The sequence below is a fragment of the Ranitomeya variabilis genome, chromosome 3, assembly GCF_051348905.1.
Source record: "Ranitomeya variabilis isolate aRanVar5 chromosome 3, aRanVar5.hap1, whole genome shotgun sequence".
NCBI classification, from domain to species: domain Eukaryota; kingdom Metazoa; phylum Chordata; class Amphibia; order Anura; family Dendrobatidae; genus Ranitomeya; species Ranitomeya variabilis.
The window spans coordinates 771,034,704-771,106,792 of record NC_135234.1 but is presented as its reverse complement, the minus strand read 5'-3'; the positions used below and the strand labels follow the sequence as shown (position 1 = coordinate 771,106,792).

The 72,089-nt window shown below is 50.4% G+C and overlaps 2 protein-coding genes across 3 annotated transcripts; one reads left to right on the top strand and one right to left on the bottom strand.

The window, feature by feature from the left end:
- The first annotated feature begins 29,470 nt into the window (after positions 1 to 29,470).
- Positions 29,471 to 30,412, top strand: LOC143817829 (olfactory receptor 52E8-like). The gene has a single exon (XM_077299294.1). The coding sequence runs from the start codon at positions 29,471 to 29,473 to the stop codon at positions 30,410 to 30,412; it is 942 nt and encodes a 313-aa protein (XP_077155409.1).
- Positions 30,413 to 34,993: 4,581 nt separating this feature from the next.
- PGM2L1 (phosphoglucomutase 2 like 1) lies at positions 34,994 to 71,693 on the bottom strand. 2 transcript variants are annotated; one of them, XR_013224147.1, is made up of 15 exons: positions 71,396 to 71,626; positions 62,919 to 63,086; positions 60,401 to 60,507; positions 60,007 to 60,091; positions 59,689 to 59,772; positions 49,363 to 49,556; positions 49,098 to 49,287; positions 48,806 to 48,903; positions 48,530 to 48,707; positions 46,263 to 46,356; positions 41,058 to 41,187; positions 40,331 to 40,520; positions 40,112 to 40,245; positions 37,859 to 39,416; positions 34,994 to 37,805 (listed from the first exon to the last, which is right to left on the bottom strand). XR_013224147.1 is itself a non-coding variant. In XM_077298832.1 (14 exons), exons 1-14 carry the CDS (start codon positions 71,498 to 71,500, stop codon positions 39,314 to 39,316), a joined length of 1,860 nt encoding a protein of 619 aa, XP_077154947.1. In that variant the 5' UTR covers positions 71,501 to 71,693; the 3' UTR covers positions 34,994 to 39,313. The 2 variants fall into 2 exon arrangements, 1 of the variants encoding a protein (XP_077154947.1); XM_077298832.1 differs by having other exon boundaries at positions 34,994 to 39,416; positions 71,396 to 71,693.
- Positions 71,694 to 72,089: the final 396 nt, after the last annotated feature.

The following is a 72,089-nucleotide window of genomic DNA, read 5'->3' as shown; positions in this document are numbered from 1 at the left end:
ATCCTCAGCAGCAGCATCTTTGACATCAACTTCTTCTTCACCTTATTCATTTTCTTCTTCACCTTCTACCTATTAATTTTTTTTGTTACATTCTTCATATTCTTTTTATTAAACAATTATTCTTCTTCATATTCTACTTCTTCATCATATTTTTATGTCTGACAGGCATTCCTGTAGTTGTTATCTATAAAAGTTTGAAGATTACACCTTACGTTCTGCCTGTCACAAAAGAGTTACAACAGGATTTGTCGGCGTTCAGTTTGGCCTGCAGCATCAGGCTTTTTCCAGGGGCACCACGAGGAGGAACGGACTCACCCCCATACACTGCTTAGTCTTCTTCTGCTTATAATTTAGATAATATCTTTGATGTTTAGTCTTCTGCTTAATATTCTTCTGCTCTTTGTTCTGCAGCCTCTTGTTCTTCTGCTTCTCGGTCTTCCAGGTCGTCGTCTTTAGGGTCTTGAACTTGGAAATGTAGCAGAAGGTACAAGAAGGCTGAGAAAATGCCGAGAACCAGCTGATGGAACTGGAACTCAGATGGCTACCCGAAGGTCCAAGAGCCAATGGAACTACCGAGGACCAGCTGACGTTACTGGAACCCAGTTACTAAGTAACCCGTACCCGTGCCAGAAAGCACTACCAAGGACCACCTGACGTTGGTGGAACTCGAATACCCAGAAGGAGGCACCTAAGCCAAAGGCTCTGTCCGGAACCAGCTGACGGTACTGGAACCAGGATGGGGAGCAGAAGGTACAAGAGCAAAAGACACAGCCGAGAACCATCTGACAGTACTGGAACCCGGATGGATAGCCGAAGGTACAAGACCCAATGGAACTACCGAGGACCAGCTGACGTTACTGGAACCTGGTTACTAAGCAGGAGGTACCCGTGCCAGAAAGCACTACCAAGGACCACCTGACGTTGGTGGAACTTGGATACCCAGAAGGAGGCACCTAAGCCAAAGGCTCTGCCCGGAACCAGCTGACGGTACTGGAACCAGGATGGGGAGCAGAAGGTACAAGAACAAAAGACACTGCCGAGAACCAGCTGATGGTACTGGAACCCGGATGGGTAGCCGAAGGTACAAGAGCCAATGGAACTACCGAGGACAGCTGACGTTACTAGAACCCGGTTACTAAGCAGGAGGTACCCGTGCCAGAAAGCACTACCAAGGACCACCTGACGTTGGTGGAACTCGGATACCCAGAAGGAGGCACCTAAGCCAAAGGCTCTGCCCAGAACCAGCTGATGGTACTGGAACCAGGGGGACCTATTCAAGATTGTCTTCCTAAAGCCCCAACTAGCGGTGTTGGAGCCAAGGGTCAGCAGGGGGAGCAGAGTGTAGGCCGAAGCCTGCACTGGAGGCAGCTTAGTGTCTGTTGTGTCTGCGTGGCGTTTGCAGGACACATTGCCGGCTACACAGCAGGGGAACAGCTGACGTTACTGAACCCCACTGACACATTGGCGAGTGTTTTTCTCTGTGCAGCCAGCACTTCCGAGCACCAACTGGCGGTGTTAGAGCCCAGGGAATCAAGGAGGAGCAGAGGAGCAGAGTGTAGGCCGAAGCCTGCACTGGAGGGAGGCAGCTTATTGTCTGTTGTGTCTGCGTGGCGTTTCCAGGACACGTTGCCGGCTACACAGCAGGGGAACAGCTGACGTAACTGAACCCCACTGACACATTGGCGAGTGTTTTTCTCTGTGCAGCCAGCACTTCCGAGCACCAACTGGCGGTGTTAGAGCCCAGAGAATCTAGGAGGAGCAGAGTGTAGGCCGAAGCCTGCACTGGAGAGAGGCAGCTTAGTGTCTGTTGTGTCTGCATGGCATTTGCAGGACACGTTGCAGGCTACACAGCAGGGGAACAGCTGGCATTACTGAACCCCAATAACAGAGGAGCAACTGTTAACTGTGCAGACAGCACTTCCAAGCACCAACTGGCGGTGTTAGAGCCCAGGGATAGCAGGAGGAGCTGAGTGTAGGCTGAGGCCTAATTGGAGCAAGTTGAAAGGTGACCTTTAACCCCCCCCCAGGCATTTGCTGAAAGAGCCAACTTGTGCAGCACTAATGATGCAAAAGGAAAAGGTGGCTCTTTTAATTATGATCCTTGCAAACTCAGAACTAAACATGTGTGCCCTGATACTGTGAAACCGTCCCGGAGGTGGGACTTTCCTTCTTAATGGGACGCAGCACAGCCGTTATTCGTACCCCCTTGTCGCCTCCTCAGCGTTGTTTGAATCTGTCCCGGAGCCTGCGCTGTTATGTTCAACCTTGGCCATGTGCAGTTAGCGCTGCCCGTCTTCTGACATCATTTGGTGTCAGGCTGGCTGCGCCTGTGCGTCCGCGATGCCCGAGATCCCGCCTCGCAGTGTCGTCTAATGTAATCACACTGCGGGCCTGGGATCAATGGACATGCGCAGTGCATATCTTCGCCTCTCCCTCATCTCCTTTTGGATTCTTCAGACTGTGCGTCATCACGGCCGTGGCATGCTAGTAGCGATCAGCTGACGGCGCACAGTCTGAAGAAGGCGGAGGGAGATGAGTGAGAGCCTGAGGTGAAGATATGCACTGCGCATGCCCATGGATCCCAGGCCCGCAGTATGATTAAATCAGAAGAGACTGCGAGGCGGGATCTCGGGCAGCGCGGCCGCACAGGACCAGTCCACCTGACATCAAATGATGTCAGAAGACGGGCAGCGCAAACTGCGCAAGGCCAAGGTTGAACAAAACAGTGCAGGCTACGGGACTGATTCAAACAACGCTAAGGAGGCGGCGCACGGCACCAAGGGGGTAGGGATGACGGCTGTGCTGCGTCCCATTACGAAGGAAAGTCCCACCTCCGGGACGGTTTTACGGTATCAGGGGACACATTTTCTAAGTGTTAAGTTCAGCGTGTGCAAGGAGCAAAACTAACAGAGCTACCTTTTCCTTGTGCAGCATTACAGCTGCACAAGGTGGCTCTTTCAGTAACAAATGCCTGGGGAGGGACAGGTTCCCTTACATTTCAGTTGTTGTGTCAGCGTGGCGGTCGCAGGACACATTGCCGCAACACAGCAGGGGAGCAGCTGGCGTTACTGAACCCCAATAACAGAGGAGCAACTGTTAACTGTGCAGACAGCACTTCCGAGCACAAACTGGCGGTGTTAGAGCCCTGGGATAGCAGGAGGAGCAGGCTAGAGTTATTGCCGCAACACAGCAGGGGAGCAGCTGGCGTTACTGAACCCCAATAACACGGCAGCAAGTGTTGACTGTGCAGACAGCACTTCCGAGCACCAACTGGCAGTGTTAGAGCCCAGGGATAGCAGGAGCAGCAGGCTAGAGTTATTGCCGCAACACAGCAGGGGAGCAGCTGGCATTACTGAACCCCAATAACAGAGGAGCAACTGTTAACTGTGCAGACAGCACTTCCGAGCACCAACTGGCGGTGTTAGAGCCCAGGGATAGCAGGAGGAGCAGAGTATAGGCTGAGTCCTAATTGGAGCAAGTTGAAAGGTAACCTTTAACCCCCCCCCCCAGGAGTTTGTAGCTGAAAGAGCCAACTTGTGCAGCACTAATGCTGCAAAAGGAAAAGGTGTCTCTTTTAATTATGCTCCTTGCAAACGCAGAACTAAACACTTATAAAATGTGTCCCTTGATACTTTGAAACCGTCCCGGAGGTGGGACTTTCCTTCGTAATGGGATGCAGCACAGCCGTTATTCCAACCCCCTTAGCGCCGTGCACCGCCTCCTCAGCGTTGTTTGAATCTGTCCCGGAGCCTGCACTGTTATGTTCAACCTTGGCCATGCGCAGTTAGCGCTGCCCGTCTTCTGACATCATTTGGTGTCAGGCTGGCTGCGCCTGTGCGTCCGCAATGCCCGAGATCCCACTTCGCAGTGTCGTCTAATGTAATCACACTGCGGGCCTGGGATCCATGGGCATGCGCAGTACATATCTTCGCCTCTCACTCATCTCCTTTTGAATTCTTCAGACTGTGCGGCGTCACGGCCGTGGCATGCTAGTAGGGATCAGCTGACGGCACACGGTCTGAAGAAGGCGGAGGGAGAAGAGTGAGAGCCTGACGTGAAGATATGCACTGTGCATGCCCATGGATCCGAGGCCCGCAGTTTGATAAAATCAGAAGAGACTGCGAGGCGGGATCTCGGGCAGCGCGGCCGCACAGGCCCAGTCCGCCTGACATCAAATGATGTCAGAAGACGGGCAGCGCAAACTGCGCAAGGCCAAGGTTGAACAAAACAGCGCAGGCTACGGGACTGATTCAAACAACGCTAAGGAGGCGGTGCACGGCACCAAGGGGGTAGGGATGACGGCTGCGCTGCGTCCCATTACGAAGGAAAGTCCCACCTCCGGGACGGTTTTAAAGTATCAGGGGACACATTTTATACATGTTAAGTTCAGCGTTTGCAAGGAGCAAAACTAAAAGAGCTAACTTTTCCTTGTGCAGCATTACAGCTGCACAAGGTGGCTCTTTCAGTAACAAATGCCTGGGGGGGGGACAGGTTCCCTTACATTTCAGTTGTTATGTCAGCATGGCGGTCGCAGGACACATTGCCGGATACACAGCTGGGGATCAGCTGACGTTGACTGTGCAGACGGCACTTCTGAGCATCAGCTGGCGGTGTTGGAGCCCAGGGATTATAGTTAAGGTGGTAGAAACATGAACGCAACAGGAGACCTGGATACTGTAGCCAAGCAATTATTTAATCTGGAAGAGGAGTGGCAAATTCCTGCGAGATCCAGGCCTTGTTCATTTTCAGAAAAGTAAGCCGGTCAACGTTATCGGAGGATAGTCGCATGCGACGGTCTGTTAGTACACCACCTGCGGCACTAAAGACGTGTTCCGATAATACACTAGCAGCAGAGCAAGCCAGCACCTCCAATGCATACTGGCTTAGCTCTGACCATGTATCCAGCTTAGAGACCCAAAATTTGAAGGGGGAAGAGCCATCTGGGAGTACAGTAAGAGGGCAAGACATGTAGTCTGTCACCATCTGACGGAAACGTTGCCTCCTGCTGACTGGAGCCGTCTGTGATTGTGTAGATATGTGTGGAGGGCACACAAAACTGTGCCACAGTTGGGCCATACTGGTCACTGATTCTGCTCCCTCTTTGTGCAGAGCTTCCTCCACTGCCTCGACGCACTGAGCTGCTTTGTAAAGCACTAGCAGCACTGCTCTCACTTGGACTGGAGAAGATGATAGAATTCACCAGTGTGTCTTGGTACTCCCGCATTTTACGCCCCCGGTTCAACGGTGTTATGAGGCTTTGTAAGTTGTCCCGGTAGCGAGGATCTAGGAGGGTGTACACCCAATAATCTGCAGTGTTGAGAATGTAGGTGATGCGGCGGTCGTTTCTCAGGCACTGCAGCATGTAATCAGCCATGTGCTGCAGACTGCCAACTGGCCAAGAAATGCTGTCCCCTGCTTGAGTCGTCATCTCTGCCTGCTCTGCATCACCCCACCCTCGCTCTACACACTGACTACTGGAGAATTGTGTAACTCCCTCCTCTGGACCAATGTCTTCCTCCTCCATTGACTCCTCCTCATCCTCCTCACAAAGTGTCCCCTGCCTACGCCTTTGTGAGGAACCATGTAGCGCTGACTGTCCAGAAGCTGATGGAAATGGTGACTCCTCATCCTCCACCTCTTCCACAACATCATCCCTTAGCGCTTGCAGTGATTTTTCAAGCAGGCAGATAAGAGGGACAGTCATGCTGACTAGTGCATCATCTGCACTCGCCATCCGCGTGGAATCATCGAAGGAACGCAAAACCTGGCAGAAGTCCTTCATAGTGGCCCACTCAGTGGTTGTGAAGTATGAACGGCGCGGAGTGCGACTTCTTTGCACCTGATGCAGCTGGTACTCCATTACTGCTGGCTGCTCCTCACACAACCGCTCCAACATATGTAACGTGGAATTCCACCTGGTAGGTAGGTCACATATGATGCGATGTTCCAGAAGGCGGAATCGGCGCTGCAGAGCTGCAATGCGCGATCTTGCCATGCTGGAACGCCGCAAGTGAGCACACTCTAGGCGGACCTTGTGCAGCAGTGCATCAAGATCCGGATAGTCCCTCAAAAACTCTGCACGACCAAGTTGAGCACATGTGCCAGACATGGGATGTGAGTGAGGTTGCCTAGGGCCAGAGCTGCCACCAGATTTCGGCCATTGTCACACACTACCATGCCTGGCTGGAGATTCGCTGGCACAAACCACACGTCGCTCTCCTGCTTGATGGCATTCCAGAGCTCTAGCGCTGTGTGGCTTCGATTCCCCAAAGAAATTAATTTCAAGACAGCCTGTTGACGTTTCGCTACAGCTGTGCTCATGTTGGTCGTAACAGGTAATCGTTCACGGGTCCATGTGGAGGTGGACTGTTACGGCTCCTGCAGCGATTATTCTGAGGAACTTGTGTATGAGGAGGAGTCAATGCGTACAGACTGGATTCCTGCAATCCTTGGAGTTGGCAGAACACATCCTGAGCCACTCGCACGATCTGTACCCGGCTCAACAACATTAACCCAATGGGCAGTGAGGGAAAGGTATCGCCCCTGTCCATGGCGACTGGTCCACGCATCGGTGGTGAGGTGGACCTTGCTACTGACGGCATTCAGTAGCGCGTGTTTTAAGTGTCCCTCCACATGCTTGTGCAGGGCAGGGACGGCTTGCCTGCTGAAATAAAAGCAGCTGGGCAAATTGTACTGTGGGACTGCCAATGCCATCAAGTTACGGAAGCTGTCTGTCTCCACCAGCCTGAATGACAGCATTTCAAGGGACAGTAGTTTTGCAATGCCAGCATTCAGAGCCTGTGCTCGGGGGTGGTTTGCCGAGAATGGCCACCTTTTCTACCATGCCTGTGCTACCGATGGCTGTAGACTGGGCTGGGAGTGTGAGGATGACTGGGAACGTGGTGCTGCGGGTGGAATTACAGTGGGTCTCTGGACAACAGTGCCAGAGGTTCTTCCATGGCGATCCTGGGAGGAAGCCGAACCAGCTGTGTGTGAGCTGGAGGAAGAGGCAACAACACGAGCTGAAGAGATGGTAGGTGCCGCTGTAGGTTGGCCTAGGTCTTCAGTGTGTTTTTGTAACTCCACCGCGTGCCTGGTCCGCACATGTTTCCACATATTTGTGGTATTGAGGTTGCTGACATTTCTCCCTCTTTTGACTTTCTGAAGACACACCTTGCATTTGACAAAGCAAATGTTATCTGCAACTGTGTCAAAAAAGGACCAGGCACTGCAAGTCTTGGGAGCGCCCGTTTTGGCTTTTGGAAGAGGCATGCTCCTAACGGGTGCCGAAGTGGAGGCTACAGGAACCGCAGTCTTCCCCCTCCCTCTCCCTCTTTGGCCCATTCGGGGAATCTCTTCCTCAGAGCTGCTCCCACCACCTTCCTGTACCTCACGCCACGATGGGTCAAGGACCTCATCATCTACACTACCCTCTGCCACCAAATGCTCCTCCTGGGTAGTCTCGGCAGCACAGTACGCACCAGAAAGAGGCACCTGAGTCTCAGCATCAGATGCGTACTGCGGTGTGGTGACCGGAGGCACTGGCCCACCTGCCTCTTCAGAGTCAGAGAGACAAAGCTGTTGGGCATCACTGCACACTGCCTCTTCTTCCATTTCTCCAATGCTGCTTGGCTGGCCCCCTGTTTCCAAGCCAAGAGATTCAGAGAATAGAAGTAGAGATGGCTACTGTCCTGGGCTCTCTGACTGCCTGGGCAATTTGGCAGGTGGTGAAGAGACAGATGGGTGCTCTCCAGTGCTCTGTGCCTGAGAGGATGTGGCACTAATTGAAGTCGATGCGTTAGCTGCCATCCAGCTGACAACGGCTTCAATTTGTTCTTCACGCAGCAGCGGTGTACGGCGATCTCCTACAAAGCTGCGCATGAAGGACTGTTCCCTGCTGAAACTGGGTGATGATGAGTCACCGGTGCCCGCAGCAGGCACAGAATCCCCACGTCCTCTCCCTGCTCCGCGCCCACGCCCTTGTGCCTTACTCCCTGCCCTCTTCATCTTGGTTGACTGATAAAGATAAGCAGAAAAGTACTAAGGGCTTAGTGTGCTTATTCCTGAACAGCTCCTAACAGGTATAAGAAACACTAATTTTCTAAAGTGTGGACTAGACTTTAATATGAGCTAATGTGGCCTACACAACTGTAAAGTGGTGTGTTTGGGGAACTTTATTATTATTATTATTTTATTTTTTTTTTGCAGAAATGACTACAGAGCGATGTGCACTCACACAGAGACCGTGCAGACTGCCGTAAAAGGCGCTGCAAGGCCAAAAAAAGCTCCTCAATCTAATCCTATGTAGTGTTTTCCCACAATTTAGCTGGATACAGGTGGAAAGACACTAATAAGAAATATTTGAAATAATGTGCAGCAGGCTGCACTAATTGCAAAAAAGGACAATGGATTTAACAGTATGAGGCAGTGAAACACTCTGAGGTGACTACAACCGGCTGTGGCAGCAGACAGAATACAGAGCGATGTGCACTCACACAGAGACCGTGCAGACAGCCGTAAACGGCGCTGCAAGACCAAAAAAAGCTCCTCTATGTAATCCTATGTAGTGTTTTTCCACAATTTAGCTGGATATGGGTGGAAAGCCACTAATAGGAAATATTTGAAAAAAAGTGCAGCAGGCTGCACTAATAGCAAAAAAGGACAATGGATAAAACGGTATGAGGCAGTGACGCACTCTGAGCTGAATACAACCGGCTGTGGCTGCACACAGACTACAGAGCGATGTGCACTCACACACACACAGAGACCTTGCAGACAGCTGTGAACAGCGCTGCAAGGCAAAAGCAAGGTTCTCTGTTATGAACTGGTGGCCTAGGAGCAGCATGAGACGTACTCTGGAGAAGGTGGTACCTGTACTGACCGCAGGCCCTGAACTTAACACCGCAACTAGAAGTAGCCGTGGAATGTATCTATCACTCCCTAGACATCTCGACACAGCCGGAGGACTAATTACCCCTAGAGATAGAAAAGGGAAAACTATCTTGCCTCAGAGAAAATTCCCAAAGGATAGACAGCCCCCCACAAATATTGACTGTGAGAAGAGAGGGAAATAACATACGCAGACTGAAATCAGAATTTAGCAAAGGAGGCCACTTCTAGCTAAATAGAAAGGATAGGACAGAGTACTATGCGGTCAGTATTAAAACACTAGAAAATATCCACCACAGAAAATACAAAATCTCCACATCTAACTAAAGGCATGGAGTGTATATCTGCATCTCCAGAGATACCAGCTTGGCTAAACAAATCTTTATACAGACCAAGCTGGACAAAACAACACATGGAAAATAACTAGAACGATCAGGCCCACAGCATGTGGACTGCAGAAAACAAGCCAGCACTTATCTTTGTTGCGATGAACAGCAAGCAAGAGAGACCAGGCAGGGAAGTGAATCCTCCAGGAAACAATGGACAACTGGCACTAACTAAAGGGTAAAGCAAGACTAAATAGCCCAGTCAGAATTGCAATAAGTGAACACACCTGATGAATGCTGCGATCCCAAGACAGCAGCACTACCACTTATAACCACCGGAGGGAGCCCAAGAGCAGAATTCACAACAGTTCACACACAGCGGTTGCTAAATTAGCCTTGGTAAAGCACAAAGAAGCAAATCTCTATCTCTAAACTGGCCCTCAGTCAGAACACAGCGTCCTGTCCCTAACTGAGTTCACAGCAGAGTGAGCCCTAAATGGCGGCAGCGACTTTTATAGTGCATCATGACATCATTTCAGCAGCCAATCACAGCCATGCCAGTAGTTATGCAGTGCCCCAGAGTCCTGGTCGTTGCAGTAATGTCGCTCTCCCACCAGGGGGAGTGATGGTACGTCTGATTGTACTAAAAGAGTTCACCTGACCAGGTATCACAGTCACACACTACACTTCACACTCCAGCCACCAGGGGGAGCAAAGGGTTCTATCTATTAGGCCACTCCTCACACTCTGGTAAAACTAGGGGTTGGATAGGAAGTGAGTCAGAAAGCTGCCTGGGTGAGACCCAGAGAAGACCTGTCAGGCAGACAGGGGGAGATGGAGGAACATCTGAGCTGCAGACAGAGGTCCCTGTCAGGGGTGGGATCCTGACAGAGACAGAGCAAGAGAAAGAACGTTATGGAGCTGCGCCTGCACCTCATTGCGGCAGCATCCTAAGAAAGGACACAAAGCGAAGTATATTGTGGAGAGTGAGAAACGAGATCACAGCACAAGGAGATAACACAGGGAGGAGGGTCAGCCCCGAGATCGGAGGCCTCCTTCTGAGGCGCGTAGCCGGTGGCCGGAACACCGAGGGAGTAATTGGCTCTACGCATTACTCTGAACTACAGCAGGACAGTTAATTCCAAGCTGGCTGCCCAACCTTTAAACCTAATGAAGACAACGGAGGCAAATTGTGGGAGAGGGACTGTTGTGGTCTGGTGATTAAGGAGCGACATGCGACTAGCTCTGAGCAGGTGGTAACTATACCGACCGCAGTTCCTGATCTTAACACAGACACTAGCAGTAGCCGTGGGATGTTCCTGTCACTCCCTGGACACCTCATCACAGCCAGAGATCTAGCTACCCCTAAAGGTAGAAGCAGGAAAGCTATCTTGCCTCAGAGAAAATCCCCAAAGGATAGGACAGCCCCCCACAAATAATGACTGTGAGAGGAGAAGGAAATGACATACGTAGTATGAAACAAGATTTAGCAAAGGAGGCCACTACTAGCTAGAAAGAATTAGTACAGGACAGAACACTGTGCGTTCAGTAATAAAAACTAGAAAAAGTCCACCGCAGAGAAATGCAAAAATCTCCACACCTGACTAAAGGTGTGGAGGGCAAACTCTGCTGCCCAGAGCTTCCAGCTTAGCTGACTAGATACATACTGATAAGCTGGACAAATGAGCAAAACATAGAAAGTGCTAAACAACAAAGTCCACAACAAGTGAACTGCAAAAAGACAAGCAAGGACTTAGCTTTGCTGAAATGGTCAGAGTGACAGGGAAATCCTCAGAGAGCCATGACTCCAAGCTCAACAATTGCCAACTGGCATTGAATTAGGGAAAAGGCCAGACTAATATAGCAGAGCCAGAAAGACGATCAGTGAAAACAGCTGCTGATGCTAAATCCAAGAAGCAGCCATACCACTCAAAACCACAGGAGGGAGCCCAAGAGCAGAACTCACAAAAATGCTACTTATAACCACCGGAGGGAGCCCAAGAGCGGAATTCACAACAGTACCCCCTCCCTTGAGGAGGGGTCACCGAACCCTCACCAGAGCCCCCAGGCCGATCAGGACGAGCCAAATGAAAAGCACGAACCAAATCGGCGGCATGGACATCGGAGGCAACCACCCAAGAATTATCCTCCTGGCCATAACCCTTCCACTTGACAAGATACTGAAGCCTCCGCCTCGAAAAACGAGAATCCAAAATTTTCTCAACCACATATTCCAACTCCCCCTCAACCAACACCGGGGCAGGAGGATCAACAGATAGAACAACGGGTACCATATATCTCCGCAACAAAGATCTATGGAAAACATTGTGGATGGCAAAAGAGGCTGGAAGGGCCAAACGAAAAGACACTGGATTGATAATCTCAGAAATCTTATAAGGACCAATAAACCGAGGCTTGAACTTAGGAGAAGAAACCTTCATAGGAACATGACGAGAGGATAACCAGACCAAATCCCCCACACGAAGCCGAGGACCAACACACCGACGGCGGTTAGCAAAACGCTGAGCCTTTTCCTGAGACAACGTCAAATTGTCTACCACATGAGTCCAAATCTGCTGCAACCTGTCCATCACAGAATCCACACCAGGACAATCAGAAGACTCAACCTGCCCTGAAGAAAAACGAGGATGGAAACCAAAATTACAAAAGAAAGGCGAAACCAAAGTAGCCGAACTGGCCCGATTATTAAGGGCAAACTCGGCCAACGGCAAGAAAGCCACCCAATCATCCTGATCAGCAGACACAAAGCATCTCAAATAGGTTTCCAAGGTTTGGTTAGTTCGCTCAGTTTGGCCATTTATCTGAGGATGGAACGCCGAAGAAAAAGGCAAATTAATGCCCATCTTAGCACAAAAGGCCTGCCAAAACCTGGAAACAAACTGGGAACCTCTGTCAGACACAATATTCTCTGGAATGCCATGCAAACGAACCACATGCTGAAAAAATAATGGAACCAAATCAGAGGAGGAAGGCAATTTAGGCAAAGGTACCAAATGGACCATTTTAGACAACCGGTCACAAACCACCCAGATAACAGACATCCTCTGGGACACAGGTAGATCCGAAATAAAATCCATGGAAATATGCGTCCAAGTCCTCTCCGGGACAGGCAAAGGCAAAAGCAACCCACTAGCGCGGGAACAGCAAGGCTTAGCCCGGGCACAAGTCCCACAGGACTGCACAAAAGAACGCACATCCCGCGACAAGGAAGGCCACCAAAAGGACCAAGCAACCAAATCTCTGGTACCAAAAATCCCAGGATAACCGGCCAACACAGAACAATGGACCTCAGAAATTACCTTACTTGTCCATCTATCAGGAACAAACAGCTTCCCCACAGAACAGCGGTCAGGTTTATCAGCCTGAAATTCCTGAAGCGCCCGCCGCAAATCAGGGGAGATGGCAGACAGAATCACCTCTTCCCTAAGAATGCCAACCGGCTCAAGGACTCCAGGAGAATCAGGCAAAAAACTCATAGAAAGGGCATCCGCTTTAACATTCTTAGATCCTGGAACATATGAGACCACAAAATCAAAACGGGAGAAAAACAGGGACTACCGAGCCTGTCTAGGGTTCAGCCGCTTGGCCGACTCGAGGTAAATCAGTTTCTTATGATCGGTCAAGACCACAATGCGGTGCTTGGCTCCCTCAAGCCAATGTCGCCACTCCTCAAATGCCCACTTCATAGCCAACAACTCCCGATTGCCGACATCATAATTGCGTTCCGCAGGCGAAAACTTTCGGGAAAAGAAGGCACATGGCTTCATCAAGGAACCATCAGAATTCCTCTGTGACAAAATGGCCCCTGCCCCAATCTCAGAAGCGTCAACCTCAACCTGAAAAGGAAGAGAAACATCCGGCTGACGCAAGACAGGGGCAGAAGTAAATCGGCGTTTAAGCTCCTGAAAGGCCTCAACAGCCTCAGAGGACCAATTAGTCACATCAGCGCCTTTCTTCGTCAAATCGGTCAGGGGTTTAACCACACTAGAGAAGTTGGCAATGAAACGGCGATAAAAATTAGCAAAGCCCAAACATTTCTGAAGGCTCTTCACAGATGTGGGTTGAATGCAGTCATGAATGGCTTGGACCTTAACAGGATCCATTTCTATAGACGAAGGAGAAAAAATAAACCCCAAAAAAGAGACCTTCTGAACTCCAAATAGGCACTTAGACCCCTTCACAAATAGAGCATTATCACGAAGGATCTGGAATACCATCCTGACCTGCTTCACATGAGACTCCCAATCATTGGAAAAAATCAAAATATCATCCAAATACACAATCAAGAATTTGTCAAGATAATTGCGGAAAATATCATGCATAAAGGACTGAAATACAGAAGGAGCATTAGAAAGCCCGAAAGGCATCACCAGGTATTCAAAATGGCCTTCGGGCGTATTAAATGCAGTTTTCCATTCGTCACCCTGTTTAATACGAACAAGATTATATGCCCCTCGAAGGTCAATCTTGGTAAACCAACTAGCCCCCTTAATCCGAGCAAACAAATCAGAGAGCAAAGGTAAAGGGTATTGGAATTTGACCGTGATCTTATTAAGAAGGCGATAATCAATACAGGGTCTCAAGGAGTCATCTTTCTTGGCAACAAAAAAGAATCCCGCTCCCAATGGTGACGAAGACGGCCGAATATGCCCCTTCTTTAAAGACTCCTTTACATAGCTCCGCATGGCGGTATGTTCAGGCACAGACAGGTTGAAAAGTCGGCCCTTAGGGAACTTACAGCCAGGAATCAAATCAATAGCACAATCACAGTCCCTATGTGGAGGAAGGGAACTGGACTTGGGCTCATCAAATACATCCTGGAAATCTGACAAAAATTCAGGAACATCAGAAGAGGGGGAAGAGGAAATTGACATCAAAGGAACGTCACTATGTACCCCTTGACAACCCCAACTAGTCACAGACATTGATTTCCAATCCAGCACTGGATTGTGTACTTGTAACCATGGAAAACCCAGTACAACAACATCATGTAAATTATGCAACACCAGAAAACGACAATCTTCCTGATATGCTGGAGCCATGCACATAGTCAGCTGAGTCCAATACTGAGGTTTATTCTTGGCCAACGGTGTAGCATCTAATACCCCTTAAGGGTATGGGACTCTGCAAAGGCTGCAAAGAAAAACCACAGCGCCTGGCGAATTCTAAGTCCATTAAGTTCAGAGCAGCGCCCGAATCCACAAATGCCATGACAGAAAAAGATGACAATGAGCAAATCAGGGTCACAGACAGGAGAAACTTAGGCTGTACAGTACTAATGGTAACAGACCTAGCGACCCTCTTAATACGCTTAGGGCAATCAGAAATAGCATGAGCAGAATCCCCACAGTAAAAACACAGCCCATTCTGACGTCTGTATCCCCTCTGTTCCGCTCTAGTCAAAATCCTATCACATTGCATAGGCTCTCAGAGGACGCTGCCATATGGTGCACCACTTTGCGTTCGCGCAGGCGCCGATCAATCTGAATGGCCAGAGACATAGACTTGCTCAAACCAACAGGCGTGGGGAACCCCACCATAACATCTTTAAGGGCTTCAGAAAGACCCTTTCTGAAAATTGCTGCCAGAGCGTCCTCATTCCATTTAGTGAGCACAGACCATTTTCTAAATTTCTGGCAGTATAATTCTGCCGCTTCCTGACCCTGACATAGGGCCAACAGTGTTTTCTCAGCATGCTCTACAGAGTTAGGTTCGTCATACAATAATCCAAGCGATCGAAAAAATGCATCTACATTAAGCAATGCCGGATCCCCTGACTCAAGGGAGAATGTCCAGTCCTGAGGGTCACCACACAGCAGAGAAATAACTATTTTTACTTGCTGAATGGGGTCACCAGAGGAACGGGGTTTCAGAGCAAAAAACAATTTGCAGTTATTTTTAAAGTTCAAAAACTTAGATCTATCCCCGTAAAACAAATCTGGAGTAGGAATTCTAGGCTCTAAGGCCGGAGTCTGAACAACATAATCTTGAATACTCTGTACTCTTGCAGCAAGCTGATCCACACGAGAAAACAAACCCTGAACATCCATGCCCGCATCCAAATCCTGAATCACCCAGAGATTAAGAGGAAGGAAAAAGACAAAACAGACTAAAGAAAAAAAAAATGGCTCAGAACTCTTTTTCTTTTCCTTCTTTTGAGATGCATTCAGCTCATTTTTGGCCAGTTGTACTGTTGTGGTCTGGTGATTAAGGAGCGACATGCCACTAGCTCTGAGCAGGTGGTAACTATACCGACTGCAGTTCCTGATCTTAACACAGACACTAGCAGTAGCCGTGGGATGTTCCTGTCATTCCCTGGACACCTCGTCACAGCCGGAGATCTAGCTACCCCTAAAGGTAGAAGCAGGAAAGCTATCTTGCCTCAGAGAAAATCCCCAAAGGATAGGACAGCCCCCCACAAATAATGACTGTGAGAGGAGAAGGAAATGACATACGTAGTATGAAACAAGATTTAGCAAAGGAGGCCACTACTAGCTAGAAAGAATTAGTACAGGACAGAACACTGTGCGGTCAGTAATAAAAACTAGAAAAAGTCCACCGCAGAGAAATGCAAAAATCTCCACACCTGACTAAAGGTGTGGAGGGCAAACTCTGCTGCCCAGAGCTTCCAGCTTAGCTGACTAGATACATACTGATAAGCTGGACAAATGAGCAAAACATAGAAAGTGCTAAACAACAAAGTCCACAACAAGTGAACTGCAAAAAGACAAGCAAGGACTTAGCTTTGCTGAAATGGTTAAAGTGACAGGGAAATCCTCAGAGAGCCATGACTCCAAGCTCAACAATTGCCAACTGGCATTGAATTAGGGAAAAGGCCAGACTAATATAGCAGAGCCAGAAAGACAATCAGTGAAAAAAGCTGCTGATGCTAAATCCAAGAAGCAGCCATACCACTCAAAACCACAGGAGGGAGCCCAAGAGCAGAACTCACAAAAATGCTACTTATAACCACCGGAGGGAGCCCAAGAGCGGAATTCACAACAAGGGGCATCACTAGGGTCCATATAAAATAGCTCCAGGCCTACCCCGTCATACGGGTCGTCCTATCCATACCATCTGGGGGACGGAGAGAGAGAAATAGAAACATTCACGACAGTTGTGAGGACTATCCCGTGGTGCTCAGCAGGGAGGTACTACAACACACAGGCGCTAGTAGGAAGGCTACTGATTTCCACCTGCAAAAGGAACTCTGGATGTGCCTTCGGACTGGCCGGATTCAGCTAGCCCTGTTAGCAGTGCTCTGGACTGTGGACACTGAAGTCTTCAGTAAAAGGTAAAGAGACTGCAACCTTGTGTCCTCGTTATTCATTGCGCCTCACTACGTCCACCATTATCACCTATACAACTTGGGAAGCCCTGGGGACATACTTCACCTGTGGGAAGGTATATCATCTAGCTGCCAACCCATCACCCCAGCGGACCCCTAGCAGCGTCGGTCATCCTGACCAAATACCACAGGTGGCGTCACGAACACTTGACAAACTTCCATCACCTTTAATTGGGCGCCCCTTAGCAGGGCCACGGACTGTGTCGGGCCACCGTGACATCCCCAGAACCCAGACAGAGGGACCCGGTGCCGAGTACCCCATTGCCCTGTGCCTGGGGGCGATCCAGTTACATGCCTACCATGCAGAACAGGATGTTCCCACACTTCTAATCATTCCTCATTGGCTGAATTCGTGCAGTTTGAATTCTGGGAACTTCCGATTCCGGTATCCGATATACCGAAAATATCGGAACTCGGTATCGGAATTCCGATACCGCAAATATCGGTCGATACCCGATACTTGCAGTATCGGAATGCTCAACACTAGTAATTTATGAGATTTTAAGAAATCTCCTACACACACACTGTCCAAAACATCTTCACTGTAAATTGCCAAAATTGCAGCAAAAATGTCACCTTTTGCATTGATATACAAAAAAAATATTTTTAATACTGTGTTAGAGAAAATGAACCACAAAATTTGTTGTGCAGTTGTAGCGCCCCCACTGCCGCAGGGCCGAGGGGTACCCGGTACCGGGCCTCTGAGTCTCTGCTCTGGGGTTGTCACGGTGGCTAGACCCGGTCCGTGACCCTGCTGAGGGGCGCACAATGATAGATGTGATGGTAATGTTGCGGTGCAGTGTAGGTCGTAGTAAATAACGAGGACACCAGGTTGCAGTCTCTTTACCTCTTTACTGAAGGTTTTAGAGTCCTCAGTCCAGAGTGCTGTCAACAGGGCTGTCAGAGACCGGCCGGTCCAAAGGCACATCAGGAGTTCCCTTTACAGGTGGGAATCAGTGTCTACCTTCTAGCGCTGGGTGTTGTAGTTCTTCCCTGCTGAGCTCCCGGGATAGTCCTCACAACTGATTCTGCCTGTCTCTGATGTTCGTTCTCTCCGTCCCCCAGGTGATATGGTAGGACGCACCCGTATGACGGGGTAGGCCTGGAGTTCTTCCGGGACCCTAGAGTTGCCCCTCTCCCACAGCTGCCTCCGTTGTCTGCTTAGGTGATTTGTGTGAGACAGCCAACCTATAATTGGCTGTCCGGCCGTGGTTTGCAGTAGTACTTAGAGTCTCTTACTTGCTCGGCGTTCCGGCCACCGACTGTTTGCGCCTCAGAAGGATGTTGCCTCGGTCTAACAGCACGACTCCTTCTGGTCCTAATTCCTCTTTACTGTATTCCCGTTGTTCACTGGTTAGTTCTGCTCTTAGGAGTCTGCCAGGATCCCATCCCTGACAGGTCCTCTCACTAGCTCTTCCCAGTTACTTCTCTCACTGTCTTCCTGTCCAACCCCCAGTTTTACCAGAGTGTGAGGAGTGGCCTACTAGATAGAACCACCCCCCCTGGTGGCCGGAGTGTGAAGTGTAGTGTGAGTGTTACCTGGTCAGAGAAACTCCTTTAGTGCAATCAGACGTAACATCACTCCCCTTAGTGGCAGAGCGACATTACTGCAACGACCAGGACTCTGGGGCGCTGCACTCCCCCCCGGTTAAATCCAGTACTCCCGGACTGGGAAAACAAGAACAACATTACATGTTAACAGAAAACACACAAAATGTTTGAAATATCTTAAACAATTAAACATAGCAGTGCTTCCCTTTATGGGAGGTGAGGACTCTTGAACGTTGCGAAAGTTAGGTCATGCACAGTTTATGACTCTCAGTTCAGTGGTTGAAACAGCGGGGACCCCGGGTAAACAAAGGGGTCCCCTTTTAGAAGTTTTTGGAGCAATTCACCGTCCATTACTCTATTGTCTATTTTAAAACCTGTAACAAAAGATATATACACAAACATTTTCAACTAAATAACAGCCCTTATTAGTATCTCTAAGTTTTGTAGCGGAGGGGAATTTGATTCTGAGTGCTGCGTGTGGACCTTCGCAGCACAGGGGTTGCTACTGGCCTAACAGGGCCCGCTATGCTTGCTACCGCTGGTGTAGTGCACTGCCTTCTACCTACACTTTCAGTGAGTCTGGGTAGCACTGGCAGGCTGAAGCTCTCAGGGCTGCTGCTGCTGGCAACAGTAGGTACGGCAGGCTCACCGATAGCAGAGGGAGGATTTGCCGGTTCAACGGTTGGCATGGCATCCTCAGGTAGGGCTTGTTGAGATTGCGGGGCCGGATGATCTGGTACCACCATTGTTTCTGGTGGGTCCGGCTGTTGAAACGTTAGAACAGGTACCACGATGGCCTGATTTATCTGAGTCCAGGACTGGGGAAAGTCACCAAGGACGGTATGGATCATCTTCTCCTTTTCCACCGGCGGGGTGATTCCTGGGGCCGTGTCCCTCTCTCTCAACTTATCGGGGCAGACCTTAAGGTGATCCCTGGATACCGCTGTCGAGGTCTCCCCTCTGTCCTTGCTGATGAGACAGACCTTCGGGTTGTCGAAATCGGATGGCAGGTTGGTATACGGTTCTGATTCCCATTGGTCATTGAGCTTGTGTAGTCTCCTCTTTCGTTTAAGTACTTGCTCACCAGGTAACAGGGGAATCGCAGGAGCGTGCTGGTTGTAGTCCCTTTCTTGTTTTTGCCTAGCCTGGGCGAGACTTCTTTCCACGCACTCCTGTACTTTGCGGTACCTTTGCTGCCTTTCTGCATCCCAATCTGCATCCGGCGAGGTATCTTCGGGGACTAGGACCCCCATGTCCAGATCAACGGGTAGCTGGCTAGGCCTTCCCCTCATTAGGTACGCTGGAGTACAGTTGGTGGAATTTACTGGGATGTGATTGTAGATATCCACCAAGTCAGGCAACTTTGTCGGCCACAGGTTCCGTTCCTCTACGGGCAAGGTCTTCAATAAGTCGATCACCACCTGGTTCATCTTTTCGCACATCCCATTGGTTTGAGGATGGTACGGCGTGGTTCGGATCTTCTTACACCCGTACAGTTGGCAGAACTCTTGGAACACTTCTGCTTCGAATGCTGGTCCCTGATCAGTCCCTTCTCCGGGTAGCCATGGGGCCTACAAAAGTACTGCTGGAAGGCCTTGGCGGCAGTCCTGGCTGTTAGATCCTTGACAGGTACAACCACCAGAAATCTGGAGTAGTGATCTACGATGGTAAGAGCGTAGATATAGCCGGACCGGCTAGGTGTCAACTTCACATGATCCAGCGCGACCAGTTCGAGCGGCCGTTTGGTGATGATAGGCTGCAGGGGAGCCCGTTGGCTGCCACGGTCCTTCCTGCGCAGGCTACATGGACCGCACTCCCGACACCACTTCTCAATGGCTCTCTTCATACCAATCCAATAGAACCTCCCTCGGAGTAGCCTCTCTAGCTTCCTCCATCCGAAGTGTCCGGCTCCATCGTGGTAGGCTCCCAGAACCATGGGCGCATCTCGCCTTGGCACCACTATCTGCCACACCAATTCATGAGTACGTGGGTCGATGCTCCTCCTGCACAGCTTGCTATCATGGATAAACAGTTTGCTTCTCCCCTTCCACAGCTGTTGGGTTTCTTGTGGATCATCTGGGCCGGGATGCAACCCTGCCTGCGTCAAGAGCTCTTTCACCCGACGGACCGTGGGGTCACCATCCTGAGTTTCCGCCCATCCGTGATGGGGCAGGGGATTCAGCGTGGCATCCGGTTGGTTCCTGTGCCTGTTCTTCACATGATGAGAGTTCTGAGTGGCTTTGGGGCGATGGAACGCAGGCAGCTCCACCTCTTCAAGTGCCTCTGGGTCTTCTCCCGTTTCTGGCAAATTGGGCATTCGGGACAAGGCATCGGCATTGGCATTCTTATGTCCTGCCCGGTACTTGATGGTGAAATCGTAGTTGGACAGCCGGGCCATCCACCGCTGTTCCAAGGCCCCGAGTTTGGCAGTATCCAGATGCGTTAGCGGATTGTTATCCGTGAAGACGGTAAATTTCGCGGAGGCCAGGTAGTGTTTGAACCTCTCTGTCACTGCCCAGACGATGGCAAGGAATTCCAGCTTAAAGGAACTGTAGTTATCAGGGTTTCTTTCCGTGGGACGGAGTTTCCTGCTGGCGTAAGCGATCACCCTTTCTTTGCCTTTCTGGACCTGGGACAGTACGGCTCCTAATCCCACATTGCTGGCATCTGTGTACAGCACAAACGGTTTGTCGTATTCGGGGTAAGCCAGTACCTCTTCTCCCGTCAGTGCCGACTTCAAACAATTGAAGGATCCCTCCAGCTCCTCGTTCCAATCAAAGGGGGTGTTCCTCCCCTTGGTCCTCTTTGGTTGGCCCACCAACAGGTTTTGCAAGGGTGCGGCCTTCTTGGTAAAGTCCTTAATGAACCTCCGGTAATAGCCTACCAGCCCGAGGAACTGCCGGACTTCGTGAAGGTCACTGGGCTTTGGCCAGTCCTTGATCACCGTGACCTTGTTGGGGTCTGGGGCCACTCCTTCAGCGCTCACCACATGGCCCAGGTACTGCACTTTAGGTTTCAGCAGATGACACTTGGACGGTTTCACCTTTAAGCCAAAGTTGGACAGGGCTTCAAACACCTCGGCCAGGTGCTTCAGATGGTCTTCGTAGGTCTTAGAGAAGACAATGACATCATCCAAATACAGCAGCACGGTTTCGAAGTTCATGTGTCCCAGGCAGCACTCCATCATCCTCTGGAACGTCCCGGGAGCATTGCTCAATCCGAAGGGCATGTAATTGAATTCGCAGAGACCCATTGGTGTCGTGAAAGCTGTCTTCTCTTTGTCCACCTCCGCTACAGGAACCTGCCAGTACCCACTGGTGAGATCTAAGGTAGAGAAGTAGTTAGCAGATTTTAAGGCAGCCAGAGACTCCTCTATCCTGGGCAGTGGTTATGCGTCCTTATGTGTAATGCGATTCAACTGCCTGTAATCAACACACATTCTCATTGTACCATCTTTCTTTTTAACAAGGACTAACAGAGCTGCCCAGGGGCTACAGCTGTCTCTCACCACCCCAGCCTCCTTCATTTCCCGCAACATGTCCTTGGCACACTGGTAATGAGCTGGGGGTACAGGGCGATATCTCTCTTTTATGGGTCGGTGATCTCCCGTGGGGATATGGTGTTGGATCCCTTTCACCTGCCCAAAATCTAAGGGGTGTTTGCTGAATACCTGCTCGTACTCGTGTACCACCCTGTAGGCCCCCTGTTTTTGATGGGATGGGGTAGAGTCAGTGCCCACATGCAATTCCCGACACCAGTCTTTCAAGTGCTCTGCAGAACCGTTGTCCTCCGCCACGTTTGACAGGACCAAGGGTTCAGGTGTCTGTATCACACTATTATTAACAGTGAACAATTTGGCAAGCGTGGCATACTTGGTGGGGTGAACCTCTTCCTCCCCACAATTGAGGACACGTACGGGCACTCTCCCCTCGCGAACGTCGACCACCCCCCGGGCTGTCAGAATAGTAGGCCTATTGTCTGAATATACGGGTTCTACCAAGGCCTGGTAGTCCTTTCCCCTGAGGCCTATGGCTGCCCGACACCATATTAACATCTCACTCCTGGGGGGTATCGCGATGGGGTTTGAATCACTCACAGTGACACGACCAATCTCACCACCAGTCAGCTCTACCTGCTGTCTCTGCATCAGAGCTCTGATTTCCTTCTGCAGGGCACGTTGCTCACTGTGGCCAGCGGTTTCTGCCACCTGCTGCAATAAAACAATAACTTCTGCAAGACAATTTTCTATATCATTAGTACCAAGAGTCATCATGGGATTACATTCTCGACGGTCAATATCAACAATCACAATCCCTTGGGCTTTCAATTCCACCCGCCCCACCTTGATGGTGACCTCCTTATACCCCACTTGTGGCAACGGCTGACCATTACTGGCTATTATGGTGAAATCATCGTCAGGGCCACGAGTAATATCGGTGTCCTCCCAATACCGTCTATAAAGCACGTAAGGTATAGTCGTCACCTGAGAACCGGTGTCCAGCAAAGCGTTCAAGGGGATTCCATCAACCACTACAGGGAGAACTGGTCGTCCTCCAATGTACTTGGTTCTCCAATGCTGCGGGCCTGACCGTCCTACTCCTGGGGGTTGGCCCTTTGCCCCAGGGGTTGCTCGTTTAAAGGACAGTACCTTGCAAGGTGGCCCACCTGGTGACAGCGGCGGCAGATGGGTCGTCCGTCCTGGTGGAAGCGATCGTCGTTCCGGCCTCTGGTCGGCGGAGTCCTCCTCTGTCGCATACAAGGGACATCCTCTGGTCTGGAGGCCAACTGGATCTTCTCCTTGGGGGCCTCCTGTAGGGACTGCACCATCCGGGCCAGGGCAGCGACGCTCTTTGTTAGCTCCTGCATCTGGAGGCGAAGTCCTGCAGGGGAGTCGTCCTCTAGGCTCTGGGCATCGGTCTCGGCGGCGACTGGGGCATCCGACGCCACCTCCTGGTGGTATGTGAGCGCGGGGCGCCGGGGAAGTGCTGCACGGCTGGGCTGTCGCTCCTGAAATGCCTGGATAGCTTTATCTTTGAATTGCGCAAAAGTCAAGTCTGGATTTTGCATGGCCAAGAAGTGCAATTGGCCCCGCTGGTGACTGCACAGGAGCCCCTCAATGAACCACTCCTTCAGGAGTTTATCCTCATCCTGCATGCTGCCATGGTCACTCTGCTTAATGGCCCACATCGGCTCCTGGAGATTAAGGGCATAGTCCCGTAAGCTATCCTGCGGTCTCTGTTTGCATCCATAGAAAGTCAGTTTAATTTCTGTAGCAGTGCGAGTATCGAAGGTGGCTTTAAGGTTTGCGAAAATCTGCTGTGCAGTTCCCTTATCCTCGGCGGGCCAGGACTCCAATTCTCTCAGAGCCGCCCCAAAGAGTTGGCCGGTTATCATATGAACCTTCTGAGGCTCTGTCAGGGGATAGAACTCGAGCAGGCTGCAGAGCCCTTCCTTAAAGTCAGTGAATGTATGCGACTCCCCGGAGTATCGCGGGAGCCAGGCCGCTCCGGGCAGGTACGGCATAGAGAAGGGCATTATGGCCTTTGTGGTAGCGGCAGTGTCCGACTGACTGCTGGGGGCAGCAGGTTCTGCGGCAGCCGGTGGTGGTATTAGGGCCGCGGCTTCGCCCGCTGCGGGGCCCGGAGGTGCCCCTGCATCCCCGGTTGCGGCCTCCTCCTCCGCTCCTCCCGACTCGGACATGGCTGGCCCTTCCTCCACTAACCTGCTGGAGATCGGGGTTCCTCTTCCAGGATCGGCACGTTACCGCGCTTTCTCGTTCCCGCGCTTTCTCGTTCCGCGCTTCTTTTGGCCGGTTCCGCCCACGAAGCTGTGGCTCCTCCCTCCGCACACTGCGATGGCGAATCGTGGCGGGAACTCTTGGCGGCAATTGTCGACTCACAGTCTTTGCAATAAGTTACAGTCCAAGCACAATAAATCACAGTTCCAAGGCACACGTGACCTGATTCTTCAGGCTTAAGTAGATCCTGTTTGTGACGCCAAGTTGTAGCGCCCCCACTGCTGCAGGGCCGAGGGGTACCCGGTACCGGGCCTCTGAGTCTCTGCTCTGGGGTTGTCACGGTGGCTAGACCCGGTCCGTGACCCTGCTGAGGGGCGCACAATGATAGATGTGATGGTAATGTTGCGGTGCAGTGTAGGTCGTAGTAAATAACGAGGACACCAGGTTGCAGTCTCTTTACCTCTTTACTGAAGGTTTTAGAGTCCTCAGTCCAGAGTGCTGTCAACAGGGCTGTCAGAGACCGGCCGGTCCAAAGGCACATCAGGAGTTCCCTTTACAGGTGGGAATCAGTGTCTACCTTCTAGCGCTGGGTGTTGTAGTTCTTCCCTGCTGAGCTCCCGGGATAGTCCTCACAACTGATTCTGCCTGTCTCTGATGTTCGTTCTCTCCGTCCCCCAGGTGATATGGTAGGACGCACCCGTATGACGGGGTAGGCCTGGAGTTCTTCCGGGACCCTAGAGTCGCCCCTCTCCCACAGCTGTCTCCGTTGTCTGCTTAGGTGATTTGTGTGAGACAGCCAACCTATAATTAGCTGTCCGGCCGTGGTTTGCAGAAGTACTTAGAGTCTCTTACTTGCTCGGCGTTCCGGCCACCGACTGTTTGCGCCTCAGAAGGATGTTGCCTCGGTCTAACAGCACGACTCCTTCTGGTCCTAATTCCTCTTTACTGTATTCCCGTTGTGCACTGGTTAGTTCTGCTCTTAGGAGTCTGCCAGGATCCCATCCCTGACAGGTCCTCTCACTAGCTCTTCCCAGTTACTTCTCTCACTGTCTTCCTGTCCAACCCCCAGTTTTACCAGAGTGTGAGGAGTGGCCTACTAGATAGAACCACCCCCCCTGGTGGCCGGAGTGTGAAGTGTAGTGTGAGTGTTACCTGGTCAGAGAAACTCCTTTAGTGCAATCAGATGTAACATCACTCCCCTTAGTGGCAGAGCAACATTACTGCAACGACCAGGACTCTGGGACGCTGCACAATTTCTCCTGAATGCGCTGATACCCCATATGTGGGGGTAAACCACTATTTGGTCGCACCGCAGAGCTTGGAAGAGAAGGAGCGCCGTTTTACTTTTTCAATGCAGAATTGGCTGGAATTGAGATCGGACGCCATGTCGCGTTTGGAGAGCCACTGATGTGCCTAAACAGTGGAAACCCCCCACAAGTGACACCATTTTGGAAACTCAACCCATTAAGGAACTTATCTAGATGTGTGGTGAGCACTTTGACCCCCCAGTGATTCACAGAAATTTATTTTAGAGCCGTGAAAATAAAAAATCATACTGTACCAATTGTATTAAAGCTTACTACTTTAATAAGCTTTAACCTTGCATGCTTTAAAAAAATCCATAGCTTTAGGCCGGTTTCACACGTCAGTGGCTCCGGTACGTGAGGTGACAGTTTCCTCACGTACCGGAGACACTGACACACGTAGACCCATAAAAATCAATGCATCTGTGCAGATGTCATTGATTTTTTGCGGACCGTGTCTCCGTGTGCCAAACACGGAGACATGTCAGTGTTCGTGGGAGCGCACGTATTACACGGACCCAATAGAGTCAATGGGTCCGTGTAAAACACGGACCTCACACGGACGTTCTCCGTCTGGGGTCCGTGTGCGTGCAGGAGACAGCGCTACAGTAAGCGCTGTCCCCCCCACATGGTGCTGAAGCCGCGATTCATATGTTCCCTGCAGCAGCGTTTGCTGCAGAGAAAATATGAATAATAGTGTTTAAAATAAAGATCTATGTGTCCGCCGCCCCCCCACCCCCTGTGCACCCCCCCGCTGTTCAGAAAATACTCACCCGCTCCCACGTTGGCTGTCGCTCCTTCCTCTCTGCCCCGCGCCTTCTACTGTATGCGGTCACGTGGGGCCGATCATTTACAATCATGAATAGTCGGCTCCGCCCCTATGGGAGGTGGAGCCGCCTATTCATGACTGTAAATGATCGGCCCCACGTGACCGCATACAGGAGAAGATGGGGCAGAGAGGAAGGAGCGACAGCCAACGTGGGAGCTGGTGAGTATTTTCTGAACAGCGGGGGGGGTGCACAGGGGGTGGGGGGGCGCACAGGGGGTGGGAGGGCGGGGGAAACATAGATCTTTATTTTAAACACTATTATTCATATTTTCTCTGCAGCAAACGCTGCTGCAGGGAACATATGAAACGCGGCTTCAGCACGATGCAGGGTACCACACGCGTGGGTACCACACGCTCCGTGTGGTACCCACTCGCCATACGGGCGGCACACGTGTGCCGCACGTATGGCCTACGTGAGTTCCCAGGCACACGGACACGGATAACTCCGGTACCGATTTATTCCGGTACCGGAATTATCTGGACGTGTGGGACAGCCCTTAGAGTGTGTGACCCTGCTGATTGGCAGACAGTAGTAGTAATACTTCCGGGACTCATCGCCCGTGTATTCGGTGAGTGGTGGCAGTGTGTATGAGCGGGGTGCATGGTCTGTGTCGAGGGTGATTTATGCTCCAATTGCCGCATAGGACAGAGGCGGAATGCTGGACTGAGAGAGAGGAGATATATTAACCCTTGCAGGTGCAACCCCCAGTCACATGCTGAGAAGCGGGTACGTGACAGGGGCATATGTATTAACTATTGTGTATTTACTTGATTAAATTTCACATAAAATGTGAAATCTACCATTTGGGTCCACTGACTCTTTAATTAAATGAACGGATACTGAATGGCTGAGAGCAGTACAGACACCCACTGGCAAGGAAGCTTTATATGTATGAGGAAAGGATTAATGGCTACATTTAGGAGGTATTATTTTAGCAAATTTGGTCTCGGAACGTAACTATATCTGCCTTTGACTGAACAGCTTCCCTCCAAGCAGAGTAACGTTTCAAAGGACTATTAAGAAAACCCAAATTTTATATCACCTGACCATGTGATTCTAATAGTTTGCTGCATGATTTAGTGACAGAAGATAAGGGCTCAAAAGGGGAGTCTCTGGATCAGGACATTAGAGGAAAAAAATAATAATTTCTGTATATGAAAAAAACAAGCAAAATGGGTATATATGATAAAAAACAATCATCATCAGAGACTCCTGATCGCAGAGGGGTTCATGATAGCCGCGAGACATCATCTGTCTGTAATACCAATTGCTCATTTCCTAATACTGATGAACTTGATCCTTTGGGAGTTTCTCATCCATGAATCTCGAGGGAAACGCACGGAGAGATAAATATAAGGAGGCAAATGATGAAGCTAGGACAGCAGAAAGTTACACAGAGGCCGCCATAACAGGACGGGTTCACATAGATATTATGTGGCTCCTGGCCCATGCCTGTCCTACAGCATTGGTAAGCTATGGAGGAGGGTAGTCACCGGTATCTGCATTTTGACCACTTATTGGGAATGTGGATGTAAAGGTTGAAGAGTGACAAAGATGAAAATATTGATGGTTCATAATGTTGAACTTTATGGTATTTTCTTCTTGATGCTTTAAATTGGGGTCAGTCAAAAACAATGTACTCATGAGCAGCCGGTCACAATGCTCATCTAGATCTAGAGAGTGAGAGTCTAGTCTAGAGAGAGTCTGGAGAGTGAGAGTCTAGTCTAGAGAGTGAGAGTCTAGTCTAGAGTCTGGAGAGTGAGTCTAGAGAGCGAGTCTAGAAATTCCAGAGTGAGAGTCCAGAGAGAGAATCCAGAGAGTGTGAGTCTAGAGCAAGTCTAGAGAGTCCAGAGAGTGAGTCTAGAGAGTCCAGAGAGTGAGAGTCTAGAGAGTGAAAGTCTAGTGTCAAGAGTGAGTCTAGAGAGTGAGCCGGTTCGGTGTGAATTGAATTTACTTGGAATTTTATAAATAAATCAATTTATCTTAAGTCCAATTTTTTTTAGTGTTTCACATCAGATGAATTCTGCAAAGTGTGGAAGTCGTATTTTGCAGATGTAGAGAGCCAAGAAATTAGTTAATTAAAAAAACTTCACCAATCACCAGTCCCACCACCGAATCTGGTCCTCTATGCAGCTCTCTCTGGCCTCATTATTCCGTCTTCACACCGTGTCTCTGTGCCAGGGCTTCCAATAGCGAGTAGGCCTCTGACGTAACAATGTGCATTATCCAAAACTAGAACACGACTAGGAAAGGAGAAGTGCAGTGGAGGACCATAAGAGGGGCTGAATTGGTGGGATGTGTGAGTGGAAAGGTCTTATTTTTAACCCTGAGATCTGGAGGGCGGTCAATGCATAAAAGGAACATTCAATTCACATTAAATTCGAATTGAATTTCCTGGACAATTTCGAGTGATGTCGAATTCAAAACTTGTCAGATTCGCTCATCGGGATGTTAGGCAAATAATCCATTTTAAATAGTCAAGTAAGAAGCCATGAGATGAGTCAGTCTGCTCACTCCTGTTCTAACTGATGCAGGGATGTCAATATTGTGCTTGCTCTGGCATTGCCATGGTGGCATCTTGAGAAGTCCTGATTTTCCCGTCAAAGATCCTTTATTATGCATTCTCATGAATGGGCGCTATGGAACACTTAGTGCAGAGAAGTGTTACCTATCGATATATGGGATAGAGCTTTTTCATTTTAGGAGTGAATATGCTACAGCAACCAGTAGGCATCCCACGATTGCTGAGGCTGACAAGAAAAAGTGGAAGGGTCCTCTAAGCGTGTAGATCCTGAAGCTGCTATTGATCAGTGTACAATGGGTTAAACGGCCAGGATTAAAATTATCTTGATGTTGAAGCAGGGAGCTTGGCTGTCATTGGGGACCTGCGGTAATTGCTTGGGAACTGCTACTGCACCGTGATGTACTTGTATGTTATTTTGAGCCAAGTAGTTAAAAGGAGAAAAACTTCTAAAAGACCATTGGGGGATTAGAATTTATGGCGGTATGGAGGAAATTGCCCCGGACTACGTTGCAACTATAGATGTACATCAAAAGGTCTCCAGTGACCCCTTTAAGAGATTGTTTTAGTCTCCATACCTGCTGAGTAATCAAGTTCTTCCAGGGACGATGTCAGAGCTGTTCTGTGGTGTCTGACCCAATCAGAGATTTCTACACTGCAGCTCCTCCTCCCCTCTCACAGCATGCAGTTTAAAGTGTGCAGAGATACTTCAGCTGCATCTCCCTCCTACTGTTACTGTAAGTTTCTGAAAACTTAAAGAGTCTGTAGGTGGATGAGAAAGAAGTCACTATCCCCTCATAAGATATATCGCACAGTGTCACAAATTCAGATCTACTATTATCAAACTTGGATAAAATGAGAAAAATGTATGTAAAGGGTTTTCATGGTGTAATTTTGCTCCAAATCTCATCCTCATCAGATTGAGTCAAGTTAATTTGCAAAGATGGAAAACAGATCTTCAATCAAAACCAGCTTTGAACTCTTGGGTCTCATGGAGATGGAAGATCATAGATTCCTCTACTGTGTCTTGTCTCTCGTTGTGTACTTCACCACCATAGGCTTGAGTGCCTTCATTGTGCATCTGGTCCTGACGGAGGAAAGTCTCCATAAACCTATGTACATCCTCATATGTAATCTCATCTGCAATGGCATCTTCGGTAGCTGCTCATTCTTCCCAAAGCTTTTGATAGACCTGCTGACGTCTTCAAAGACCATCTCCTACAATGGATGTCTAGTCCAATCTTTGGCTGTCACAATTTTTGCCTACTATGAAATCTTGACCTTTACTATTATGGCCTACGACCAGTATCTGGCCGTGTATCATCCGTTACAATACATAACTCTGATGACCAGCAAGAAGGCCACTCATCTTCTAGTCTGGTCTCTAGTGTCCTCCTTCACTGTGATAATGGTGGCCTTACTCCTGACCATAAGGGTTCCTCTATGTGGGACACAAATAAAAAATATTTTTTGCGACAACATGTCTATATTTATTTTGGCCTGCATCGACACTTTCATTAATAACATTTATGGGACAATCATGACCGTTGCCTTGTTCCTCTTCTCCACCATATTCATCATTTTCTCATACATTCGGATCTATCTTGTTTGTCATAAGTTATCACGAGAGTCCAGTCGGAAGGCCATGCACACGCTCTTCACCCACCTAATCAACTTCTCCATCTTTCTAGTGGGATTCATATTCGTCTTCATTCGATACAGAGTGGGTAGCACCAATCTCCCCATTAGCAGTCACATCCTTCTGTCTACACCCTCCCTGGTGTTACCACCGCTTCTCAACCCTCTGCTGTTCGGGGTAAGGACGAAAGCTCTAAAGGTAAAAATGATTCATAGACTAAAAGAGATAAAGTGGAGATTTTTATAAAAATAAAAATCTAAAAAATAAAAAGTATCTGATGTCAAGAAAGAACTATTTTATCATTTGATTTTGCTAAATTTGGGATTCTTTTTTACCATTTCTCCTGGTGTTACAAGGCTATAGAATATAAAAACTTTGCAAATAGGATATCACGACCAGGGAGCTGAAATGATAGACTATAGCAATGCCTGGACGTAGCAACAAGTTGGACACTTCATTGGTCTCATAAGGAGTTTCTCAACTTTCTCATGCCAAATAACCCCCTCACCATGGATTTTTGTTGATTTTTTAGGGGCGGTTTTAATGGAAACCACTTCAGGAAACAGTCCTTCTTTGGGGAGGTTTTTTTTTGCCATTTCCTGAAGAATTTTTGAAAAAAAAATGTTTTACACTTTAGTTTATGCCTCAATTATCTTTTCTTGTCTATTGTTATATTCTATTGCTCGTTTTTGTTTTATATATTTGTACATTATCACTACTTGAAAATTACAGACTAAACTTCTTTTCCGGTTTTTACATCGTCTCATCCCAAATCCATTTTTTCCCCATTTACATCATTACACACATGGAAAAAATTGTTGTTGCTTTTCTATTAAGCTAAAAAAAAAAAAAACACTGGTCAATGAAATAACTTGTGACTGACAAAAGTAGTTTTCAATGTAAACTTACGGAATGAGAATCAGATTTTGCTTTTTTGATTTTGAATTTTGGTTCAACAGAAATTAAAAAAAAAAAACACATCCTGGACACAAGTGATGGTTCCCATAACTTATTTTGTTTCACAACCTTTTGAGGTGACTAATGCAGATAGATGAGGTCTATGCCGCTCAGGCCTCTTTCACACTAGCGTCGTGCACTGCACGTCGCTATGCGTCGTTTGGTTGAAAAAACGCATCCTGCAAAAGTGCTTGCAGGATGCATTTTTTCACCGTTGATTAGCATTTGCTTCGCATTGTGACGTTTTGCCACACGTCGCAACCGTCGTGCGACGGTTGCGCCGTGTTGTGGCGGACCGTCGGCTGCAAAAGACTCCTCCCCCACCTCCCCGCACCTCACAATGGGGCAGCGGATGCGTGGAAAAACAGCATCCGCTGCCCCCGTTGTGCGGTGCATTCACTGCTAGCGTCGGTACGTCGGCCCGACGCTCTGCGACGGGCCGAGTATGACGCTAGTGTGAAAGTAGCCGGAGTGAGACTTCTGCCCCCGTCCACAGGTATTTTGGCTCTTCATGGCTCAGGTGTGAGGTCTTCTCCAGAATGCAGGTCTCAGCTCTGTCCACTGATGTTCTGTAGGAGTTAGATCAGGGTCGCAGAAGCTTCTTCAGAAGAGTCTGATACTTGCTCTCAGCCATTCTTGAATGTTTTTCGCTGTTTTGGGTCATTATCCTGTTGGAGGAGCCATGACCTGAGATTCAGACTGTTTTCTGACACTCGGCAACTCATTTGGCTCCAGAATGACTTGAGTTTTGAGATTTCATTGTATCCTGCAGATTCAAGACCCCCTGTGCTAGAAACAGTAGTCACCCAAGAACATCCCCGAGCTCCTCCATGTGTTCCCGCAGGTACAATGTTCTTCTCTTTATTCCTGCATCTCTAAACGAAGAGCTAATATGACAACGATCAGCTCCAGTTTTCTCTTTATCTGTCCAGAGGACCATCTCCCAGAAATTTTGTGGCTTGGCAATATGCATTTTGTCAAATTCCAGTCCACTTTGGCCAAGCCGGCACCAGATGGTGCAACCTAACACTGATGGACCTTGACCTTTGAGTTCACCATTAATCTCTCTAAAAGTTGTTTGGGCTCTTTGGTTTCCATTCGTATCAGTCTCTTCAATTTGTCATTAACTTTCCTTCCTACGGATGTATTCAGGGAGGTTGGCTACAGCCTCATAGACCTTATACTTCTGGATAACATGTGCAGCTGTAGTAACAGGAACATCCGGCTGTAGGAAACGTCTTATAGCCTTTACCTGTAACATGTTTTCTCTCAATTCCTTTATCGCCTGAGAAAACTGTCGCTGCAGCTTTCTTTGGTCCATGATCAGTGCGGTACACCAGGATACCAAACAGCACAGTGACTACTTTTCACCTTTTAAATAGGCACTTATTAATTACAACTTTATAGACACCTGTGATGCCAATTACAGGACACACCTTAGGTTAACATGACCCTATCGTCAAACTATTCAATCTTTTCTAGGGGAAACCATCATTTTTGGTCAGGTCATTGTCACTAGTATCTTTACTGTGTGACATCAGACTTAGATCGTTCTTCATATTCTACTACACTTTCAGAAGAAAAACACTTCATAAAATCAAGGTATTTCATTTCACTATTTTTCAACAGCTAACTTTTTAATTTTTCAATAAAGCTTTTTAGGGTCCCTATATTTTGCAAGATTAATATTGGGACAACGTTGGAGTACACATGACTTTTTGATCGCTTTTCATTTAGTCTTTTAGATGGGAGAAATTAGAAAAAAAAAAACAGCAATTCTAACACTTTACTTTCACCGTTAATTATAAACAATGTTGTAACTTCCTTCTGTGGGCCTTGATTACATTGAAACCACATTTATATTGTTATTTTCATTGTGTTTTACTAATTTTGCTCATTAAAAACACTTAAAAGAAATATAAATTCCTACGTCCAAAGACCCCTCACGTTTTTATGTTTCTATCAGAACCATGTATGCTTTTTTTGTGTGTTTTGGTATTAGATGTATATAAACATAAGGATGAATGACCTCGGGGAGATCAAAACATCCAACACCGCAGAGACACCATCACGTGTTTCTCAACGCAAGCAATGAATAGCCAGGTCTTTCACCGGGAAGGAACAACCACGGGAAGGGCAGCACCCAATAAAGGAAAACCACCTATGCCAAAACATGGTATCCATCCAGACAGCTGTTTCGGGGCATTTGCCCCTCATCAGTGTGGAGTAGGAAACTGGCTATTAGGAGCAGTGCCTGGTGAAAAGGCTATAAACATAAGGATGAATGACCTCGGGGAGATCAAAACATCCAACACCGCGGAGACACCATCACGTGTTTCTCAACGCAGTGATCCAGAACACTGCCCCCATCCCTTATGGGAAATATGCAAAAAACAGTCTCCGCGTTGTTGGATGTTTTGCTCTCCCCGAGGTCATTCACCCTTATGTTCATAGCCTTTTCACCAGGCACTGCTCCTAATAGCCAGTTTCCTACTCCACACTGATGAGGGGCAAATGCCCCGAAACAGCCGTCTGTGGATGGATACCATGTTTTGGCATAGGTGGTTTTCCTTTATTGGATGCTGCCCTTCCCGTGGTTGTTCCTTCCCGGTGAAAGACCTGGCTATTCATTGCTTGCGTTGAGAAACACGTGATGGTGTCTCCATGGCTTTTCTACATGCATAGGTATTAGATGTAACATATTGAAGTACATTGTATAGGAATTTTTTGGTCGCTTTTTAGACCATTTATTTGAGGAGTTAGACAAGAGAGAAAAGTGTTTCAGTCATTCTGTTTCTTTTTTTTCCTTTGCGGGTGATATAGAATCCTAGAATGTTGGGAGTTGGACGGGACCTCCAGGGTCGTGTCAAACCAACTGCTCAATGCAGGATTCATAAAACCGTCGCAGACAGATGTCTGTCCAGCCTCTGTTTGAAGACTTCCATTGAATGAGAACTCATCACCTCTCGTGGAACAACTCATTGATCACCCTTCACTGTCAAAAAGTTTTTCCTAATATCTAATCTGTATCTTCTCCCTTTCAGTTTCATCCCATTGCTTCTCGTGTTTCCATGTGCAAATGAGAATAACGGTGATCCCTCTACACTGACAGGCCTTCAGATATTTGTAGATGGCTAATAAGTCTCCTGTTCGCATTCTCTTTTCCAAGCTAAACATTCCCAAATCCTCTAACGGTTCCTCATAGGACATTGTTTGCAGACCGGACACCATTCTGGTGGCTCTTCCTTGAACTTGCTCCAGTTTTTCAATGTCTTTTGTTAAGTGTGGTGCCCAGTGGGGCTGTGGAGTCGGAGCCCATTTTGGCGGAGACAGAGTCGGTGTCATGGAAATTGAGTTGTTGGAGGTTTGGCTTACCAACTCCACAGCCCTGATGGGGAATCGGAACCCATTTTGGTGGAGTCGGTGTCATGGAGACTGAGGAGTCAAAGATTTGGCTTGCACAGTATCCAGATGAGGCATGACCAAGGAGTAGAGGGGGACAATTACTTCACGTGATCTATTGAATAGTTATAGATGTATTGTTAAGGATTCAGACAAACCAATGACGTACAGTTTTTTTTGTTTTTTTATATATTTTCGCAAATTTTTTTTTAACAAATTCCACAAAAATTCCCATTATGATTTGAGCTGGATGGCTTGTACAATACACTTATTAGGCACGTACGCGTAAGCATCTTAGACAAAAACGTGGAACAACTCCTATAGCAAATGATGTGCATTCTATCCATGTCCCAAGACTTTTCTCCATATAGTACAGTAGTATATTGTGGATGAAGACATTTTCTGCCACGAGTGACCCAGAACTTCCAACAAAGATTGCATAAGTGAATTGCAAACTCAACACGCAAATGTAATAACCAGAGTTTATTTGAACACCAGTTACACAATCACTATAAAAAAAAATACAACGTACTAGCAACAAGTCTGTAGAAAATCAATAAACATCAATATAACTAAGTAAACATGAGAAACGAGCAAGTCTATACAGCAATATAGATGAGGATATGGGGGTCCGGTATTAAGACAAACATGGCTGCTTTCTTCAAAAACATCACTACACTGGTCCATGGGTCCAAGTAAGGGTCAAATAGTAACACCACATACAACCTGCAGACAGAAGGTGGAGCCGAATCTTGAAGGAAGCGGTCGTGTTTCTCTAGTTTTGATACCCTCTTTAAAGCAGCAGTGTAACTGTGTGTAGTGACTAACACGGTTTAACCCCCACAATCAGCTCAGTTCAATCATAAGGTGATTTGTCCAATGGATGGGGCGGTCATCTTTTTTAAGGATTTAGGAAATGGATTTTGGTGGATTAAAAGCTTTACTAACTACATCTACGGACAAAGTCTTGGATGTTTTCCCATCTCTAAGTGCACAAGATGGAGATCTCCATTCAAAAATGAATTTTCAGTTCACGAGAAAATAGTTGGTCAACGACTGCCACTTAGAAGAACCCCAAGTGTCTTCTGCCCAACCATAGCTGGTTATCTGATGTCTTCAGAACAAGTGGATGAAGTGGATGAGCAGAGGAACCAGAAGATGGCAAGAACTTCAACTCAAAAGCTTGTTGGTGACTGGAATCTTTGACAAGAATGTTGACGAAGTCTTAAAGATTTGGGGCAAATGGAAAGAGACTGTTGTGGGGGGCAAACGCTCAGTAATGAGGTTTCGCGAGTACCGAAAGGTTCTCATGTCAGTCTGTGACACATGGATGAACAAGATTAAATAATAGAAACGAAGCAAAAGCTAAATCATGAGCAACCATAAAGTAAAGCATAATACGATTATCAACCTCGTTCTCCGAAGAACCTTGAAAATGAAGGACTTTACTACAGTCCTCTCCAATACAAGCAATAACCATAGGGTCTGTGTACATGTAGGCCCTGCTAGTGCAATATACAAACAGCTGTCCTGTCTTCACCTCGCAACCCAAACAGGACACTAATAGATTCAACCACCCTACTTATCGCAGGGTCATAGCAATTAGTAAAAAAAAAGTTGTCAACAGAGTTAAGAATAACAAACCACCAACTGCTGTTAAAGCCCGAATTGACGTGTAAACACCCACTTGGATTGGAGGAACCCTGGATCAGAACTGGTCGTTTGAAGTATTGGTTAAATGTTGTGGTGGGAACCGCCTGAAGAACCACATGAATGGGCAACCATTGTGAAGGTGTAGAAGGTATCAAGCTGGCTTCCCAATACTCATGGTCCTCCCCAAAAACATCAAGAGCCTTCAAAGGGAAACATGTCTTGAGTGGCCAATGAGGTTCACGGGAAGTAGAGAAGCAATTCTTTGGTTTTCAAACTGGGTGACACCATCCTCAATAAATGGTACCCGGTCTTATAACATCTGGTGGGAACCGCTAAAAACTCAGGTTGGTCATCTCCATGTGGGCACAATCGAGCTAATTTCTGCAGTTGAGTGGTAATGTATGGTGGTCTTTTGCTGATTGTCAACAATTTAAAAGGGTTGTCCTCTACCTAGATAATAATGGGTCTATCCCTAGGATAGGTCACCAATATCAGATTGTTTGGAGTCACACACCCGAGACCACCCAATGATCACAGGTTAGTAGCTCTGGCACAGCCAGATGCTCAAAGTACAGAATACCCCAGCTCCATACACCATGTAGTGGCGATTCTGCAGGTCAGCTCCTACTGAAGTTACTGATCAGAGCTGCCATCTCTTGAATCGCAATTACAAAGTGAATGGGGGGTTGAACTCTTCTGGCTGTGGGACAGGAGGCCAATGCCAGAGCCACTGACAGCTGATCGGTGGGGGACACCCACTAATCAGATATTGACCCAGCCAGTAGAGAGGTCACCCATATCCAAGCCCTGGACACACGTAACCCCACTGGTCGAGCTTGATACATGACCCAACTCGTTGACCTGTCCGATTGTTACAAAAAGTGACATCCTCCATAAAGAGGTCATCAACATGGGGTAAAGCAAAAAGGACAATAAGGGATGCGGGCACTTTGGTAACACATATAGTATTGATGGGAGGGGGCCTGACCGAGGCACACCATCACATCCCCTCCTCCACAGCAGCTGAAATCTCAATCTGGCTATAACCTAGGCACATTGCAGCGCCCCTTAGAGGACACGGCATCATAGGATGGACGGGAGCAGCGCAGTAAGACTTAGTGCAAAAAAGGTAAAACCCCAGAGCGAGCATGAAAGTCAGAGCCGTGGGGGAAGACATCACCGACCAGTGCAAAACGCTTCATTACAGAAGTGGAGGCCGCGCACGTTACGGCGCAGATCACCAGACACCCAGCGACTGGCGGGTCCTCCATCGGGGGAAGTCATGGCCCACCGTACTCCGGGCCATCACCAGGTGAAGTCTACATCTAATGTAGTGACCACGAGCCAATGCTCTTGTTACACCCAGAGCTGCAGCAAATATCTATGGCTGTCAGCAGGAATATGCAGGCACTGTGTGAATGAGCACAAACAGGATAGCGGATCTGTGCTCCCACAATGCACTGCAGCCTATTCTATTGTGTGTGTGACCTCCACAGCTCCCACAATGCAATGCAGCTCAGCATGTCCGTAATCTTCCAAGAGCTGGCAGGAAAGCTGTGTTAAATGGTGGGATACCGCCGAGAATGCAGCCCTGGAGGTGAATGCAGCCCTGGAGGTGAATGCAGCCCTGGAGGTGAATGCAGCCCTGGAGGTGAATGCAGCCCTGGAGGTGAATGCAGCCCTGGAGGTGAATGCATGTATTTGGGACAAAAAAAACAAAGCGTTTTGATATTCTGCCAACACACCCAACCCAAATATTGCATCTGTTCCCCCACAATGCACTACAGCCTAGCCCGTGGACAGTGTGTAGTGCAAAAACTACATCACCCATAATGCAAAGCAGCCAAATGTCATCTATAAGCTTCTGTAAACCTCAAGAAAAGGGTTAATAAAAATGAGAATAGGAAGGTGGCACAACAGTAGATGCAGCTCTGGATGTGACAGGAGTAGAAGGCTCCTGGACACTGACTGTAGATCTCACTTAATATACTTCTGCACTCGACACTCTCAGGATCTCTGCTTGCTGTCAGTCTGAAAAGCGCTCCTGATTACCAGCTGAGCAAAACTATCGGCAGGACCCCGATGCAGCGGTCACGTTGGTAGTCTGTGGCCTTCAGACCAGAGCCTCGTCATCCTCTTGCACTCCAGGTGGCAGCGCAACGTGCCGTCCTCCATGACCTAAAACGTGGCAACTTGGTGTCTGTCGTGGTTTACAGTCAGTGAATGGAAGCAACACTCCTCGCAGCTGAGGGTGTATTTCAATGTACGGACCTGCTCTGCAGACCAACACACTAACAAACCATGGAGCAGGTCAGGACGGGTGATCAGACACTCGATACGAAGAATGAGGTCTCCATTCACTGACAGCAAGCAGAGCTATTGATAACAGGTAAGGAATTGAGAGGCAAAGTCTAATAGAAAGTCGCCACGATCCCGCATGTCGGGGGCCGCTGGAGACCACTGGTCTAGATTAAGTCTCGCCCCCCCCGGACATGAGCTGACGTCACTACCATGACTGGCGGCACTGAGCCACAAAGCAGAGCAACCTCAACGCAAAGCTTGAAAGCGAGAAAATCTCTACAACTGTGCAAATCTCATGAGCAGCAGAACAGAAAAAAACGTAACATAATCCTCGCCGGCGAGAGTCCCCGGCGTCCGGCCGCCGCTGATCCTGGAGCTTCCGGCAGAAAAAAAAAAATACAAAAGTAATAACTTAACACAGAACAAAACAACATAAAAGAAACTCAAGTTTTTCCATCTTCTTTCAGTGGTCGAGTCGTCTCCACACCGTGACCTTAAGCAATTCTTGGCCCTCGTGGATGAAAGAACAGTCATTCCCATGACCATATCCCTTTAAGAACCTCAGCAAAAGGTCAGAACTGACCTCGTCTTAAAGACAATGAAAAATAAAAAAAAAGTGATTTGGTCGAAAGTGGACAAAACCAAACGCAAACCTTAAACTGAAGGGTGAAGGGGACTCTGGACTATCCCTTTAAGAAGCGTGGAACAGTGCACGGCAGACACCACCCACAATGCTTTGCATGGGGTCACACACAGGTAAGTGCATTGAGTAGGTCTGGACAGTGATAGGTTCTCTCTCCGCCATTGCTCCGAGGCCTGGGGTGACGGACGCGGTCACAGGGACCTCCAGGTCAGACCGTTCTTACTGGGCTCCAGAAACTCGTCCACCAGAGCCTGAATCACCTTCTTCAGCTCGTCCTCCAGGAAAGGCCGGTCCCTGCAAGACACAGAAGAGTCAGTGAGGAGGCCAACTACCCTGCTGAGGCGACCAAAGCCCCCCGCGAGGGTCCGGGAGCGGCAGCAGCACAGTGAGCGTCCCAGAGCAGCAGCTATAGCCCCAGCTAGGGTAGGAGAGAGGCACCTAAAGACCCACGAGAGTACATAGGGCAGCTGCTACAGCCCCCGCAAGGGTCCGAGAGAAGCACCTAAAGACACGAGGGTCCATGGGGCAGAATCTACAGCCCCCGCGAGGGTCAAAGAGAGCCACCTAAAGACCCACGAGAGTACATGGGGTAGCTGCTACAGCCCCCACAAGAATCAGAGAGAGGCACCTAAAGACTCACATGGGTTCAAGGGGCAGCAGCCACAGCCCCCGCGAGGGTCCAGGAGGGGCAACAGCACTGGGAGCGTCCCAGAGCAGCAGCTACAGCCCCGTGAGGGTCAGAGAGGCATCCAAATACCCACGAGGGTCCACGTGGCAGAAACTACAGCCCCAGCGAGGGTCAGAGAGAGGCACCTAAAGAAGGTCCACAGGGCAGAAGCCGCAGCCCCGCGAGTATCCAGGAGAGGCACTGAAACACCCACAAGGGTCCATGGTGCAGTCAAGGGCTCTACAGTGCCCAAATGGTTTATTAGGGCATATAAGGGTGCAAAGATGTAAAAAGTGGCCCACGAGCCTGGTCCCAGCCTTACCCCTGCCCCGGGAGTCCGCACATCTCGGCGTAGTACTTGATCTTTGGTTCGGTGCCGCTGGTTCTCATGGTGGCCACGCAGCCGTTCTGGAAGGTGAAAGTGATCATCTGACTGTTCTTACTGACGGGGAGCAGCTGCAAGAGACGGTGTGGTCAGTGCCGAGAACCTCATTATGTACAGCACAGCAGGACATTATGGGACTTGTAGTGCGTCTCTTACACATTTCTTGTTCTGCTGACTGCTGTCATATCCCATCGTCACGTCCCGCACATGAAGGACGCCGTACGCCCCACAAGCCTGCGGGTACTGCTTGGGGCCACTGTAATTCCGCAGACGCTCGAATATCCTCTTGATGGTGGACGGATCATAGCACAAGAAATACGACGTCTTAGAAATGTGATAGCCGTACCTGGGAAAGGGCGAGAATGAGGCCGATGAGAAAACATGGCCGACGGAAGAGGAAAACTAATGCTGCTGGCATAAGCGTGTGTCCGTCAGGATGTATGCACTAATGGAATACTAGCAATCGTGCAAGCTGAAGGGTCGCGACGGCTCTGTGAACAAAAAAAAAGAAATCTCAGGAGCAAAAAGTAAAAAAAAAAAAAAAAAAAGGAAACGCAAAATTCCCTTCTTTTATAATGAGAACTCAGACAAAAAAAAAAACTTTATAAAATAAGGCATGCTACAGAGGATAGACTAAAAAAAATAGAAAGAAATCAGCAAACCAGCAAACAGCAGAATTACTGTTTTTTTCATTAAATTAATCTAAAAAAATTAATAAATTTGCACAACATTTATTCCAAGGGGAAAAAGGAATAAAATAAAAACACTTTCAGCTGTCCGTAGTTCTGCCTTGTGACCACCAGGTGTCAGTGTTGTCCTGAGCGCACAGCCCGCGATCCCCGGCTCGCACAGCGTTTCATGGCGCGGCGCTCCGTCTGCTTACATCTCATATATGTGGAGGAGCTGCCGCTCCAGGGTCAGATTGACGCTGTCCAGATACGTCGCCATCTCTGCAACCACCGCGGCCGCACTCACCCCGTCCTTATCCAGCACGGCGGTGCCACACATGAAGCCTAGAAGGAAATTGTACAATTAGGAGGTAACAATCTGCAGCAATTTCCTGCACTTCCTAAGGCTCCGCCCCTGTGGCCATGTAACTATCTCCAGCGGACGCAGATTGCTGCAGGTCGTCTCTGACAGCGGCATCTCAAGGACGCAACTGTCAGGAGAGAGAAAGGAAAAGGCTTCGTCCCTCTTATTAATCGAAAAAACCCAAAAGGAAGAACATTGTCGGGGACCAATACACAGGAGGGGAACGACAAAAAAGACAGGAGGGGAACGACAAAAAAGACAGGAGGGGAACGACTAAAAAAGACAGGAGGGGAACGACTAAAAAAGACAGGAGGGGAACGACTAAAAAGACAGGAGGGGAACGACAAAAAAGACAAGAGGGGGAACGACAAAAAAGACAGGAGGGGAACGACAAAAAAGACAGGAGGGGAACGACAAAAAAGACAGGAGGGGAACGACAAAAAAGACAGGAGGGGAACGACAAAAAAGACAGGAGGGGAACGACTAAAAAAGACAGGAGGGGAACGACTAAAAAAGACAGGAGGGGAACGACTAAAAAGACAGGAGGGGAACGACTAAAAAGACAGGAGGGGAACGACTAAAAAGACAGGAGGGGGACGCCAAAAAAGACAGGAGGGGGACGACTAAAAAGACAGGAGGGGGACGCCAAAAAAGACAGGAGGGGGACGCCAAAAAAGACAGGAGGCGAACGCCTAAAAAGACAGGAGGGGAACGCCAAAAAAGACAGGAGGCGAACGCCAAAAAAGACAGGAGGGGAACGCCAAAAAAGACAGGAGGGGAACGCCTAAAAAGACAGGAGGGGGACGCCTAAAAAGACAGGAGGGGGACACCAAAAAAGACAGGAGGGGAACGACTAAAAAGACAGGAGGGGGACGCCAAAAAAGACAGGAGGGGGACGCCAAAAAAGACAGGAGGGGAACGCCTAAAAAGACAGGAGGGGAACGCCAAAAAAGACAGGAGGGGAACGCCTAAAAAGACAGAAGGGGGACGCCTAAAAAGACAGAAGGGGGACGCCTAAAAAGACAGGAGGGGGACGACAAAAAAGACAGGAGGGGGACGACAAAAAAGACAGGAGGGGGACGACAAAAAAGACAGGAGGGGGACGACAAAAAAGACAGGAGGGGGACGACAAAAAAGACAGGAGGGGGACGACAAAAAAGACAGGAGGGGGACGACAAAAAAGACAGGAGGGGGACGACAAAAAAGACAGGAGGGGGACGACAAAAAAGACAGGAGGGGGACGACAAAAAAGACAGGAGGGGAACGACTAAAAAGACAGGAGGGGAACGACTAAAAAGACAGGAGGGGAACGACTAAAAAGACAGGAGGGGAACGACTAAAAAGACAGGAGGGGAACGACTAAAAAGACAGGAGGGGAACGACTAAAAAGACAGGAGGGGAACGACTAAAAAGACAGGAGGGGAACGACTAAAAAGACAGGAGGGGAACGCCTAAAAAGACAGGAGGGGAACGCCTAAAAAGACAGGAGGGGAACGCCTAAAAAGACAGGAGGGGAACGACTAAAAAGACAGGAGGGGAACGACTAAAAAGACAGGAGGGGAACGACTAAAAAGACAGGAGGGGAACGACTAAAAAGACAGGAGGGGAACGCCTAAAAAGACAGGAGGGGGACGACTAAAAAGACAGGAGGGGAACGACTAAAAAGACAGGAGGGGGACGCCAAAAAAGACAGGAGGGGGACGCCAAAAAAGACAGGAGGGGAACGCCTAAAAAGACAGGAGGGGAACGCCAAAAAAGACAGGAGGGGAACGCCTAAAAAGACAGAAGGGGGACGCCTAAAAAGACAGGAGGGGGACGACAAAAAAGACAGGAGGGGGACGACAAAAAAGACAGGAGGGGGACGACAAAAAAGACAGGAGGGGGACGACAAAAAAGACAGGAGGGGGACGACAAAAAAGACAGGAGGGGGACGACAAAAAAGACAGGAGGGGGACGACAAAAAAGACAGGAGGGGGACGACAAAAAAGACAGGAGGGGGACGACAAAAAAGACAGGAGGGGGACGACAAAAAAGACAGGAGGGGAACGACTAAAAAGACAGGAGGGGAACGACTAAAAAGACAGGAGGGGAACGACTAAAAAGACAGGAGGGGAACGACTAAAAAGACAGGAGGGGAACGACTAAAAAGACAGGAGGGGAACGACTAAAAAGACAGGAGGGGAACGACTAAAAAGACAGGAGGGGAACGACTAAAAAGACAGGAGGGGAACGCCTAAAAAGACAGGAGGGGAACGCCTAAAAAGACAGGAGGGGAACGACTAAAAAGACAGGAGGGGAACGACTAAAAAGACAGGAGGGGAACGACTAAAAAGACAGGAGGGGAACGCCTAAAAAGACAGGAGGGGGACGACTAAAAAGACAGGAGGGGAACGACTAAAAAGACAGGAGGGGAACGACTAAAAAGACAGGAGGGGAACGACTAAAAAGACAGGAGGGGAACGACTAAAAAGACAGGAGGGGAACGACTAAAAAGACAGGAGGGGAACGACTAAAAAGACAGGAGGGGAACGACTAAAAAGACAGGAGGGGAACGCCTAAAAAGACAGGAGGGGGACGACAAAAAAGACAGGAGGGGAACGACTAAAAAGACAGGAGGGGAACGACTAAAAAGACAGGAGGGGAACGACTAAAAAGACAGGAGGGGAACGACTAAAAAGACAGGAGGGGAACGACTAAAAAGACAGGAGGGGAACGACTAAAAAGACAGGAGGGGAACGACTAAAATGACAGGGGGGGGGAACGACAAATGACGGGGGGGGAACGACAAATGACAGGGGGGGGGGAACGACAAATGACAGGGGGGGGGGGAACGACAAATGACAGGGGGGGGGGAACGACAAATGACAGGAGGGAAAAGAAATGACAGAAGGGGAACGACAAATGACAGGAGGGGAACGACAAATGACAGGAGGGGAACGACAAATGACAAGAGGGGAACGACAAATGACAGGAGGGGAACGACAAATGACAGGGGGGGGGGGGAACGACAAATGACAGGGGGGGGAACGACAAATGACGGGGGGGGAACGACAAATGACAGGGGGGGGGACGACAAATGACAGGGGGGGGACGACAAATGACAGGAGGGGAACGACAAATGACAGGAGGGGAACGACAAATGACAAGAGGGGAACGACAAATGACAGGAGGGGGGGGGAACGACAAATGACAGGAGGGGGGGGGAACGACAAATGACAGGGGGGGGGGGAACGACAAATGACAGGAGGGAAAAGAAATGACAGAAGGGGAACGACAAATGACAGGAGGGGAACGACAAATGACAAGAGGGGAACGACAAATGACAGGAGGGGGGGGGAACGACAAATGACAGGAGGGGGGGGAACGACAAATGACAGGGGGGGGGAACGACAAATGACGGGGGGGGGGAACGACAAATGACAGGGGGGGGACGACAAATGACAGGGGGGGGACGACAAATGACAGGGGGGGGGGGAACGACAAATGACAAGAGGGGAACGACAAATGACAGGAGGGGAACGACAAATGACAGGAGGGGGGGGACGACAAATGACAGGGGGGGGGAACGACAAATGACGGGGGGGGGGAACGACAAATGACAGGGGGGGGACGACAAATGACAGGGGGAGGGGAACGACAAATGACAGGAGGGGAACGACAAATGACAGGAGGGGAACGACAAATGACAGGAGGGGAACGACAAATGACAGGAGGGGAACGACAAATGACAGGGGGGGGGAACGACAAATGACGGGGGGGGGGGAACGACAAATGACAGGGGGGGGACGACAAATGACAGGAGGGGAACGACAAATGACAAGAGGGGAACGACAAATGACAGGAGGGGGGGGGAACGACAAATGACAGGAGGGGGGGGAACGACAAATGACAGGGGGGGGGAACGACAAATGACGGGGGGGGGGAACGACAAATGACAGGGGGGGGACGACAAATGACAGGGGGGGGACGACAAATGACAGGGGGGGGGGGGAACGACAAATGACAAGAGGGGAACGACAAATGACAGGAGGGGAACGACAAATGACAGGAGGGGGGGGGAACGACAAATGACAGGGGGGGGGGAACGACAAATGACCGGGGGGGGAACGACAAATGACAGGGGGGGGACGACAAATGACAGGGGGAGGGGAACGACAAATGACAGGAGGGGAACGACAAATGACAGGAGGGGAACGACAAATGACAGGAGGGGGGAACGACAAATGACGGGGGGGGGGAACGACAAATGACAGGGGGGGACGACAAATGACAGGGGGGGGACGACAAATGACAGGGGGGGGGGAACGACAAATGACAGGAGGGAAAAGAAATGACAGGAGGGGAACGACAAATGACAGGAGGGGAACGACAAATGACAGGAGGGAAAAGAAATGACAGGAGGGGAACGACAAATGACAGGAGGGGAACGACAAATGACAGGAGGGGAACGACAAATGACAGGAGGGGAACGACAAATGACAGGAGGGGAACGACAAATGACAGGAGGGGAACGACAAATGACAGGAGGGGAACGACAAATGACAGGAGGGGAACGACAAATGACAGGAGGGGAACGACAAATGACAGGAGGGGAACGACAAATGACAGGAGGGGAACGACAAAAATGACAGGAGGGGAACGACAAAAATGACAGGAGGGGAACGACAAAAATGACAGGAGGGGAACGACAAAAATGACAGGAGGGGGAACGACAAAAATGACAGGAGGGGGAACGACAAAAATGACAGGAGGGGAACGACAAAAGACTGAAGGGAAAGACAAATGACAGAAGCCCCTTCCATCAAACACCTTAGATTCTGTAATCACTATTGGCTGCAGCATCTTCTGGGGAGGGATCAGAGACCACCCCACCCCTTACAGACTCCCGATATGTGCCCAGATGCCAAAGGCTGTTAGCATCACCCAGGGTATCAGGACGGCAGCGCAAGGCTCAGCAATATGCACCAGATGTCATGAAAGGGGTTAATTTCTTTACAGTGTGCATGAAAAGGGGTTGGGAATACTGAAGACCCCCTATATGGGGTCAGTCACTGACCTATAGATTCCTCAAAGGCAAACAGGACGGTCTTCCTCTGCTCCAGGAGGGTCTTCACTCGGTTCCCGATCCATTTAAACCCCGGCAGCGTCTCCTGTAAGAGAAGAGAGCACACTACTGGAACCTGCGCCCACTCCACAGCGGCGCCCCACTCCACTCCACTCCACAGCGGCGCCCCACTCCACTCCACTCCACTCCACAGCGGCGCCCCACTCCACTCCACTCCACTCCACAGCGGCGCCCCACTCCACTCCACTCCACAGCGGCGCCCCACTCCACTCCACTCCACAGCGGCGCCCCACTCCACTCCACTCCACTCCACAGCGGCGCCCCACTCCACTCCACTCCACTCCACAGCGGCGCCCCACTCCACTCCACTCCACTCCACAGCGGCGCCCCACTCCACTCCACTCCACTCCACAGCGGCGCCCCACTCCACTCCACTCCACTCCACAGCGGCGCCCCACTCCACTCCACTCCACTCCACAGCGGCGCCCCACTCCACTCCACTCCACTCCACAGCGGCGCCCCACTCCACTCCACTCCACTCCACAGCGGCGCCCCACTCCACTCCACTCCACTCCACAGCGGCGCCCCACTCCACTCCACTCCACTCCACAGCGGCGCCCCACTCCACTCCACAGCGGCGCCCCACTCCACTCCACTCCACTCCACAGCGGCGCCCCACTCCACTCCACTCCACTCCACAGCGGCGCCCCACTCCACTCCACTCCACTCCACAGCGGCGCCCCACTCCACTCCACTCCACAGCGGCGCCCCACTCCACTCCACTCCACAGCGGCGCCCCACTCCACTCCACAGCGGCGCCCCACTCCACTCCACAGCGGCGCCCCACTCCACTCCACAGCGGCGCCCCACTCCACTCCACAGCGGCGCCCCACTCCACTCCACAGCGGCGCCCCACTCCACTCCACAGCGGCGCCCCACTCCACTCCACAGCGGCGCCCCACTCCACTCCACAGCGGCGCCCCACTCCACTCCACAGCGGCGCCCCACTCCACTCCACAGCGGCGCCCCACTCCACAGCGGCGCCCCACTCCACTCCACAGCGGCGCCCCACTCCACTCCACAGCGGCGCCCCACTCCACTCCACAGCGGCGCCCCACTCCACTCCACAGCGGCGCCCCACTCCACTCCACAGCGGCGCCCCACTCCACTCCACAGCGGCGCCCCACTCCACTCCACAGCGGCGCCCCACTCCACTCCACAGCGGCGCCCCACTCCACTCCACAGCGGCGCCCCACTCCACTCCACAGCGGCGCCCCACTCCACTCCACAGCGGCGCCCCACTCCACTCCACAGCGGCGCCCCACTCCACTCCACAGCGGCGCCCCACTCCACTCCACAGCGGCGCCCCACTCCACTCCACAGCGGCGCCCCACTCCACTCCACAGCGGCGCCCCACTCCACTCCACAGCGGCGCCCCACTCCACTCCACAGCGGCGCCCCACTCCACTCCACAGCGGCGCCCCACTCCACTCCACAGCGGCGCCCCACTCCACTCCACAGCGGCGCCCCACTCCACTCCACAGCGGCGCCCCACTCCACTCCACAGCGGCGCCCCACTCCACTCCACAGCGGCGCCCCACTCCACTCCACAGCGGCGCCCCACTCCACTCCACAGCGGCGCCCCACTCCACTCCACAGCGGCGCCCCACTCCACTCCACAGCGGCGCCCCACTCCACTCCACAGCGGCGCCCCACTCCACTCCACAGCGGCGCCCCACTCCACTCCACAGCGGCGCCCCACTCCACTCCACAGCGGCGCCCCACTCCACTCCACAGCGGCGCCCCACTCCACTCCACAGCGGCGCCCCACTCCACTCCACAGCGGCGCCCCACTCCACTCCACAGCGGCGCCCCACTCCACTCCACAGCGGCGCCCCACTCCACTCCACAGCGGCGCCCCACTCCACTCCACAGCGGCGCCCCACTCCACTAACTCAGACTCAACGTCTCATCGATTTTTGAGTTCTGTTGCAGTCAATGAATGAAGCCCCTGTAGAATCCTCCCGGCTGGGGGTTTGTTACAATTGTACGCAGTTTGGACAATTCTCTGTTGAGGAAAAACACATCAGAGGCACAAATCTCTCCCCAGGAGTCCGGGGTCCACCGTACCAAACCCCCATCTGCGAGCAGCGTCTGATGGGATTGTGAGAACGGTGAGAAAGAAAAAGTCACATTCCATCATCCCCCCCAACACAACGTGACACCTTCCTGCTGACGGTCTCCACACCATTACACACCTCATACTGGAATCCCTCTTTGTCGGCCACCGCCCGCAGGATGGAGGAAGAGACGGCGGTGCCCAGCATGTGAACCTCCTGCACCGTGGATGTCGGGCCGGACTTGTCCCAGCAGAAAAACGTCCACCACCCGAGGAGAGCGGCCAGCTCGTTCCCGGAGAACACCCTCCAGCTACCCCTGAGGAGACGTGCCGGTCAGTCAATGGTTAACAAGTCCCTTCCTCCCAGCTCATGCACCACAATCAGGAGGTCACGGTATAAAGGTGGGCTGCTTACGGATCTCGACATTCGGCCACGGCCAATCGGTCGGCATCGGGGTCTGTGGCCAGCACCAACCGGGCGCCCTCCTTCTCGGCCAACCGGAGAGACAGCTCCTAGGACGAGCAGAGCGCACGGCGTTACTTGGTTATGGGGCGGAGCCATACCGGTCCCTAGAAAAGCAGGGTAGACGACCTGTGCAGTGGGTGCGGCAAGGATCACAGGGGGGGGGGTGACACCGATCACAGGGGGGGCGGCGGCACTGATCACAGGAGGGACGGCGGCACTGATCACATGGGGGGTTATTTACCAGCACGCACTCGCCTTCCTCAGGGTTCGGACATCTCACGGTTGTAAAGTTGGGGTCTGGGTCCTTCTGCTCGGGGACGGGAATCGGAGGGTTAAAGCCAAAGACATTGAAGGCCGCCTGGACGTAATCGTGGCCGACGCCGTGGAAGGACGTGTGGACGAACCGCAGCCGCGTCTTCTGGTTCAGCTCCCTGCGGATCACACGCGGGTCAGAGATAAGGGCCCCGTCTCATATATAAGGGCCGAGTCACACGAGCAGCGGGTACCTGTGGAAGCAGAGCGTCCGGAGGTCCGCCATGTAGCTGTCGGTGATCACCTGCAGGGGGTCCCTCATGAGCGGGCTGGTGTCGGCCATGTTCACGCTCCAGGAGTCCGCCCAGGGCTCCGGGTGCTGCTCCACACACTTTAGGATCTCACGGTCATGGGGCGCGGTGATCTGGGCGCCGTTCTCCCAATACACCTAAGAAATAAAAAATAAAAAAAACATTTGTTATCGCTGCGTTTGTCAAAGTCTGATCAAAATATAATATAAACAAAATCCAATCAGTATAAAGAGCAATGAGAATAAAAGACGCCGGAATTCTGTTCTTTCAGCAACAACACAAAGAAAATGTAACAAGAGGCGATGAAAACATTGGATCTACCCTGAAGTGCTATAAAAAAAACATCAACTCGGAGCACAAACAATAATCCCCCACCCGACCCAGACCCCACATTACGGCTCTTGGGAAATGGCAACAAGATTATTTTTTTTTTATTATTATTTTTTTTATACATTTCTGATTTTTTTTGCACCACTTCAGTGAAAAACTCCATGTTTGGTATACAGAGATTTTTTTTTCACACTTTCCAGTAAATCACATGGACTGTGACTATGGGGACGAAAAAATAGAAACAAAAGAAGTTATGGCTCTTGGAGTTAAAGAAAGAGAAAAAATGGCCCGTTCAGGAAGGGGTTAATACAGTTCTTTTCCTCTCGGTCGCAGCACCTTAGAGGACGGGGTCTCCAGGTTTAGGCCGAGAGCTCTGTGATTACACATAGTGCAGCACTCGGCCCAGTGTTACTCTATGGGGCCGCTCATATCTGCGATTGGCAGCGAGACTCGGCTCACTCGCACCAATACAAGCCTATGGGTGTGAGTGACACATCGCGCTGCACTCTGATATCACCCGAGTGCAGTGCGCCGACGCCGGCAGCAGAGGAAATGGAGAAATTACCTTCTCAGTCTCCTTCATACCTGTGCTGCAATTCCCTGATGCGAGAGGATGGGAGCACCGAGCACTGACACTCAGCTAACGATCACAGCAGAGCAGGAGCTGAGGGTCATCAGCATCTCGCATCCGATGCCATACGCTGGTGTGACTCCGGCCTTACCCCCATCATCAGCCAAAATGATCAGAGACACTAAGGGGAGAAGGATCTGGTAGAGGATCTGAGACACGTCAAACTCTGGGTCACAGGGCGAGTATATTTAGGAGACTATGAGGGGCACATTATACCATATGGAGCACTACCATGGAGCATGTTATTGCATGGAGGACTATGTGGGGCCATTATACTACATGGAGCACTATGTGGTTCCATTATACTGTATGGAGGACTATGTGGGGCCATTATACTGTATGGAGCACTATGTGGAGCACATGTTATTGCATGGAGGACTGTGGGGCCATTATACTACATGAAGCACTATGTGGGGCCATTATACTGCATGGAGCACTATGTGGGGACCCATTCTACTGCATGGAGCACTATGTGGGGCCATTATACTGTATGGAGCACTATGTGGGGCCATTATACTGTATGGAGCATTATGTGGGGCCATTATACTGTATGGAGCATTATGTGGGGCCATTATACTGTATGGAGCACTATGTGGGGCCATTATACTGTATGGAGCACTATGTGGGGCTGTGAAGGGACAAATTAAGAAAGATTCTCCATTTTGTGCTTTTCGACTCCATTTTGCTGTTCTAAGATAAATTTTGTTACTAGGCTAAAGTTTACAGCTGTTATGAGACCTTGATTGTTGCAATCTAGACAGGACATGAGACTGAGGGTGCAGTGTTCTACGAGACTTTGACGTACAGACTGTTCCTGTATTCTTATAGGTTAAGAACTGTGAGCGTGTTCTTATGCTGATTGGTTGAAGTATAATTTCTATGACTATGAAAAGTCATACACAATAAATGGGGGCCCGGAGATCTGCTTGATCGCCCCCAGAGACACACGTCTCCGTCTGGTCATTTTCAGTTGCCGGCAACGCCCTGTAGATTAATTTGGAAATCACTGAGTAAACCGTGAAGGATCACTTTAGATCCTCCCTCAACAGTTGGCGCCCGAAAACGTGGGGCCCAAAACAGGAACGCCTCCGCCCCCCGGAGGACAACAAGACAAAGGACCCTCGGACCGGACGCAGGCACTGGAAAATTGGGACTGATCATCCCCCACAACAACTGCGGTAAGTTGGCAGTTATACTGTTTAGACTGACCGTTGGTGTGGTTTTCCTGTGTTTGTGCTGCAAAGAGGATCTGAGGTTTGTCCCCGATGGTGGGGTGATTCTTGGGTGGAATCATATAGAGGTGTAGTACCGTTGGGAGCCCAGTGCTCGAACCGTACCTCATAAGGGACGGACACGCCGGATTGACCAGTGATGTAATTCTCTTTACAGTCAAAATATCCTGAATTCCTGATCACTGTTAGAATCAGGCGCGGTGAGGTGATCGAAGATGGGTAAGATGCGTAACTCAGGAATATATAAATATATATGAGTATTTCCAGAGGTGTCCGGAGGGAAAGTCTGAGACGCCCTCCTCCTTTCGCTGAGTACCGCGTTTTTGGGTTGTCCCAGAGGGGGACAGGTAGACCCAGTGGAACAAAACTAATATGGCCGCTCTGGTATTGTGCACAACTAACTAAGGATATTTAGCTCTAAAGGAGAATCAGTTTCCGTGGAAGAAGACGACTTTGAATTTGTGTGATGAATCTGATACTGTTAGCCCAAAGACGGGGAAAGGAATCTGTCAGGAATGCAGGAAAATATTCTCAATCATTGTTTTTTCTAAGGTGGTCTGGCATGTGAATTGTGTGATGAAGGTTTTGTAGAAATTAATTAAGTCTGAGAACTGCTGTATTCTGTTTCTGTGTGAAATTTCTAAGATACCAGATGGGATGGGTCAAACAGCTGCGTTATTGCTTTCTTCTTTCTGTGCTGAGGAATGCTGCGATTTTCTTATCTCTGCTGTGTCTCTGGTATGGAGGGGGCACGTAGCTGCGATTTCTCTGTATTTTCTTGGTGTAGTACGCGCTGGGAGATCTGTGTTTTCTTTAAAGCAACAATATCGTTTTGCAGTACAAAGAAATATTGTAAGTTGAAGCTGGAAGTTGAAAGTGAAATATGGTCCCTCCCCAGGAAATTAAGCCTCTACTCCCGACTGTAAGCCCTATGCCCCTTAACCCCAAGGCACTAATATATCCTGGACTGCTGAGAAGTTCTATGGGCGTCTTATGGTAGTATTTAAAGATCTGGGATTCTCATTGTAACAAAAAGCCCATTCACACCTTTTTGTGGCAGCTTTAATGTCCGGCCTTAAATCTGAATTGAAAGAGGCAATAATGTCAGTTAGACCCGATATTGAGACTTCCACTCCGGATGATGCATTAAAAGTAGTAAAAAAAAAAAAAGGTTTTCAGAACTTAGCCCATTCTGCATCAGCAGGGAAATCAAAAGGTTAAACCAGTAGCCGCAGCGAATCCTGCTCCAATCTCAGCCCCCCCACAGTTACAAGGACGCAGCTCTGTTCCTTATCAGTGGCCCAAGTAACAGACTCCAGCTCCTGCCCTCCTCCCATACACAAATCCAGTCTCATACTCCAATATCCCTTTTAACCCTATGTCTGGGAATCTCACTCCCCAGCCCCGCCATGTCAATTCTCAGATCAAGAGCTTGTTTTAATTAGAGTAGATGGCAGACCCAATAAATATACTCTTACAAAACCCTGTGGGTGCTTTCCTTGAGGTTACTGCTCAGTTCCTAATCTCTCCCGTATGTCCGTTAAATTTACTGGGGGCAGATTTATTATCACTGTTCCGCTACAGAATGCAATTCCAAGATGATGGTCAGATGGTCCTTACGTTATATAACCCCTATGCAGATGAACACAATGTGGATGATCTTTTGTTGTGTGCACGAACAGAGCAGCAAGCCATTGCTGCCACTGTTAGCCTCCTCAAGTATCTGGCAGATCTGAACTGTCGGGTTTCGGCCTCGAAACTTCGGTTCTGCCTTGGTCAAGTGATATTTGAGTCACTGTCTCCTTCAGGGTGTCAGACACCTCTCAAAAGAAAGAAAAATAGCCTTCAGCTCCCTTCCTTTTCCAAAAGATGAGACTGAACTCCAGCGTTTTCTTGGACTATGTACTTATTGTCGTCAGTGGATACCGGACGCATCCCGTATAATGCAACCTCTCTACAATGCCCTGAAAGACGGTTTAAGATGTGCTGATGATTTTGGCAGATTCCACACTGGATAGGCTGTTACTACGGAAGATACTGTAGTGCACGCAGCTGCACTCCCTCCCTCACTGTCAGCACAAGAAGCAGAACTTCAGGCACTGTCTACTGCATGTGTTCTGACCAAAGACAGGCGGGCTAATATTTACACGGACTCACAGTATGCATTTGGTATTGCTCATGATTTCGAAGCCCTATGGGTCAATCGAGGGTTTATTACCACCGCCGGGACTCCAGTGAAGAATGCTGAAGCTGTTAAAACCCTCATGGACTCAATCAAATTACCTACCCAGGTGGCCATTATCAAAATTAAGGTGCACAGTCCTAGGAACAGTCCACAGACTGTTGGTAACGCCTTTGCAGATATGCAAGCAAAAGCTGCTGCTCTCCTACCCGTTGAACTGACCATACCAACTCTGGTGACCACACGCTCTCAGCGTAAACAGTTACAAGAAACACTGAATCTACAGGAACCTGATGATCCACGACAGACTGAGGTTTTCTGTCGGACCCCGCGAGACCGCTTAATGAAGATGCAGAGAATGTCTCCAAAGGAAGAAGTGAAGCAGTGGAAGGCTGATGGAGCATGTATGGACAATGGTCTCTGGAAAAAGGACCAACTTGTGTGTCTCCCTAAGCGGATGTACCCTGCTATTGCCACGTGGGCACATGGGCCCACACATCGAGGAAAAAACAGGCCCTAGACCTCGTACAAAAATTCTACTGGGCTCCATGTATTTCTACAGTCCTGACAGCACTCAACCGTGCATGTAACATCTGTCAGACCTGCAATCCCGGTCAACTTCAACCTGTACCCCTGAAGCACCTTGCTAAGCCCGACTATCCTTTCCAAAGGCTCCAGGTGGACCACATCACGTTGCCTAAGTCTGGAAGGTATGAATATTGTCTGGTGGTTGTCGACATGTTCTCCAGTTGGCCGGAAGCATTCCCCGTTACCAACATGACTGCAAAGACTACAGCGAAGAAACTGGTGATGGAAGTCATATGCAGATATGGTGTTCCAGAAGTCGTCGAAAGTGACCAAGGCCCGGCCTTTTCTTCTCATGTGTATCAGGAGGTTCTGACAATGCTTGGATCCACTGTAGCCCTCCATACTCCGTACTATCCACAATCTAGTGGGAAAGTTGAGAGGCTGAACGGCACACTGAAGGGACAATTGACCAAAATGATGCAGGAGACTACGGCTCCATGGCCAGAGCTCCTACCCATTGTACTGTACCACATTCGTACTACCCCTAAGGCAAAACATGGCCTGTCCCCATATGAGATATTGTTTGGTGCTAGGCCCTCAGTTGCAAATTTCCAGTCTCAGTAGTTATCAGAAGAAACTGACCGTACTGTTCAATATGTTATTCAGCTTAGTAGAAATCTTGCTAACACCCATGTTTTAGTTTCTTCTTCCCTTCCAGATTCAGCAGAATCCGACACTTGTCACAATTTAAAGTTTGGTGGTTTCGTGGTCGTGAAAAGCCATGTCAGAAAATATGGACTAGAACCCTTGTATGATGGTCCCTACCAAGTCCTCAGTATCACTCCTATGTCAGTAAAGCTGGAAGGAAGGCCGACGTGGATCCACGTATCGCACTGCAAGCTGGTCAAACAGACTAGTAGCAAATAAGGGGGCATAATGTTTTGGTTTTTCGCATTTTCTATATTATTATTGGTAACCGTATGGGATAGCCTAAATTCCCCAATATCCTTGAATAATAAGTTTGTACAATATCATGAAAGATTAGTAGTACAGATGGGTATAGCCAATAAAATTGTCAGTTCTATTTTCATTTACCCTATGATTACACAAATGTGGGATAAATTGCTTAGGGCCACAGACTATCTAGATGATCAAATTTGGGATATATTGGATATACTTAATACTACTGTTGCTGTCCAAAACCAACTTATCATAGTCGCTCACAGATTAATATAATAAAGACAATGACCGTAATAAGGACAGTTGGTGGGCAGACAGACACCTTCTCCTTTCTTAATCCAGCCAATTGGTTTGAGGGACCTGGGGGCTGGATAGCTGAAATCTTGTAAAGTTTGTTATATATTGTTGCCTTTATCCTTGTCATGTATGTAATACTAAAACTTGTTCTTTGGTGTATTTCTGTATGTATTAGGAAATTCTGCACTAAGACAACTAATGATGAAACCAAAAGCGTTGTCACCCCTGCTCTTCTCTACAGCGATTTCACAAAGTTACCTGATGAAGATGTTGAAGCCAAGCGCATGGCTATCCTCAAAAGATCCCCACCACTGTTAATAATTGTTATTCGTAAATTCTAGTATACAGGGGGGACGGGTACGCCGCAACAGCCATGGCTGGTAACAAGGCATCAGCCATGTGAAGACCAGTACCCCTCGAGCTTATAGCTTGGGATAGTACCTCTGATGCTGGACATTAACAAAATTTATCTAGGGGGGAATGTGAAGGGACAAATTAAGAAAGATTCTCCATTTTGTGCTTTTCGACTCCATTTTGCTGTTCTAAGATACATTTTGTTACTAAGCTAAAGTTTACAGCTGTTATGAGACCTTGATTGTTGCAATCTAGACACGACATGAGACAGAATGTATTGTTCTACGAGACTTTGACACACAGACTGTTCCTGCATTCTTATAGGTTAAGAACTGTGAGCGTGTTCTTATGCTGATTGGTTGAAGTATAATTTCTATGACAATGAAAAGTCATACACAATAAACGGGGGCACAGAGATCTGCTTGATCCCCCCCCCAAACAGACACACCCGTCTCCGTCTGGTCATTTTCAGTTGCCGGCAGCGCCCTGTAGATTAATTTGGAGATCACTGAGTTAACCGTGAAGGATCACTTTAGATCCTCCCTCAACAGGGCCATTATACTGTATGGAGCACTATGTGGGGCCATATTACTGTATGGAGCACTATGTGGGGTCATTATACTGTATGGAGCACTATGTGGGGCCATATTACTGTATGGAGCACTATGTGGGGCCATATAACTGTATGGAGCACTATGTGAGGCCATTAAACTGTATGAAGGACTATGTGAGGCCATTTCACTGTATGGAGCACTTTTTTGTGGCCATTATACTGTATGGAGGACTATGTGTGGCCATTATACTGTATGGAGGACTATGTGAAGCCATTATACTGTATGGAGGATTTTGTGAGGCCATTATACTGTATGGAGGCCTATGAGGCCATACTGTATGGAGGACTATGAGAGGCCATTATACTGTATGGAGGACCATGAGAGGCCATTATACTGTACTAGCTATTGAACCCATTCTACACCCAGGTGGCGAGCATTTATATTGGTATATGGTCCCCATCCTGTCATGTGCTGCTCCCATCCTGCGCCCCCATTTTAATCAGTGATGGCGGTATTGAGTCGAAAGTGGCTGCCTTGCTCCACAGACGTGTGTTATATATTCTTTAGAAAGTTACTTGGTAGCTTTGCTGACGTATTGTATAGTGTAGATATTCTTACACATGCTCCTGATATCTGTAACAAAATCATTAATGTGGACGGAAATGCCACGACATCATGAGAGGGCGGGATTGTGACACAGTAATCGGCGCCAACGCAGTCCGCGCTGCAGTGTCTCTTCAGATGTATGTAAGTAACGTTATGAGTGAGGCATCGTGTCCACCGTGTCCCCACGACCCCTGATTCCAGCCCAAAAATGTCCCTCTCCTCCCTGAATCGGCGTCTGCGCAGTCCGCGCTTTCCGGCGCCATTTTCTTGAAGACACACTGCAGTATCCAAGAAAATGGCGCCAGAAAGTGCAGACTGCGCAGGTGCCGATTCCGGGAGCAGGGGGACATTCATGCGCCGGAATCAGGGGGCGTAAGTAATTGCTGTGGCATGACCTGCTGTAACATCATGAAGGCGGGATCGTGTCCACCGTGTCCCCACGCCCCCTGATTCCGGGAGCAGGGGGACATTTATGGGCCGGAATCAGGGGGCGTGGGCACACTGTGGGGGTGGAAACTAAGTGATATGGGCGGGATTGTGACACAGATTTCGGCGCCAGCGCAGTCAGCGCTTTCCAGCGCCATTTTTTCTTGAATACGGACTCTGTGTCTATAATCTAACGCTAGGAGCTTGCGCAGTCTATAAAGGCTTCGGACAGAGTGACGCTCCTACCGTTATATTATAGTTGGAGGACTATGAGAGGCCATTATACTGTATGGAGGACTATGAGAGACCATTATACTGTATGGAAAACTGTGAGGCCATTATACTGTACGAGCACTATGTGGGGCCATTGTACTGTATGGAGGAATATTTGGGGCCATTATAATGTATGAAGCACTATGCGGGGCCATTATACTGTATGGAGGGCTATGTGCGGTCCATTATACTGTATGGAGGACTATGAGGCCATTATAATGTATGGAGGAATATGTGAGGCCATTATACTGTATGGAGGAATATGTGGGGCCATTATACTGTATGGAGGGCTATGTAGGACCATTACACTGTATGGAGCACGATGTGGGGCCATTATACTGTATGGAGGGCTTTGTGGGGATTATAGTTGGGGAATTATACTGTGATGGGACACCACTTTTTGTAGGGGGGATTGATGGCGGGGCTACAGTAGGGGCATCATACCGTGCGTGCAGAAGAATTCATTGTGGGGAAATTATACTGTGTTTGGGGGCACTTTTGTTAGCATCATACTTTATTATTCAGGGTTTTTTATCCTTTGTTATTACATGCATAAATTAGGCCATTAGACCGTATGTTTTATACATAACATTATATTCTGCTAATATTTTATTCTAAGGTCTTGTAATACTTAAAATGTACTTTGTTCGTAGGACGACCCCTTTAAGCTGGTTTCCATATAAAAGAGTTAATCTTTATATTTGATAAGGAAAAGCTTCCTCACTTGTAGAGACTTCTTGTGATAACTATCAGGGGTGGCCGCGGCTTTGTCCTCGTGTATTGGAGCATGACGTCCCGGCTCTAGCAGGTAGGATCTTGCTGTTCCGCCGGTATCTTGCACCCGTTCCCTCCATTATTTTTAATGGGGAAAAAGGCGGGGGTTTGAATTGTGCTTTTGTTTCATATATAAACTTGTTTTTACTGCATTTAATAGTCCCCTCAGGGGAGATGAAGCTATGATGATCCGATCGCTCGTGCTACAAATAAAACATCAGCCCTGCTATGTATAGGGAAAATCAATATCCCTCGGGGTCTTCAGCAGACCCCCAACTATCATGGCAATCCATCGGCCCCCCGCAATCACGTCACAGGTGTCAATTCCTGTGATCTGAAGATCTCGCCTGCGGGCGGCCGTGGTCAGATACCGTCCTACGATAAGGTTTCTGTGGGCTCTCAGCTGTACCTGTGCGCACGTGATCGGGTACAGCATCTTATCCATCCGCACAGGCTCGAAAAATGTATGTAAAAATAATAAAAATATATATATATATATATATATATATATATATATATATATATATATATATATATATATATATATATATATATATATATATACATACATATATCTCTCGCTTTGATTTATGTTACGCAGCTCTGGATGTGACTGGAGAAGGAGATGCAACTGTAAATGCAGCTCTAGATGTGAGTGGAGTAGAAGAAATGACTGAGTGCAGCTCTGGATGTGACTGGAGCTTTCTGCTGGTGCCCCGGTGATCCGTGTGCAGCAGTTGTACATGTTGGGGGTAGTACTCCTGTAATCCCTGTGCAGAAGTTGTACATGTTGGGAGTAGTACTCCTGTGATCCCTGTGCAGTAGTTGTACATGTTGGGGGTAGTACCCCTGTGATCCATGTGCAGCAGTTGTACATGTTGGAGGTAGTACTCCTGTAATCCCTGTGCAGTAGTTGTACATGTTGGGGGTAGTACTCCTGTAATCCCTGTGCAGAAGTTGTACATGTTGGGAGTAGTACTCCTGTGATCCCTGTGCAGTAGTTGTACATGTTGGGGGTAGTACCCCTGTGATCCCTGTGCAGCAGTTGTACATGTTGGGGGTAGTACTCCTGTGATCCCTGTGCAGTAGTTGTACATGTTGGGGGTAGTACTCCGCACTCACCTTGTAGCCGTTGTCCTCCTTGCGGTTGTGAGACGCTGTGATCATGACTCCGGCCACGGCCCGCAGCTTCTGGACGGCGTACGGCTGCAGGGGAAGAGAGAAATCATTACTCACAGGGAAGCCGTAACCCATGCTGAGGCCGGGCTGAGATTAGTGGCAGCTCTTTATACCGCTGCCGCTCATCGGTGCAGCAGAATGAGCCAAAACCAAGCACAGACTGCAGCAGTGAGAGTCTGCACCGCTACTATGTAGGAGAATGGGGGTAGTAATACAGGCCTCGGTCATCTCCCACATGTCCCCCCAGACTCTGGTACTCACCACAAACGGCGTGGGGACGTATCTGGAGAAGAGGTAGACCTGCACCCCCCGGCTGAGGAGCGCGGCCGCTGCCAGCTTAGCCAGTCTGAAACAGAGGAGGTCACAGCACACGTCAGACCTGACAGACGGCAGTGTAAAGCATGGGGGACGGACAGAGCAGCTTAATGACACAGGAGGTGGATTGTAGACTAGCAAATGTTCATTTTCTCTTACCCTCTACTGATCAGGAGTCCAATCACATCCAGAGCTGCATTCAGCTAGCAGAATAGGGATTGCAGCTCTGGTGGTGACTGGAGTATGAGACAAGTATTGCAGTGCTGCAGTGTAGTATATGGGGGATACAGGCGATGCCTGCCATTATACGACATGCTTGGCCCCAGGGCCCCTTCCTTACCTCTGGCTGCTGCAGTCGCTGCTGACTTGTGCCCGCGTGTCGTAACCGATGACGAGGCCTCGGCGCTGCAGATCCAGGAAGCTTCTATCTAGATAGTGGAACATTCCCTGTAAGAACAGAACCTAGTCAGGACCTAAGACCTGACGGCCTGCGCACCCCCAACACCTGCCGACCCGGGCGCCCCAACACCTGCCGGCCTGCGCACCCCCAACACCTGCCGGCTTGCGCACCGCCAACACCTGCCGACCCACGCGCCCATCCCGGATCTGCCGGACTGTGTGCCTCCAACATCTGCTGGCCTGTGCAAAACACCTGCCGACGCAAGCCCACCCCAGATCTGCTAACCAACGCGCCCCCAACACCTGCCGGGTCCGGCGCGCCCACTCCAGACCTGCTGGCCGTGTACCATGGGGTCCCCCAAGTGTGCACCAGTGACAGGATGGTGCACGGGAGAGCTGGAGCCTAGATTCCCAGCATCATTATTGGGCTTCTGCAGCTCCCACTAGATAAAAGCAAACTATTGTGAAGGGTCTGGAGAGGAGGCTGGGGGACCCCACTACTCCACATGTCCTCCGGGGTTATAGGGTATCTGATAGGAGCGGACGGAAGCGATTCGCCAGGATGGTGAAGGTTTTACCAAACACAGAAATGGATCCAGCAGGAACAAACGACTGCTCGCCTCCTCCCCTGCACATAGCGGTGATTTCAGCCCGTGCACACAGTGCCTCCTGCTCGCCGCCTCCTCCCCTGCACACAGCGGTGATATCAGCCCATGCACACAGTGCCTCCTGCTCGCCTCCTCCCCTGCACATAGCAGTGATATCAGCCCGTGCACACAGTGCCTCCTGCTCGCCTCCTCCCCTGCACGTAGCAGTGATTTCAGCCCGTGCACACAGTGCCTCCTGCTCGCCTCCTCCCCTGCACATAGCAGTGATATCAGCCCGTGCACACAGTGCCTCCTGCTTGCCGCCTCCTCCCCTGCACATAGCAGTGATTTCAGCCCGTGCACACAGTGCCTCCTGCTTGCCGCCTCCTCCCCTGCACATAGCAGTGATTTCAGCCCGTGCACAGTGCCTCCTGCTCGCCTCCTCCTCCCCTGCACATAGCAGTGATTTCAGCCCGTGCACACAGTGCCTCCTGCTCGCCTCCTCCTCCCCTGCACATAGCAGTGATTTCAGCCTGTGCACACAGTGCCTCCTGCTCCCCGCCTCCTCCCCTGCACATAGCAGTGATTTCAGCCCGTGCACACTGTGCCTCCTGCTCGCCTCCTCCCCCCCTGCACATAGCAGTGATTTCAGCCCGTGCACACAGTGCCTCCTGCTCGCCTCCTCCTCCCCTGCACATAGCAGTGATTTCAGCCTGTGCACACAGTGCCTCCTGCTCGCCGCCTCCTCCCCTGCACATAGCAGTGATTTCAGCCCGTGCACACAGTGCCTCCTGCTCGCCTCCTCCCCTGCACATAGCAGTGATTTCAGCCCATGCACACAGTGCCTCCTGCTCGCCTCCTCCTCCCCTGCACATAGCAGTGATTTCAGCCCGTGCACACAGTGCCTCCTGCTCGCCTCCTCCTCCCCTGCACATAGCAGTGATTTCAGCCCGTGCACACAGTGCCTCCTGCTCGCCTCCTCCTCCCCTGCACACAGCAGTGATTTCAGCCCGTGCACACAGTGCCTCCTGCTCGCCTCCTCCTCCCCTGCACATAGCGGTGATATCAGCCCGTGCACACAGTGCCCCCTGCTCGCCTCTTCCTCCCCTGCACATAGCAGTGATTTCAGCCCGTGCACACAGTGCCCCCTGCTCGCCTCTTCCTCCCCTGCACATAGCAGTGATTTCAGCCCGTGCACACAGTGCCTCCTGCTCGCCTCCTCCTCCCCTGCACACAGCAGTGATTTCAGCCCGTGCACACAGTGCCTCCTGCTCGCCTCCTCCTCCCCTGCACATAGCGGTGATATCAGCCCGTGCACACAGTGCCCCCTGCTCGCCTCTTCCTCCCCTGCACATAGCAGTGATTTCAGCCCGTGCACACAGTGCCCCCTGCTCATAGCAGTGATTTCAGCCCGTGCACACAGTGCCTCCTGCTCGCCTCCTCCTCCCCTGCACACAGCAGTGATTTCAGCCCGTGCACACAGTGCCTCCTGCTCGTCCTCTCGTCGCCCCTCAGCTTGTTTGGGAAGGTCAAATGCTAAATATAAGCTGCGTTATCAGTGCAGCGCGGAGCGAGGACAGAGCGGCCCTGGACAAGTCGCAGAGCGTCATCTCCACATTGTGTAATCCCCAGCACAGGACGGGCGGCGCGGACCACACACGTGACCTCACACTAGAATATTACGACTACTACCCCCAGTGTCTGCACCATGTGCCTTCTCCACTCTCAGCATGCTCAGAAGAACACAGAGGAGACGGACCAAGCTCAGGCCCTTAAGTGCAATGACAATGAAGTCTTTTTGAATAGAAAGTGGAGCTTTCTGCTTGCTGCCCGTGAATAGCAGTCTGCACCCGACACGACTCGCGCACCCACCTGCGTGGTCTGTATGATGGTCAGGTCGTTGATCCTGGAGAATCCGGCCCCCATGGCGGAGCGCAGCCCAGCTGTGCCGAACGACATCCGGGAGCACAGCCGATCCCGCAGCTCCTTGTTCTTCCCGTCCTGGAGCAGCGCCTCAATCTGCCCTCTGGTTTTGGGGTTCTATCAAGAGAAGAAACATAAAGGGAGTCACTGTCAGATGATACCCAAAAATTATAGAGATACCCCGCTATCTGATGAGGGAGCCCACAGCCAGCCACGATATGGGTCCACGATATGTAACGTGCTGCGCCTCCTCCCCATCACACCACAACAAGACTAATACTGCAGCCGCATATCCCTCCTCCCCATCACATTAAAATGGATATTATAACCTCCATACAGACGTATTATAAGACTCCACCCCAGAGCACAACCTCTATTCAGGAGTGTAAGACTCCACCCCAGAGCACAAGCTCTATACAGGAGCATAAGACTCCACCCCCGAGCACCACCTCTATTCAGGAGTTTAAGACTCCACCCCCGAGCACAACCTCTATTCAGGAGTTTAAGACTCCACCCCTGAGCACAACCTCTATACAGGAGTATAAGACTCCACCCCCGAGCACAACCTCTATACAGGACTATAAGACTCCACCCCCGAGCACAACCTCTATACAGGAGTATAAGACTCCACCCCCGAGCACAACCTCTATGCAGGAGTATAAGACTCCACCCCCGAGCACAACCTCTATACAGGAGTATAAGACTCCACCCCCGAGCACAACCTCTATACAGGACTATAAGACTCCACCCCCGAGCACCACCTCTATACAGGAGTATAAGACTTCACCCCAGAGAACAACCTCTATACAGGCGTATAAGACTTCACCCCAGAGCACAACCTCTATACAGGAGTATAAGACTTCACCCCAGAGCACAACTTCTATACAGGAGTATAAGACTTCACCCCAGAGCACAACCTCTATACAGGAGTATAAGACTCCACCCCCGAGCACCACCTCTATACAGGAGTATAAGACTCCACCCCAGAGCACAACCTCTATACAGGAGTATAAGACTCCACCCGCCCACAACTTCTATACAGGAGTATAAGACTCCACCCCTGAGCACAACCTCTATAACGGCTATAAGACTCCACCCCCGGTCAAAACCTCTATACAGGAGTATGACTTCACCCCAGAGCACAACCTCTATACAGGAGTATAAGACTTCACCCCAGAGCACAACTTCTATACAGGAGTATAAGACTTCACCCCAGAGCACAACCTCTATACAGGAGTATAAGACTCCACCCCAGAGCACAACCTCTATACAGGAGTATAAGACTCCACCCGCCCACAACTTCTATACAGGAGTATAAGACTCCACCCCTGAGCACAACCTCTATAAGGGCTATAAGACTCCACCCCCGGTCAAAACCTCTATACAAGAGTATTAGAAGATGCAATAAATGCCCTGAGAAAAACCTTTATAAGGAGTATTAAATAAAAAAATAAAAACAACAAGTACAGCCTCCACATACTGTAACAAAGATCCCACTCCCAAGATAAGTCTTCAGACAGGTGCATAAGAAAACTCCACCTCAAGTGTAATCTCTATACAAAAGTATTATAGACCCTAACCTGAAGCAGAACTTCTATGAGGAAGAATTAAGGCCAACCCAATATAGCCTCCACTTAGGTGGCAAAAATAAGATCCCACCTCAATGTATAACAAGATCCACCACTCCCGAGTGGTCTCTCAAAAGGAGTATCGTAAATGACTCTCCGGCCTCAATAAAAATGTAAAAAAAAAAAAAAAGGCCATCATCCCTGCGTATAACCTCCAAGTTGAAACAAAGACGACTAAAATCTCATTCTGAATAAAGCCTCCACCCCGGTATATAACAAGACCCCTCTCCTGGGTACAGCCTACAGGCATGTCTGTATTACACCACCACAGCTGAGTACAGCCTCCATACACATGTACAGAACAAGGCCTCACTTACAAGTACAGCTCCCATATTGGTGAATTGTAAGATCCAACCCCCGAGTACAGCCTCCATCCAGGTGTATCATAAGAAGATCCCACCCCCGAGTACAGCCTCCATCCAGGTGTATCATAAGAAAATCCCACCCCGGATATAGCCTCCATCCAGGTGTATTATAAGATCACCCCACCAAGTACAGCCTCCATCCAGGTGTATCATAAGAATTTACCCCCGAGTACAGCCTCCCTTCCAGGTGTATTATAAGATTCCACCCCCAAGTACAGCCTCCATCCAGGTGTATAAGTTCCCACCCACGAGTACGGCCTCCATCCAGGTGAATTATTAGAAGACCCCACCCCGAAGTACAAACTAAATACAGGAATAGCACAGCCTCACACCATATTACATCCTCCATATGGAAGTAACATGACCTCACCCCTGAGTGCAGCCTCCATAAAGGGTATAACAAGATACCACCCCCCGAGTAAATCCTACATTTAAGAGAATAGAGATAAGACTGGGTGGATCAGGGAAATGTGGTAGGTACAGCATACCTCTACTTCAGCAAAGCATTTGATCTCATACTATCCTCATTGAAAAAATGGTCAAGAATGGGATAAACAAGGCTACGGTTAGGTGGATTCATAACTGGCTCAGTGATCGTACTCAAAGATTGGTCATAAATGGCTGCACATCCAGTTGGAAGAGTGTTTCAAGCGAGACCACAAGACTGTCCTGGCCCCAGTGTTGTTTAACATTTTTATGAATTATTCAGATTAAGTTATTGATGGTAAACTGATCAAATTTGTTGATGACACAAAGCTAGGAGGGATAGCTAACACTACAGAAGACCGAGAAAGGATTCAGAAAGATCTAAACGACCTGTAGGCAGCAACTAAGGCTACTTTCACACTAGCGTCGTGCACTGCACGTCGCAATGCGACGTGCCGACGCAACGACGCTAGCGTTGAAACAACGGGGGCAGCGGATGCAGTTTTTCGATGCATCCGCTGCCCCACTGTAAGGTCCGGGGAGGAGGGGCGGAGTTTCGGCCGCGCATGCGCGGTTGGAAATGGCGGACACGACGCACAAAAAAAGTTACATGTAGCTTTTTTTGTGCCGACGGTCTGCCAAAACACGATTCATCCGTCGCACGACGGATGCAACGTGTGGCAATCCGTCGCTAATGCAAGTCAATAGAGAAAAAACGCATCCTGCAAGCACTTTTGCAGGATGCGCTTTTTCTCCAAAACGACACATTGCAACGGAGGCCAAACAACGCTAGTGTGAAAGTAGCCTTACAGAATGGTATTTAACAGGGGGAAATGCAAGATTCTACATCTGGGCAAGAAAAATGAAAAAAAGCATATACAGAATGGGAGGAATAGAACTAAGCAACAGCACGTGTGAAAAAGACTTGGGTATAGTAATAGATCACAGACTCACATGAGTCAACAGTGTGATGCAGCAGCTAAAAAGGCAAACACAGCTCTAGGATGTAATAGGAGAAGCGTAGAGTCTAGTCATTATCCCCCTCTACTACTTCTTGGTCAGACCTCATCTGGGTCCAGTTCTGGGCCCCACATTACAAAATAGACATTGAAAATCTGGAGCAAGTTCAGAGAAGAGCAACAAGAATGGTGAGCGGACTGTAAAGTATGTCCTATGAGGAGCGGTTAAAGGATCTGGGAATGTTTAGCTTGTAAGAAAGTAGACCAAGAGGAGACTTAATAGCCATCTACAAATATCTGAAGGGCTGTCACAGTGTAGAAGGATCATCAATATTCTCATTTGCACATGAAAACACGAGAAGCAATGGAATGAAACAGAAAGGGAGAAGATACAGATTAGATATTAGAAACAACTTTTTGACAGTGAGGGTGATCAATTAGTGGAACAGGCGGCCACGAGAGGTGGTGAGTTCTCCATCAATGGAAGCCTTCAGAGGCTGGACAGACATCTATCGGAGATGGTTTAGTGACTCCAGCATTGAGCACAGGGTTGGACACGAGGACCCAGGAGGTCCCTTCCATCTCTAGAATCCTATGAAGACCCTGCCCTGAGTACAGCCTGGATCCAGATTAATAACAGGACCCCACTTCCCTGAGTATAGCCTCCATACAGATATTTAACAGCAACACAACACCTCCATGTACAGCCTCCGTTCATGTATATAACAAAACCTCACACCGCATACAGCCTCAATACAGATGTATAATAAGACCCGCCCCCGAGTCCAGCCTCCACACAGGTGTATAAGCCTCCACCCCCGACTACAGCCTCCACACAGGCGTATAAGCCTCCACCCCCAACTACAGCCTCCACACAGGCGTATAAGCCTCCACCCCCGACTACAGCCTCCACACAGGCGTATAAGCCCCCACCCCCAACTACAGCCTCCACACAGGCGTATAAGCCTCCACCCCTGACTACAGCCTCCACACAGGCGTATAAGCCTCCACCCCCGACTACAGCCTCCACACAGGCGTATAAGCCCCCACCCCCAACTACAGCCTCCACACAGGCGTATAAGCCTCTACCCCCGACTACAGCCTCCACACAGGTGTATAAGCCTCTACCCCCGACTACAGCCTCCACACAGGCGTATAAGCCTCTACCCCCGACTACAGCCTCCACACAGGTGTATAAGCCTCCACCTCCGACTACAGCCTCCACACAGGTGTATAAGCCTCCACCTCCGACTACAGCCTCCACACAGGCGTATAAGCCCCCACCCCCGACTACAGCCTCCACACAGGCGTATAAGCCCCCACCCCCGACTACAGCCTCCACCCCCGACTACAGCCTCCACACAGGCGTATAAGCCCCCACCCCCGACTACAGCCTCCACACAGGTGTATAAGCCCCCACCCCCGACTACAGCCTCCACACAGGCGTATAAGCCCCCACCTCCGACTACAGCCTCCACACAGGTGTATAAGCCTCCACCCCCGACTACAGCCTCCACACAGGTGTATAAGCCCCCACCCCCGACTACAGCCTCCACACAGGCGTATAAGCCCCCACCCCCGACTACAGCCTCCACCCCTGACTACAGCCTCCACACAGGCGTATAAGCCCCACCCCCGACTACAGCCTCCACACAGGCGTATAAGCCTCCACCCCCGACTACAGCCTCCACACAGGCGTATAAGCCTCCACCCCCGACTACAGCCTCCACACAGGCGTATAAGCCTCCACCCCCGACTACAGCCTCCACACAGGCGTATAAGCCCCCACCCCCGACTACAGCCTCCACACAGACGTATAAGCCTCCACCCCTGACTACAGCCTCCACACAGGCGTATAAGCCTCCACCCCCGACTACAGCCTCCACACAGGCGTATAAACCGCCACCCCCAACTACAGCCTCCACACAGGCGTATAAGCCTCTACCCCCGACTACAGCCTCCACACAGGCGTATAAGCCTCTACCCCCGACTACAGCCTCCACACAGGCGTATAAGCCTCTACCCCCGACTACAGCCTCCACACAGGTGTATAAGCCTCCACCTCCGACTACAGCCTCCACACAGGTGTATACGCCCCCACCCCCGACTACAGCCTCCACACAGGCGTATAAGCCCCCACCCCCGACTACAGCCTCCACACAGGCGTATAAGCCCCCACCCCCGACTACAGCCTCCACCCCCGACTACAGCCTCCACCCCCGACTACAGCCTCCACCCCCGACTACAGCCTCCACCCCCGACTACAGCCTCCACCCCCGACTACAGCCTCCACCCCCGACTACAGCCTCCACACAGGCGTATAAGCCCCCACCCCCGACTACAGCCTCCACACAGGTGTATAAGCCCCCACCCCCGACTACAGCCTCCACACAGGCGTATAAGCCCCCACCTCCGACTACAGCCTCCACACAGGTGTATAAGCCTCCACCCCCGACTACAGCCTCCACACAGGCGTATAAGCCCCCACCCCCGACTACAGCCTCCACACAGGCGTATAAGCCCCCACCCCCGACTACAGCCTCCACCCCTGACTACAGCCTCCACACAGGCGTATAAGCCCCCACCCCCGACTACAGCCTCCACACAGGCGTATAAGCCCCACCCCCGACTACAGCCTCCACACAGGCGTATAAGCCTCCACCCCCGACTACAGCCTCCACACAGGCGTATAAGCCCCCACCCCCGACTACAGCCTCCACACAGGTGTATAAGCCCTCACCCCCGACTACAGCCTCCACACAGGCGTATAAGCCTCCACCCCCGACTACAGCCTCCACACAGGCGTATAAGCCCCCACCCCCGACTACAGCCTCCTCACAGGTGTATAAGCCCTCACCCCCGACTACAGCCTCCACACAGGCGTATAAGCCCCCACCCCCGACTACAGCCTCCACACAGGCGTATAAGCCCCCACCCGACTACAGCCTCCACACAGGTGTATAAGCCCCCACCCCTGACTACAGCCTCCACCCCCGACTACAGCCTCCACACAGGCGTATAAGCCCCCACCCCCGACTACAGCCTCCACACAGGCGTATAAGCCCCCACCCCCGACTACAGCCTCCACACAGGCGTATAAGCCCCCGACTACAGCCTCCACACAGGCGTATAAGCCCCCACCCCCGACTACAGCCTCCACACAGGCGTATAAGCCCCCACCCCCGACTACAGCCTCCACACAGGCGTATAAGCCCCCGCCCCCGACTACAGCCTCCACACAGGCGTATAAGCCCCCGCCCCCGACTACAGCCTCCACACAGGCGTATAAGCCCCCGCCCCCGACTACAGCCTCCACACAGGCGTATAAGCCCCCGCCCCCGACTACAGCCTCCACACAGGCGTATAAGCCCCCACCCCCGACTACAGCCTCCACACAGGCGTATAAGCCCCCGCCCCCGACTACAGCCTCCACACAGGCGTATAAGCCCCCGCCCCCGACTACAGCCTCCACACAGGCGTATAAGCCCCCGCCCCCGACTACAGCCTCCACACAGGCGTATAAGCCCCCACCCCCTGACTACAGCCTCCACACAGGCGTATAAGCCCCCGCCCCCGACTACAGCCTCCACACAGGCGTATAAGCCCCCGCCCCCGACTACAGCCTCCACACAGGTGTATAAGCCCCCGCCCCCGACTACAGCCTCCACACAGGTGTATAAGCCCCCACCCCCAACTACAGCCTCCACACAGGCGTATAAGCCTCTACCCCCGACTACAGCCTCCACACAGGTGTATAAGCCCCCGCCCCCGACTACAGCCTCCACACAGGCGTATAAGCCTCTACCCCCGACTACAGCCTCCACACAGGTGTATAAGCCCCCGCCCCCGACTACAGCCTCCACACAGGTGTATAAGCCCCCACCCCCGACTACAGCCTCCACACAGGCGTATAAGCCTGTACCCCCGACTACAGCCTCCACACAGGCGTATAAGCCCCCACCCCCGACTACAGCCTCCACACAGGTGTATAAGCCCCCGACTACAGCCTCCACACAGGTGTATAAGCCCCCACCCCCGACTACAGCCTCCACACAGGCGTATAAGCCCCCACCCCCGACTACAGCCTCCACACAGGTGTATAAGCCCCCGACTACAGCCTCCACACAGGCGTATAAGCCCCCACCCCCGACTACAGCCTCCACACAGGTGTATAAGCCCCCGCCCCCGACTACAGCCTCCACACAGGCGTATAAGCCTCTACCCCCGACTACAGCCTCCACACAGGTGTATAAGCCCCCGCCCCCGACTACAGCCTCCACACAGGTGTATAAGCCCCCACCCCCGACTACAGCCTCCACACAGGCGTATAAGCCTGTACCCCCGACTACAGCCTCCACACAGGCGTATAAGCCCCCACCCCCGACTACAGCCTCCACACAGGTGTATAAGCCCCCGACTACAGCCTCCACACAGGTGTATAAGCCCCCACCCCCGACTACAGCCTCCACACAGGCGTATAAGCCCCCACCCCCGACTACAGCCTCCACACAGGTGTATAAGCCCCCGACTACAGCCTCCACACAGGCGTATAAGCCCCCACCCCCGACTACAGCCTCCACACAGGCGTATAAGCCCCCACCCCCGACTACAGCCTCCACACAGGCGTATAAGCCCCCGCCCCCGACTACAGCCTCCACACAGGCGTATAAGCCTCCACCCCCGACTACAGCCTCCACCCCCGACTACAGCCTCCACACAGGCGTATAAGCCCCCACCCCCGACTACAGCCTCCACACAGGTGTATAAGCCTCCACCCGAGTACGTACATATATTACACACTCACTGTAGTCATATACCACACGCTCCTCCCCATATACACTGACACGACATTGTATACAGGTAAATACATACACGAATTCTAATAATAATAACAACGCATTATACACGTTTTCTCATATACATAACTGCTGTACAACTACAACTCCCAGCATGACCTCCCATACATATAACAGGCTGCCCCCGGGCGCGCCTCCTCCAGCACAGCGCCCGCACATAGCGCCCATCACTTATGTAACCCCATCTGTCACCTTATCCCACTGCAGCCACCGCCATACTGCCGCGTCCAGCTCGGCGTCCCCGGTGGGGCTGGGGATGAGCAGGTTGCAGTTGACGTCGCCGCTCCCGTCCTCCATCCTCTCTCCCGGTCCCGCTACTCCCGCTCAACCCAGAGCAAGCAGCGGACTGCGCCACAGCCAAAGAGAAGCCCCGCGCATGCGCCGAGCCCGGCTCTCTCACGCAGCCACAAAACTCTACTGAGCATGCGCCCAGCTCGATTCCCACACTATACCGAGTACGCATGCGTGAGTGAACATCTGCTCTGGCAACAGCGGCGCACGAGCTGATCACGCTTCCTAAACTGTCTGTGCGCAAGCGTCGTGTGACAGCGCACGATGTTGGCGCATGCGCGGAATTAGCAGTGAGGGAGGGAGGATAATTCTACATTTCCCGTTGTCACCAAGATGAAGCCGTTGCCAGGCAACGAGAAGTTTCTGCGTTTTATCAGTGGAGGGGTTGTTATGTCGGGGCTGTTATCTGCTGGTGCAACATGGAACATTCCTAAAAGATGATTGATAGGATTAACCCTTCAGGTCCAGGCCATTAAAAAAAAAGGTTTCTTTTTTTTTCCTCCCGTTCTTCCGGGATCCATCACTTTTTTTTATTATTATTATTTTTCTATTAATAAAAGTGGCAGAAAAAATCCAAATGTGACAAAATGATGAA

Coding starts and splice junctions, on each gene's coding strand:
- LOC143817829 (XM_077299294.1), top strand. CDS start 29,471: ATGGAAAACAGATCTTCAATCAAAACCAGCTTTGAACTCTTGGGTCTC.
- PGM2L1 (XM_077298832.1), bottom strand. CDS start 71,500: ATGGAGGACGGGAGCGGCGACGTCAACTGCAACCTGCTCATCCCCAGC. Junction 60,092..60,400: donor AGCGACTGCAGCAGCCAGAG/GTAAGGAAGGGG, acceptor CCTCTGTTTCAG/ACTGGCTAAGCTGGCAGCGG. Junction 39,417..40,111: donor TGCGGACTCCCGGGGCAGGG/GTAAGGCTGGGA, acceptor TGTGTCTTGCAG/GGACCGGCCTTTCCTGGAGG.